We start from the raw sequence: 60,948 nt of genomic DNA, 5'->3' as shown, positions 1-60,948 counted from the left end.
CAATAAAACAACAGGATTGAAAGCAAAATTGTAAAAAGGAAAGAAAACACAATGAAAAAAAGGTAGAGTTCGATATTTTCTTTTAGTTGTAGATAACTTTTTAAATGCTGAAACGAGACAGCAGCATTGAATATTCATCTGTATACAAATAATTGCATGCAATACAAGGACATTTATTGAGGGAAAAAGAAGTTTTTTTTAAAAGAAAATAGTATCCGACAAAACCCAGTACACTTCAAATAAAAAATTGAATTGACCAATAAGTCATTTCACATACAATCCCTGCTGCTTTAGTAGGAAAGTTACGAAACCTTAACCGTTTTCAATTAACCGAAAACGAGCTAAACCTTCCCTCTCTCAAACTCATATTCACATAATTGAGGGAAATTTAACTAAAGCAAACAATATAATGGGCACTTAGTTGCTTGTTTTTATCAAATTAGAAAATACTACCACAACCGAAAAAGCAGCGATTCTGTTAATGATTGTCACCGTAGGCGAAGAGTCCATTATCAGTTTTTTACGGAATACGTGGGTACGAAAAAATAAAGCCCGTTATGATGTGGCAGTACCAAACTGTAGAAGACCATCGAGATAGGATAATGAAGAAAAAGTATATATTAGAGAAAAAAAAAAATATATTAACCAAAATTGATTGAGCAACAGAAAAAATAATACAGTTACAGACAATTCGCCTCATCTGATTTACAATTATATCGACATATCAAATACCCAAGCAGAAAAATTTGGGTAAAAAGCCTCAAATTGTGTTTATCTATATCTTTGACTATAACATAGCGCCACCAAAAATTTGGTAATCAATGAGAATTTTGTATTCCCACTCTATAGAAGAAAAGGAAGAACAAAACACCTGATGAGCTACTCAGCTACTTGATGTATCTTCATCGCTGTCTTCACTCTCATCACTGCATAGCAGTAAATACAACCATGAGAAAAACTTATCCGTAACATCTTATGCAAGTATTATTGGCTAAAGCTCAGACGTTACGCACAAAATCTGTCTACAAAAAACTTTCCATTGATGATTTAACAATTTCTTAGAATGAACAGTACTTCAGTAGTAAAAACAATGTGTGATTAAATTATATACAGAGAAATTTTTCGAAAACTAAACAAAGATTGTCTCTGCTAGTAATAAAGAGAACACCTAGTAGTTTTATATTTTCATATTTTGGAACAAAAGTTTCAAAAATAACCCTAACGACATTAATTTCAGTATCTTCTAATCAATTTTAAAATTAAACACGAATGTCATTGCAGCAGTTACGGTTTATTTTTGCTGAAAATATAATATCACAAAGGGTTTGCTTTTTCAACAATCAATGTAGATAACTTATCTACATTGAGCCCAAAACGACGTCGTTTTAGGTTGAAAAACAAAAAAATTATAATGAAATAAACTATTATAATCCTGAAATAAATTATAAAGCCTATCACAAATGGTAAAGCTTGTGACATTTGATATCTATTTTCCTTATCTTTCTCTTATTTCTCTACATTTAACGCATTCTCTCTCTACTTACCTTACTACTACTTCTCTAACTTTTTTTCTTCATCACATTTGAAGCTTCCATGCTTCTTTAGTTTTCTATTTTGAAAAAAAACAATTTCTTGATTTATGATCTTTTTTAAGTTTTATATGGTAGCTTTTAATTTCCCAAGGGAAAGCTATCCATATATTTCTCTGAAGATAAAAAGTAAATAAGATCCATAATCAGCGAAGTTTAACCAAAAGAAAAAAAAAGAAAAGACTTAAAATTCGTGAGTAGTTCATTGTAGATAGCTTTTGTCATCGACAGCAACATCCTATAGTGCTATCAGCAAGGGTTAACTGACCCACGGTTGGCTTCATGACTTTTTTAAAACTATGTTGGAGTGGGTTAATGATGGGGCAATTTGAGACAGTCTGACCCACTTAAGCAGAAAGGAAAAAATATGAACCCAACCAGGTGTTAGGTTTAAACAAAACCTCTTGACCACAGCGGCCGATGTCAAGGCCAAGAGATATGTCAAATTGTGCAAAATTGACGCCCTCCAAACTGGTTCAGGTGCGAGTACAACAGAAACATACTGCAAGGAAGGAGCTTGTGTTGCAGTTGCAGCTGATTGAGAGCAAACTTGCAAGGTTCCATGCAAAGTCAGTCCTTCCAAGAGCTCACTTCCTTGATATAGATGCCATGCATCGTGAAATTCAACAACCATGAACACCATCAAATCGTCATGTCTAATCGATGGAGTTACAATCATGATTATTCGTGTCTCTGACAGAAATTGCTACCAAAAGACGAATTCTTAGGTTGTTTCTCATTAATTAGGACTGGAAATTATAATTCATTGTAGTTTGAGAAATTAAGGGTTTGAATTAAGTGTCTCATTTTCGTTTGGTCTTGTTTTGAATTCAGAAATTGGAAAGATTCAAGGGCATAATTTGAAAAGTAAATTCAGTGGGGCATAGGGGTAAAGGTAGGACATTAGGTGGGGCAGGATGACTAGTTTCACCAGGGCTCCAGATTGGGTTTTACCAACCCACATCCCAAATGTGTTGATTTACCTTCACCTGTTTAAAGGCAGATCAAAGGAAGGCAGCCAGCTCGTATTGACAGCTCTAATCACATGTTTGGTAGACTAATAGATTAACAACATCAACATCAACATCAACATCAACAACACCTTTATCCCAAATTAATTGGGGTCGGTGGTAGATGAACCCACATGAAAGATACAAAACGGTTGAAAAAAAGTAAAAAAAATAAATAACTAATAGATTAAAATGAAGGATTTTTCTTCTTCATTTTTCACTTGTTTTTTGAGTGGAAAACGGATTTTTGTTGTTCCTGGTTGCATGTCATATTATCATTTTATTTTCACCCCTAAATACTATGTACTGCAGTGTGACTTGCAACCGTTATCATACTTGCGTTGCACAAGGCTAAAGTGACAATTCTATAGAAATGCATATTTGATTCTACAAGTACCTGTATTCAGGCAACTTTGATAGACGTCTAGCGTCCAAGCCAGTGATATACTTCTGTACAGCTTGAACATTTTCTGAACCTGGAAAACCCAAATCCATAAAAGAGTAAGCAGGGTATCTTCATTCCAATTATCAGTTGCTAATTCTAAAAACTTATTTCACAAGATAGAGAAAGGATAACCTAGTCAATAATGGATGGCTGTGATATTAAAAAACCAAATGTCAGAAGACATTAAAGGTTTCTTTAGGTAAGGTATGGTTTTATCGTAAGGTTAAAGGTAATTGGATAGAAGGCTTTTTGTAGACATGCAAAGGCAAGAGTGGTCCGAAAGAAATAAGAAAGAACCTTAAGAGGTAAATGGCTGTTTCGGTATGCCAAGAACAGTGTAATAATGTATTTCAATTTTGACAAGTTTGAAACGGATTCAAGCAAGAATTAACTAGGGTTCTGAAAGATATCATTTTCGAACCTTTGGATAAAAAAAGGAACATATTTAGGCCACTCATTAAAATTACAGATCAAGATCTCACACATAGGGACTGTCATATATCACAAAATAAGTAAAAAACCGAACAGTTGATTTGATTCATAACACTGATCATTCAACTTGAAAGAAGTATTACATAAAGGTAGCATGTTGCCATAAGTGGCAAGCTGGGGAAAAAAATGCACAACCTGGTGGTATAAAGTTCCCTCTCTGCGCAAGTTCCAGGTAAAGGTCTATAGTAAACAGCCTTACTGTGCATTACTAAGAGGCTGATTGCATGAATCGAGCAGTGACCTCAGGATCACATGGCGACAATACCAACCATTGTGCCAAGGCTTCCCTTTCAAAAAAATGTTTGATTTGCTTTTGGTTTCTCTCTATTTCTACTTATTATTTAGACTAGACTCTGTACTTCATTTCTCCTCTTTTTTCAATGGTCAATAGATGTTGAGCATATATTTATAAATTATAATCAATATTGACCAGCAATAACATCAAGAAGAAGGGAAGAAGTAATACACATCATCCTTTCGACACAAGATAAAGAGCATATAACAAAATGCAAGTGAAAATACCCTTTGTTAATTGGAAGGCATGTAGAGCGCATCGTTCTGCAGCAAGTCTAACAGGAGTATTTGCATCTTTTAAACACTCTGCTAGAGCAGGACCAATAATGGTGCCATGTGACATAATGGCTGAAGGATTTGCCTGCAATGTTTCAGGAATGAGAAGAATGCAAATTTTCAACAATATTATTCAACGGGTATTATTTAAGTCAATCCAAGATTTTCTAGCACATACTTTGGCAACAGCCTTTATAGCAGATAACGCCCTTCTTCTAACTTCGCTGGAGTCATCACGTGTGGATGAAATTAGCAATGAAAGCACATCTTTGTATAGAAGCATGTCCGAAGGATCCATCTGAGTACTATAAAGAAGGAGCCTTCCCAATGCCTTAGTCGAAGTTTCACGAAGAGGGAACTGTTTGATACAAAATTGAATAAAATCAGAAAATAGCACAATATCACAAGATATGTTCAAGATTAACAAACCTTCTCGTCCTTCAATGTGTCTCTAAGGCAATCTACGATAGTCGGGAACAAGGAAGACGAACAAATTGGAGCTGGATTGTGGCGGAACAAGGAAGAGATTGCAAGGATGGAGCCATGCCTAGGAGGCCAGCTTGGTGAATTAGCTAGACTTGATAGTTCCAGAATCAACTCCGTCAGCTGAACATCTTCAAGGTACTGCAGTTATAGTTACAAGGCAATTAGACAAACATAATAAAGAGATAAAATCCAAATATAACGTAGAATTAAGTATCTGTGATAAATCTAGGATATGACAGTAATGGTAATAGCATAATCAAGTAATAATATCAAACATATCGGCAGGACCCAGTAAGAATAAAAAGCATATCTATCTGGAAAAAATGCAGCTCCTTTCAACAGCCTACTAACCTGTGACAAGATACCCAATATGCTTGCAGCATATATTCGAACTTTGTCATCATCATCATGAATTAAATCCTTGAGAACACTGTAAACACGATTTCTAACAGCAGAGCTCACATTCTTCCCCGCATACTTCAAGACACCTTTCAAAGCAGTCAGAATAGCTTCACGAACACCACCATCTGATCCCTGAGCAATCAAAGTCCAACAGTTTTGTACGGGATAAGTAATATCCAGCAATACATGTTTTAAGATTTGCAATATTACATCAGCCCAAGTCAGAGCAATGAAAATAGAATCACCTGCAGACTGGAAAGCAAATCACTAACTAAAGGATCAACTCTGGTACTGAGTCCACTGAGTTTCCCAAGCGCCAGGGCAGCACTAGAACGAACAGTTCTGCAATTGCATATTGTATAATAAACAAGAAGAATAAAATATAGAAGCGATTGCTAGACAATGTAAAACAGAATAGCAAATGCATACTTATGTCTGAATTAGACCTTAGGGCCTGCTTGGTACACATGATAGGATATGGCCCAACAGTACCAGACCTGATGGTGGCCTGATAAAAATTTAACATTATACAATGTTTGATATGACATGGTATAAGATATTGTATCGATAATACTATGTTTGGTGATGCATTATATAAAACTAAATACTATAAAAATTAACCCCTTTTACAAAAATACCCTTTACTTAAAAATTTCCCGTATTAATATAAAAAGTTATACTATTTTGGAGAAACAAAATATCTCATATATGTATATTGAATTAAAAAAACAAAGGTCTGTACACAGATTAAACAAATTTTAATAAGAACATAATCCAATAGCCAATAACTGATTTAGGGGCTCCTACAAGAGCCCTCAATCCTCACACGATGGTCTAAACTTATATTTATATGTAAAATAGTCATATGCACTAACTTTTTTTCCATCTTGCATTAAATATGATTTTAGTATCAAAATTTAACTTTACTTGTGCTCTATATTGATTATCATGCAGTTCACGATTTAAATCAAGGGCAATGATAAAAAGCTCCCAACGATACGAACAAGAGAGGGAATCAAGAGGATCGAGAATCGCCCTTGTGCATGTTGCACCGGAAATCGCGATTCAGTGGCCAGCAATGAGCTGGTTTCTGCAAATGACGAACTCATTGAGTTGATCTATGCAACGCCGTCAAGCTGGTTTCTGTCCATCAAATTAGTTTCTACACATGGTCGACCTTTGTTTTGAATTCCAATTTACACGCACAAAATGCCAACTGTAGTTTTATGCATAGCTCTCTTTCAGGTTTTACGACCAGCTTGAAAATGAAAACCAATCTTATTTATTTATGGGAAAAATATTTGTCATTTTAAATGACAGAACTTTGTTTCATTTTAAGTGAAACTACTTTGTTTTGGTGGTTTTTTACCTTTATATATTTATAATTTAAACTGTAATTTTCAAAACTTTTAACATCTGCAAGTTGTAGCAAAACATTTTGACTTGAAAATCAAACCACCAACTTTTAATCTAATTTTCAAATCCTAGCTCTATTTTACCTATCTTATTTATTTATTATATATTTATATTAAGATAGACATTGAATCTATTTATGATTGAATAGAAAACAAAACTTAATTTATCATATTTAAATCTACTTATTTAATTCTCAAATCCTAGAATTGTTCTTCCTCTCTTATTTATTTATCATATATTTATATTTAAATAGATTTCAAGTCTATTTGGGACTGACTAAAAAACAAAACCTATTTTATTATAAATAAATCTAAAGTTTATTCAATTATAACCTCCACTTTTTATCCAAACATATGGGTTTTCAAATTTTGGCTTATATATCTATGTTTATGCGAGATTCTATTATGACCATATGATTTATGATTTTCTTTTTTATTCATACATTTTGCACTATATAGTTTTTTTTTGGTAAGCAAGCACTATATAGTTAATAACTTAATATACCATTTATATGACATATTTTAAGCTATTTTTCATTATGAATCTTATGATTTTAAATTGTGATTCACTAACCTTGATGTATAGTTGATTAAGTTTTTTAAAAAATATTAAATAAAAAAGTATCTTAATATCTTGACAAAATTACAACACTTAATTTTTTAAATAAAAAATATTTAAATATTATTCATTTTTAAACTGTCGGTTCCCATCATCATCCATGTGGTGCAAACCCATCCCACCATGCGCATCTATCACTACCAAAGCAACAATTGGTTCTAACAATGCGTCAAGTGGGACCCCAATTACCGCTACTTAGGGATGTCAATTTGAACTAACCCATCCCATTCAAGCTAGCTCGTTATAGGCTGGACCAAATGCAAATTGTTGGCTAAATCCAACTCTGTGGGCCGGCATATTGGGAAATCAATCTGGTTGACTTGGGAACTGTTATCTATAATGGGAAAAATTTTACACGAGCTCACACATCAAAACCTAATCACGCCTAATCCTACCTCCCAAAGTTTGATTAAGTTATGCATACTATAAAACCATTTGTATCTTCACTTAACAAATTAAACTTTTGAGATAGTTATTTCACGACAGATCTTCAGGATCTCTATGACTAAGAGGTCTAGATTTGCTTCTTGCCACCTCCACCATTCTAATAAAATTAAAACCTTACGGGAAAAAAAAAAAAACCCTCTGTTAAATAACAGATGCAATTGTCACTTGCGCCAAAGAAACAAAGGGCGAAATTATAAATCAGGTATTAACAATATCATTAATTAACTTAATCTGATTTTCCCCTTTAATTCTGGTATTAACAATATCTTTCCTTTTCCACTCATTTGAGATTTACCCACTATATTTTTGGGTCTTATATGCAAGACGTGTGACGAGTCGGTCAAATATCTAACAGTTTACCAAACAGATGATGACTTTCGCCAAAATGTGAAGTTCAAGGGTCATTTTCTCATTTACAACCCTAAGGTCTAATCTACATACGTCAAAGTTGAAGGGTGTAAGTTGCAAGTAATCCTAAAGACTATATATGGACGGAAGTAAGAAACAATTAGTGACTGACAATAGAATCATTTGCTATCTCATACTAACCTCGTACTATCCTGTAAACACTTGACAAATGTTGTTTGCAGCTGAGGAAGAAAAGGTTTCAGGAAGATGCCACCCTTTCTTATCATGATGATTAGAGTAGACAAAATGGCACTTTTCACCTGCCACGGGAAGCGATCACCTATTATGCGGATAAGAGGCCTGTGATAAACATGAATGGCTAAGTCAGAATTTATAATAGATAAAATGTGTTATAAAAGTAAATTATAAAATCTATCATCCCATGGAGCATGGACAATCAAATGCCCACTTCAAATAGGAGAGAAAAGATTGAGCTCATGACCAATTGATCAAAGTGTATCTAATACCATGTTAAGAATCAACTCAACCTTACATCTTAAGTTATTAGCTGAAGACACAAATAATTGTATATCTCTTAACAAATATAAAATAAATGGACTGCATGCACATTGCCTAACTAGGCATCTTTTATTGAAATTTTCTCTGAACATATAAAATATCCCAATCAAATCATTTTTAGCGTCAGCACATGCTTGATACTGACAAAAGTGGGAAACGGTAAGCCCACCACCAATGATGTGGTTCAGGTAGTGTATCGAAATAAGAGCGAAAGACCATAATGTTAGCGCATATGTTAATTATAAAATTACATTATTAGAAACTTGCTAAGTTGAAATATCAAGATTAGATGTACAATATACATTAAAAAAAATTATTAGATACCCTGTTATTGGAATGACAAACTCCTTGAGTGACTGTTCACTGGTCACCTCTATCAGTTCACCAAGTCCCAATGCTGCCTGCTCCCTCAATTCAGCAGACCCACTTATGAGACCCTGGGAAGCATGAAGTATAACTCAGAATGAATTTTATGTGAAAAATGCTCCAACTATTACATCAGACGACTAAGATTAAAAAGCCGACAATGCTATGAGTATTTTTCAACTACGTAGCAAAGATAAAAATCAGCACCTTTGTATTATTCTTAAAAAATTGAGCAAAAATGATAATGAAGCCAGGCGAAAAATAATTCTTGAAACTAGATGAGAAAGCCATGAAAAAGTTGCTGAGACAAAGGTCAGATGACTTATGTTTTCTAGAGGGTTTTTTTTTTTGGATCACTAAACGATCGGATTGTAGATTCTCCAGACCACAGAAGAGGGTAAAACTATTACAAGTGCAATGATATAGAAAATGCTCAAATTGATATGAACCTACGAAATTTAATTGCTTTCAAGGAAGGGCACTAGCATTTTCATTACTGAATAACAATGCAATCAACTGCAATGTTACTAATGGGTCTTAGACAGATTACAATAGTTTTGTAAACAAGATGATATCTTTAGTATCCTAGGCTTATTTAGATATCCACAGAGAATGTAAAAATAGTAAGCATGCAACTGAACTGCAATACATGCAATGCTCATACAAAATGCAGAAATTTCAATGTCATGAAAAAGAAGAATACCTGGAGAAAAATCGGCAATATAGGCTGAAGTGCTTTAGGAAGACAAAAACCAGGTACGAGAATTGGCCCTCCCTGAAAAGTAATTACACAAAAAACAAAAACATTCACAATATTCTCAAAATAACTATTACAAACCTAAAACACAACATCTGAATGTCCCAAATAGGAATATTATTCAAAGTTATATTTTACAAAGTTATAGCCCACCTTCTTTTTCCTTCGCTCCTTATCTCGCGATGTTGACACAGCATCACGGACCAGTTTTATGTAAGAAGGAAGCACCTCCTTGGGTACTGAAGCAATGACGCTTGACAAAGCCACCCAAGCAACCTAATGAAAAGCAGATTATAAACACTATACTATGCAGAGGATCTTAGTATAATACCAATTACTCATACAGCATACCGTAACAGTTGATGAATCAGGATCACTCAGCAAAATGATTAGGGTGGATATCATGTTTGGAGCTTCATCAACCAGATATAACTTGCTATTTTTGAAGAAATACCCTATCAGATATGAACTAGATCTTCTGACGGCAGCCTGTAGACATAAATTGTCAAAAAGAAAACAATAAAGTGAGGAGGGCCAAGTAAGTGATAGGTGAAGGCATTAAATTCCATATGTTATTACAAGAGAAGTACCTGACTATCACTAACACCTTTCACAAGCTCTGATATGAGAGGCTCAACACCTTCCTCGTCAATAACTGAGACCACTGTTTCAGCAGCCTCCTTAGCCAAAGTTTGAACCTCCTGGAATTTAAACAATAAAAGAAAGGATAATATTTGTTCAAATATGTCTAAATTCCATAGGACTAGTCAAACATAAAAATACAAAATATGATGTCTGAAAAGTATTCTCCAAATGATGTAAGCACGGTCTACCTTGTCATCATCATCCATTGCTGACAGCAAAGGAGGAAGTACAGTACCAAGATGAAAGTCAAGGCCAGGTCCAGCAACCTCTGCTAAAGCCCCTAGAGCATGTGCATGGAAAGCACTGGACAGGTACCAAGAAATTTTTAGTTAAGATATAAATGGTAAAGCACCTAGAACAAATGCAACAAAACAGAGAGACACATACGACAATGGAGGCTGAACCAGTTTGGGCAAAATGTGAGGCAATACTGCACTTGTTCTGACACTGCAAATAAAAAAAAATGCATTAGTTTTGTCATAGATAACAAAAAATTGGTAATAACAATAACTTACTATTCGCTATCTTTCTGACAATGACAGCACTACACATTTTACCTCAGAATTTGTTTAAGGCCATCGAGTGCAGTATCAGAAGTTTCATCATCCTCCAATGCATGTAGAAGAGTCGGAACAATTTCATCAATAGCTTGCAGTCCAGCACTCTACGTAGCAATTTTTGGAGGAAAGGGAATGGAAAAACATTTAGAGTTAGTCTCACATACCACTAACAAAAATCTTCAAAAAAGAAAAGCACAAGCAGACATTGAACATGGCTACCTTATACAAAGTGCTGAATGCTAAGCCTGCTGATTCACGAACCTCGGGCACACTGTAAAGATACCCATCTAAATATCAGATAATGCAATTAAAAATTCCATAAACAGAGAAATCAGAATTAAAATGCACAAACCTATCACAAAGGGCAGTACGAATAGTTGGGATGAGCTCATTCATGAAAGTCAACAACTGATTCTTACCAGCGCTTGCCATCACTTCACTCAGACCAACACATACACCCTTTCATGCAATAAAAATCATAATTTTATCAAATAGCAAGATATGAGCTATTGACTCTTTGATGCACCCAATGTAAAATATTATTCATCAGGAAAAATAAGGAAAATTTCAATTCCAACACTAAAAACTATTCTAACCTGTCTTCTGGTGCTGTCAGGGTCACTCAACCCCAGGGATAAGATTGGTATTATCAAAGGAAGCACTCGTTCACCAAGCTTCCTGACAAGCTCACCCAATGATCTTCCAGCAACCTACATGACAATCAGCAATAGGGATATATAATGTCTGCAAGCTGGGAAAATAGATTGACACAGATATAAGTGCAGACCTGCCGCCTTTCAGATGATGAAGATGCAAGTGATGAAATTAAAGTATCCATTAGAACTGGCATAATTTCCCTAAGAGTCTTTGGAGTATTTGCCACTATAGTTTTCCACACATGTAAAGCAGCCTGAGCAAAGATGTATTCAGTTGTTAAAGATATTAGGCATATTTCCAAAATTATAAAGAATCATACTTAGGGGGGGAAAAGAGAGAGAAAAGTAGATGTAGTAGCCATTACCTGACGTACTGACAAACTAACATCAGCTCGAACCATATACAATGCAGCAAGTACTTCATTACGCTTATCGCGCCCCAGAACCTCAATGATGGCACGTCCATGTGCCTCGGTACTAGAACCTTCATCATCACTGCCACCCTCAAGCAAAGCTTTACCAGAAGTTCCAGCAACCTGAAAGGAATAAACTGGCTCATAAATCAAATTATGTTCTGTGAAAGAGATGTCACAGGATGGACGACACCTACTTTGAACAATAGATCACCCAACAGCTCAACCGAGCTCTGTCGGATACGCCAATTATCATTAAAAATGCCATCCTCAACAGCTGGAAGGAGAAGAGGCAGAGACCTGTAGGAAAAAAATTATTAATGGCAGGGCATCCCAACTTCTGGTATTCATCATAAATATAATCCAATCAATCAATAATAATAGCTCGAACATTAGTAGTTCAATAGTTCACTAACATTAAACTTTCCACATACACATTCTGGCATAATTGAGCATGTAATGCAAAAAAACAAGGATAGAACATACGTTGTTGCATAATGCTCTACAAGGACATGGCCAGCCCCAAGTGCAGCATCACGTACAGATTCATTCTCATCAGCAAGACCTACAAACCATTTAAAGAACAACGAATTTAGATCCAACAAGCCAGGAAACAACAATGATAACACATAATGATACCCAAAAAATAGTACCATACCATCTATGATAGCAGGCAGCACCTGTTGAAGATAGTTCTGGAACTGAACTCCTAATGACCGTGGCAAATACTAAAAGAATATTTTGAAAAAACTGATTAAACGGAGACTGTAAGAGTAAAATTAATCTTCCAAGAAAATTGTGAAAGGTACTGCACTTTAACTGTTTTACCTTGAACAACGTCAAGTATCCGTCTCGAACAGCTGCTTTTTGATGGGAGCAATTTCGAATAACATCAGGAAGTAAATGTTCAAAGAACTCAATGCCAAGCGCAGCCAAGACCTGAAGTTTATTCGGGTGATGGAGGAGTACGTGAATAATGGGTTAAAAGAAATAAGAAGATAAAAGCATCCCTTTAAAGAATGATGTTATCATTCAATTCTGATACTAATAGTATGCAGTTAAATATAATTTTCCATGTGTAGGGTTTGATGAAAAGACCTCCAACATTTGTATAATGGATAGAGCCTCTCAGAGTTATAAGTTAATTAGAAACTTTTTCAGCCATAAAAAATATTAGCAGGTTTGTCAAACAAATTCTTCTCTTGTTTTCCCATCGTATCCTTCTTAACATTTTTTTATTCAATTTAATACTATATATATCCTTTGTTACAAAATTTCTCTGCCACCCAACAGAGAAACCATGTTTGTTGTTATGACTTCTCATACCAAATTAAAAGCCAAGTGCAACAATAAGAAATTCCAAGGGGCTTAAAAAGTATAACCTAAAAAATAAAAAATCTAACCTCACTCAGGCCTTGAGCTGCTCCAGAGCGTTCAACATTACTATTATCAGACTTCAGTGTGTCGAACAACCACGGGACAAGATCAGGGAAATTTTCTTGGCCCATTCCTCCAATAAGGGAACCAATGGCTCTGGCAGCAACTGACCGAACTTCAGGGATAGGATCCACAAGAACCTGTTCTTATGATATATGCATGAAATGAGAACGGAACACAGCAAATGTATAAGCAATAGTAAGGAGGTACCTTTTTCACTTCAGGAAGCAACAATCCTATATATGGAATCATATCCTTCGGTTCTGTCACCAATGAACACATGTTTCCAACTATTTGTGCTGCCCTCTTCTTAGTGTCAGCACTTCTTTCCCTTAGTCCTCTATGTACTATTGGCACCAATAATGCAAGTGACGGGGCATCAATTGAATTAACAAAGGTTGTCTGCAACCAACCAATAAGATTTTAGTCAACCAAATAGAAGACTAAACAAAATCAACCCAGTACAAGCCATGAACATTACTTGGAGAAGAATATCAAGGGAATATTTTGTGTGCTCATTAGGATCACTAAGTCCCTTGAGTAGAGTAGGCACAAGAGCAGATATTTCTGGATTCTTTATCACACTCCCAACCTGAAAGTTAATATGAAAATATGTACATAAATACGATTTTTTTTTAATATATATATTAAAAAAAAATACAACACTACAATAATCCCAGATACAGAAATCAAATGCATAGAACAGTTTATAACCCCCAAGACTAACCTGCTGAAGGGCCATTTGCCCAGCTGACTGAACTTTAGGATGGGTATCGGTTAAAACCTTCAATTAGAGAGATGGGTTAGGGTAACACTACCAATAGAGTACAAGAAAATCAGAACCCAAATGTTATATTTGCTTCATCTTATACCTCAGTCAATTTGGGAACAATCTTAGGGAGGCACTGAGACAACTGTTGAGGAGCACAGTAAGCCATAGCACCAAGTAGTTGTACACTACTTTGTTTTGTCCTCCAAGCTTTATCTTCAAGACCCTGAGCAAATAGATTAGCTATGCAATAGTTCATTGAAATAGAAGCATAGTAATTGTCTTATGAAGCACTCATATTAACTTTACGAACAAATTTGAATCTTCATAGCCTGATCAAGCCCTATTTAAACATAGTCGGATAAATGAGACTTGAGAAACATTTTACTACCCAACTCTCCTTCACATTGCAACAGGTGTTACAAATATATTCGGAATACAAATTACAATTGTAATTTGTATTCATATCCCTAGGTGCAACGAATTCGACATGAGAATTAGGAAAAACATCATATGTCAAATGATATTGTGACAAATTAAAACAGCAACAAAGTTGCGGACAAATTCATAGCACTGTCATAATTTCATAAACATTAAAAATGTTAGTAATCTTAATAAATAATCTTAAAGTATCAATTCAACCCAAAAGCTTAAGCTGTTAGATGAAGACCACATTAATGATTTTAAATTATATTTCTCTAATATATACGTTCTAACAAAATCCAACAGGAAAAGACTACCCAGCAATGTAGCCACATAAAGGAGGGTAAAACCGCTTGGGTGCCTGCTACTTTTGTAGCCATTTGCTGCATTAGATCCAGTTTTGTCAATAGCAAATGGCCAATGGCAGATACCAAAATTCCACTCTTCCTTGTGACCAAATAGTAGAACCATGACATCCATGTTTAAAAATGTAAAACATACTAAAAATAACTGCAGAATATTTTTTTTTTTTTAAATCTGACTTTTGAAAAATTGCTACTTCTAATCCTATTTGAGTGTCATAGTCCAAACAGAAAAATGACAAGTAACTATCTTGTGTTGATTTGGTTTATCTTTTCTTCACCTCGTGATATAATATCCAGCATTGAAATTTAATCATATGTACGAGGGAGCAATGGATTAAAATTGAGGCATAAAGAGGTTTGATTAAATACTGAATAAACGAAAATATCAACAGCTTTTATTGCAAGATTTAGAAATGAATATCGAAGTACATTTCATTTATCTTCGGACAAAAGGTTTTGTCAATCATAACCATAAGCAATATTTATCACCTTCAAAAGAGATGGGAGGACAAGCTTCACTCCTTGAGCACTAAGTTGAGACATCATTGCACGAGCAGCACATTCAGCTGCTTCCCGAACTGCAACAACTTGATCAGAGAATGAAACCAAAAGTAATGGTAACATCTGAATCACATACCTGAACACAATTGTGGTGAAAATAATTAAACACCAAAAAATAAAACTACATTAATAATCAATGACTATTGGGACAATATACTCATCAACGTACGGTTCAAATAGTCTTCCAAGCGTTTCGCAAAGGCACTCAAATCCAAGTAGAGCTCCTTCACGAGATTTCGCGGAGTTTCTGCAGTTTAAAAATAAAATTAACATAAATGCAAGGTAGATGTATGTTCCCTTTTCTCGTATTTTGATGGTCAGACACAAAACATTATTTTTTATGAAATTCCATACACTGCAGGGAATTTAGAAAATAGACAGTTTTAAGAATACAGAACATGTATAACAAAGAACTCTCCAACCTTTCGGCAAGAGCATCTTGAAGTATAATAACAATCCTATACTTTTTCAAGCAAGAAATGCCAAATCCCTTAACCACTCCGGCAAGACCAAAAGCAGCCCCACGGCGTTCTCCAAATTTTTCACTTTTCATCATCTGATTCAACAGCCGAGTAACAAGAGCTGCTGCATCATCCTAACAATGGTATTTATAAAATAAAACAATAAAACACACTTCAGTAAACATCTAGATAACATCAAAATGTAAGAGAATATTAACCCTAACTTTTAAGTATGTATTTATGTTGAAGGTATGCATTGGTTAGCAAGCATGAAAGAGCAAACTATATACTTTCAACAAGATGAATTACTCCCAAAAAAGCACAAGGATTATATTGAAAGATTTCGCAAACTACTTTCACCAAGATAAATACTCCTGCACAAGCACATAAATGTATCACAACACCAAACATCAAGAACTATTCACGTTGGACCTATTGCTGGTGTCGGTATTACATAATATCCATCCAATCAACAAAAGAGGGACAAGAATAATTATTCAAACAAGGATTCCCCCCCCCCCCCTCTTATTTTTATGCAATGCCGACAGAGTTGAACTCCTACTGTCAAGATCGATCCAACAATTTTTTACAGGACCAGAAATAAAAGCATCAGATATTAACTATTAGAATGCTGATGCATACTTGTTTCGATTGCATTAACGGAGATAGACATGCAGAGACTGCCCGTTGAACAGCTTCTGAAGGAGTGTTTAAAACATCCAACAATTTGTCCACAACAGCATGAACCTTAGGATCATCCTGTTCAAACAGAAATATTAATACTAGCAAAATTTTAAAAATCAACTGGCTACCAAAACTGAGAAACAAGTAATAAAATTTCAATACTAACCTTTGCCAAGTGTTTTGCCAGAGCTCCAGTGAAGATAACTACACCCTCACGAACTAAGTCATATTTTTCTTCATCTGGTGCCTAAGAAATTCGGGAAGAATCTATTAACAAAAGACCACCTAAAACTCTATATCGCGTCTAATGTAACTGATTACAGAGAAAGAAAAAGAACCCCAGGACAAGGATTCAACACATGCAACTCCAATGGAAAAGGAAAACTCACAGTTTTGTTTAAGTAGTTCTCAAATATGGGGAATAACAACGAGACATTATCTTTTCCATTTTTATCAATAATCAAGATACCAGCATTGATCATTCTGCCTCTAACATCAGCATTTGGATCAGCCTGCAAAACAAATTAATCCCCAGAAATGTTATTTACACTTTACTGGAAAATAAACATTTTTTGTAGGAAATTATGGCCATAGAAAATGGTAACAGTTCACTCGCACCATTGATACAGAACATACTAGCATCAACAAAGCATAAGCTTAAGGATTGGATTGCCTTCACGTTTTGGTTTAGTTTGAATTGTATGCTGGTTCTAAATTCAATAACAATATTAGACCTCTATTATTGAGACTAACAAGCATTAGAAAGTTGTTAATTTATCTTATTTCAGTATCAGAACTTGGAAATAATTTTGGCAGTTGCGGAACTTGTGCTGTATTCGACCTTGGGCTTACGTTGCTTAGGTGTTTATACTTTATAGTGTTTGGTTTCAACACCCTAGCTCGCCTTGTTTGTTTAGTAGTATTAGGCTATTTAGTAATCTATCAATCTTATATGACTAGGTTTTTATTCCTCATTTTTCAAGCCTAATATTTTTAATTTATTTTTTGGCGAGGGAGTGGGGCTATCCCTCCTTGAACGTGTGATGAAACCAAGCCCGAGGTATCATGCCTAGGTTTCTTTTTTCATCTAAATATCTAAACTAATTTCATTAATGTTACCACCGGACAGGGTCAGATTTCTTCCACAAACATCATCCCATATAGATAGCTGTTTTCTTTTACGAATGGCACGCTACGCCTGACGCCAACCCTTCTTCATTACCCTGGTTTAGGATAGGCCATGCATGCATAGATAGGCAGAGTTCCGCTAAGGATATCTAGGATCTAATTTGCAAAAAGGTGAAGAGATTGACGAAGATGTAAACCACATAATCAGAGCAAATTGGATGAAATGGCATAGTGCATTAGGGGTTTTGGGTGATCACAAATATCCCGAGGCTAAAAGGAAGGTTTTATAGAATGACAATAAGACATGAAATATTATACGGCACTAAATGTTGGCCGGTACATAGGCAATATTAGCACGAAATGGGAGTAATGGAAATAATGTTAAAGTGAATGTATGGTCATACAAGGATAGATAAGATAAGAAACGAGAATAATTATCGAAAGGTAAGATTAGTACCGATGGCTGAAAAAATGAGAGAGAGGTTGAGATGGTTAGGGCCTACAATGCAAAGAACCCTACATGCTCCCATTAGAACAAAAGTTAGTTATCAAGAGCTTGACACAGAGAGAGGAAAAGGTCTAGAAATTAATAAAACAAGACTTAATGGAATGGGAATTAGATTGGCAGATGGTGTCTTAAGACAAATAGGAGGAAAGTTATTAGTAATGTGGAGGGATAGACCATTTTTTTCCTATGTTCTTCAAGACAGTCCCCATTTCATCCTTTTTCCCAATATTTCCCTTCATTTCTTTGTATATTTATTTAATTATTCTCCTTTTTTTATTTTTCCCTTTTATTTATTAATTTTTATTTGAACAATTTATTCTTTCTATTTTTTTCTCTTATCTATATTTGTTTTCACTTTATTTCTATTCTTTTTTTCATTTTCCTTTTGGAATTTAAATTGTTAATTATTTTTATTTATTTATTTATTATGTTCTCTTCTTTTTCCTCAATCTTTTCTTGTTTTTCATTTGGATTCAGCGAACATCAACCCCAACCAGTTTAGGATATGCTGACGTCATCCCATAGTAGTTAATTGCGCCGCAATAGCGTCGCGAGCCGCGCCGTATGGGCGTTGCGGTGCCTCACCGCAAGAAACCGCTCCGAACCGTATCGAAAGGCAACAGCGGCCATTGCGATCGCAAATCGCGGCTATATTGCTGTTATAAGGCAAAATGTCAATTTTGTCCTAAATTTAAATGTGTAACAAAAAAATTTGAGTAAACACCCTTTTTAGTCCCTGGCAATATCTACGAAGTCCTTTTCAGTCCCTGGCAATAAAAAAGGACCAAATTGGTCCCTGAAAGTACAAGAAAAGGGCCACTCTACATATTTGGGAGTTGACATAAGGACTAACATGGCCCTTTTTTTGTAATTTCAGGGACCAATTTGGTCCTTTTTTATTGTCAGGGACTAAAAAGGACTTTGTAGATATTGACAGGGACTAAAAATGGTGTTTACTCAAAAAAATTTAAGGGTTTTTTAGTCTATCTGCATCTCTCTTTGTCACTTCTGCTATCTTTGCCTTTAAAAAATGTTTCTTTTTGTCAATATTTATGTCATATATCTATTCCTCTATTTCCGCAACCCGCTATAAGTCTATAACGCTATAGCGTTTTTCGGGGTTGGCCGCGACATGCCGCGATCCGCATTTGATAACTTTGCGCCATCCTATATTCAACTTTCAACCTCATCAAATTTCATGATGTTTCTTTTCTAATCTGGAGTCCTAAAACCCAACAAATCCCGGGAACTGCACAAGACACCCAAAAAGCCACAAATCTAATCTCGAAACCCCTCCTATTGTGCGTGAATGCCTAATATCCTGGCATGCACTCAATGAACCTTAGATCTGCCCGTAGTCTATCATATATTCACCCAAGAAAACACTAATTCTGGTATGTAAAAGTGAAAGAATTTCGCCGTCCTAGAATGATGAATGAACCTACTAAAGCAAAAATTGAAAGCTCACAGCAAAATTGTTGCTATTCATCTGGCATAAGCTCAAAAACATTTTACAGGAAATAGATATAGACTACAATAAGTAATATCAGATATTAACTGGTCAATAATAAATCATGGTAATCTCACTAAAAATTATTCTCATTTTTGAGTCATACAAATTGGATATAAATTCTGACCAGGGTATTTCCTCCAGAAATGAGCAATTGAGCATGAAAATAAGTTTCAGTTTCAAAACTCAAGTGAAAATTACCAGTGCTCTTGATATTAGAAATGTCATGACAACAGGTAGGTCTTTTGTTCTCAACACATCAGCAGCAGACAGCAATGCTAACGCTATTCCTTGCCTACCCAGCCAACCAGCATCAACATTGTCATCTCCAATACCCATGTCACGAATATACAACGAAAATAAAGTGGAAAGAGTCTCCTGAAAATTATCAGCAAATTATGAGATAAAACACGCAGCAAAAGAGTACAAATTACAAAGCAAGCATACTTGTATAGAATCTGGATATTCATCCAAGCCAGCAGCTAATGCTTCCGCAGCTGCCAGACGAACATTGTAGTTAACATGAGAAAGTGCTTTGAAAAGTCCTGAAAAGTCAGTTCCAAAGTCAAACCCATAATGATCCCATATGTCTTCTGCCACTTCAGCAACTGACTGAAATGTTAAAAACATTGCATTAGTTGTCATAAAATAGTTAGAGTTAACGAAAATTTTATGAAAATTATACCGAAATAATAGTAGTAAGCAGTACAAAATTTCCAAAAACAATCAGCAAGACCTACTATAGAGATGTCGGAACATAATGAAAAGAAATCATAACCCAGAAGCCTTAATGTGTCAATTAAGAGTCTAGGTAGTTGAGTCTAGCAGAGATTATTACCAGAACATTTTAGATACTCAATCAAGACTCAAGAGTCATTGTTCAAGGAATTTGAGAAGTTAATTAAGTCAGATAAATCCAATCTCATAATCAGGAATCTAATTACTATCTTGGTTTGAAAATAAAATCATTTAAAGTTTTTGCACAGGGATTAAGAAAGCCATTAAATACCTTAATTTTAAAAGGAAAAGTAAAATTTGACTAAATTAATTTTCAAAACTCTCATTTTACTTTGAGCATTTTTATCAAAACCCAGTCAGACCACCGGAAACAAATGTAAACCGGTTAACCCACCTGCAAACCGGGTCTGGCCGGTATTAAACCTGTACCGGTTTACAAATAGAACGCGTTTGAAGATTTAATGCAAAATAATTAGAGGGACAAGCACCACCTAGGAATCAAACTTGCAACCATGCAATAAACACTTTCCACTTAGCCAATTGCATCAGCTGGTCATAATTCTTATATTATTGTATTTATTATATATTTCTATATAAATTCAGTTTAACTAGTTCGACCAATGATCCAACGGTTGAACCAGTACCCCAACCGAGTCGATGACCGGGCAGAGTTTAACAACACTGACTTTGTGGTCATACAAAGAGAGAAGAATGAAGTAGGAAAAAAAACTAATCTGAAGAAGAAGTGGAAGAAGTGTTTTGTCTGAATAATACTTTCTTGATTCATTGAGAGACCCAATGGGTCCTTTTTAAATTGAGTACATCCAACTACCTCAACTACTTTAATAAATATACAACCACCAACTACATCAATAAATATACAACTACCAACTAAATATACAACTACTAACTACATCAATAAATACTATCTAGAATATTCTACATATTCTACACTCCCCCTCAAGTTGGGAGATATATATTGATCATTCCCAACTTGCTGATCAAATTCTCAAAGGTCGGCTTAAGTAATCCTTTGGGGAGGATATCTGCCGTCTGTTCCTTGGTAGGTATATATGTCAAGCATACACTACCGTCTTCTAATTTCTCTTTGATAAAGTGACGATCAACTTCCACATGTTTTGTTCTGCCATGATGAACAAGATTTTGAGCAATGCTGACAGCAGCCTTATTATCACCAACTCCTCCAGAAGCCTTCTTAACCAAATTCTTTCACAAATACCATGGGCTAGAGCCCGAAATTCCGCTTCTACACTACTTCTTGCAACAACAGTTTGTTTCTTACTTCTCCACGTCACAAGGTTTCCCCAGACATAAGTACAATATCCTGAAGTAGATCTTCAGTCCATTGCAAAGCCAGCCCAGTCTGCATCTGTATAGATTTCAATCATCCTTTTGTACCCTTTTTTAAAGAAAATTCCTCGACCAGGGGTATTTTTGAAGTATTTGAGAATTCTATAAACATCTGTATAGATTTCAATCATCCTTTTGTGCCCTTTTTTAAAAAAAATTCCTCGACAAGGGGTATTTTTGAGGTATTTGAGAATTCTATAAACAGCATTAAGGTGTTTTTTTTTAGGAGAATGCATGAATTGGCTAACCATGCTCACAGCAAAAGCAATATCAGGACGAGTGTGAGACAAATAGATTAATTTCCCCACTAGTCTCTGGTACTACACCCTATCAACATTTTCCCAGTCCTCAACTCCCATCTTGATATTAGCTTCAATTGGAGTCTCTGTCGGCTTGCACCCAAGCATACCTGTTTCTTGCAACAGGTCTAGAATGTATTTTTTTTGAGTTAAGAAATTCCTTCCTTACTCCGAGCAATTTCCATGCCAAGGAAATATTTGAGAGATCCAAGATCTTTTAGTTCAAACTGGTTAGCTAAACATTTTTTTAAAGAGGTTACCTCCTCGCTATCATTACCAGTGACAATTATGTCATCAACATAAACGATCAGAATAGCAATTCTTCCTTTGTCGGAGCATGTCGGACACAGTCGAATTCGCGTGTCGAAATGGTCAACGTGTCGGGAGTCGGAACGTATCGAAGCGTGTCGGACACGACACTTCCTGTGTTTTGGAGTGTCCATGCTTCCTTGGTGATCTGCATTGCTGGATTGTCTCCAGAAGACGAAGAGTTGGGAAGGCGTGAGGTTCCAGACGAAATTTCAGAAATTTCAGCATCCATGGCTTTCTAACAGGTACCCAGAAAATAAGTTCCTCCAAATACGATTTTGACCCTCAAAACAGGAAGAGGGTTGCTCGTCAAAGTCAATGAATGAGAGCAATCTTGGCCACAGTGAAACAGTAATTGCTACAATAATGAACAGTACTGCTACAGTAATGAAGAGTACTGCTACGGGTCTTTTGTTGGCTGGCTCAGAATTTTGTTCTGAACCTAATGGTGGCCTTGGTTTCGTGGTTGGAGGTGTCTAGGTAAGGATTCTGGCTTGGGCAGTGGCTAAAACGAAAAAAAGGAATAGGAAAATGACTTAAAAATAAATCAGAACGGGGAAGAGACTGGAATATAACCAGCTCTTGATACCATGAAGAAGAAGTGGAAGAAGTGTTTTGTCTGAATAATACTTTCTTGATTCATTGAGAGACCCAATGGATCCTTTTTATATTGAGTACATCCAACTACCTCAACTACTTTAATAAATATACAACCACCAACTACATCAATAAATATACAACTACTAACTACATCAATAAATACTATCTAGAATATTCTACATATTCTACCTCTTTTCGGTTTTCTAAAGTGACATAAAATGAAAAATAATTTCTTCTCTATAACGGCTAATATTTTGAGACGGACAGAGGAACTAAAGAAAGTTCAAAAGTCATTAAGTCATTAATTATCGTTGTTCTATAAAACTTTCCTTTTAGCCTAAGAAGGATTTTATGATCACACAAAAAACCTGATGCACTACGTCATTTTCATCCAATATACTTTGATTTTATGGCTTACATCCTCATCACTCTCAGATTTAGATTCCAGACTTTCTCTCACTTTCACATATTTTTTATTACTTTCTCCCAGTTTTTGAAATCTAACCATAACAATGAGGAAACAACAAAAGTTTCACCCAAAGTGCTGTGATAAATAACAGCATATAGTTACACAAAGCAAAGTAGATAAAAAAGACAATAATAATAATAATAATAATGGTGAACAGAAAAGACAAAAGAAAAATGATCAATTAATATATTATAACAGAACAATTCTCTAAAGAGAAAATGAAAAAATGAAACACATCGTATCATAATTTTCGCGAAATTCCGGGTTTATTCTCTGTGGACAAGGTAAACTAAAAGAGCAACTTTAAGACTTGTAAGTTTCCAGTGAAAAAAAGGCAAACCTTCTCAGGATCATGTAATGCTATCCATATACTCGTAGCAACGTCAGTGTTCTCGGGTAGAGAACGATTAGCAACAGCAGGGATACATTTGACAGCATTTAAGCATGCCATTCTTACATGAACATCTTTTGCATAAACTCCATAAAGTGCCTGTAAAATCCCAAATTGAGAGATAGCACAAGCATTGTTATAGAGACACATAACTCAAACACAGAAAGAGAAAGCAATGCAAATAGAGTCAATCATACATACAGAAGCAACTTCATCAGGTTGAAAACCAAGGCTCAACTCATTTAGTGCAGGCCCTATTGATGCTTGATAAGCTGGAACAACACCAAGGACATGGTAAAGGACCTATAGAAAAGCATATTAATCAGATGGAAAGCAACTGGTGAAACAAAACAGAAGACTTCTATACAGTATAAATAGACTCTGTATTCAAGTAAGCATGAAATGTTGGACAAATTACCGATAACATTCGAATCCTAGGAAGTGGAAGATGGGGATCCAGGTGTAAATAAAATATCCGAAGCACGTCATCATGAAATTTTGTTTTCGTTGAGCACAGAAGAATTCGCTCCATTATCTATTTGGAATCAGAGTTAGAAACATAGGAATCTTGGTAAATTGATTAAATTGCATTTGAAAGTAGAACTGCTTACAGGGAATACAAAAGAAAAAGAATCTACAGGAAGTGCTCCTGATTTACATGAAGTGGATAAGCCATCTAAAATTCGCTCAAAAAGACCAAGGAATGGCCTTTCTTTGACTTCCTCTTCAGCTACTGATGGAACTAAATCCAACAGATGATGAACTTCATCAGTCACAATTAGACGCAAAGCAGTGGAAATGTCAAGGGCCCAATCACATAGAGGAGGAGCAGTGCATCTTGATAACTTCACCATGGTTTCAAAGGCCTCATCACTTACAATAGGCGATCGCAATAAAGGTTCAACAAACTTGACCTGACACAAGATTTAAACTCAGAATCACACCCATTAATTAACATATCACCTTTATATCATAAAATATAGGGAAAGACCTAAGCAATAGATATTACAGTCCCAATAATTTTGAAAGTATGTGCTCAAAAAAATGCACTTCATATTTAACTGAAAAGGAAGATAACAGTTTTAATAAAATTCAGATTGATGGTAGGTAATTCAAGTGTCATCAAATAAATGGTAGCAAATCAACAAAGAATAGCAGGGCAGCATGACAATACCATTGAAGGCAGTCGACTATGTGCAAAAACTGAATTGGCGATGGCCATATCTCCAAGAGCTCTTAGCATCAAAGACAGATTTTTCTCTATTTCATGGACTCTATCACGTACAGAAGCCTCCTCCTTGAGCAGTAATTCTCTTGCCTCCTCTTTTGCTGTCTTCCCTTTGTCTAAATGAATCACAGTAACGTCATAAATAAAAAGCAGCCTATGCATACTTTAAATTCAAAAAATACAAACTAAGAACAATAGAAGTGCAACACTTGCCAGCCTTCTTTGTTGTCTTTCCATCTCTTTTCCCTGCAGCAGCAGTTTCTCTACTAGCTTGATCTTTCTTCACTGAATGGTTAGAACGAGCATTATCCTGATCAAAGGAACAACAGACTATAACTAACTAAAACTCACAGGGGAGTGGAGCCAAAAAACATTAGAAAATATTAAGATGTACCAAGCCATCTTCATCATCATACATCCGGAAGCGGCCCTTTGCTTGTTTTGTGTTCTTAACAGCAACAGATTCAGCAACATAAACTCCTTGCTCAGTGGAAAGCATTCCTTCTGGGGTATGAAAGATCTGAAACCACGTGAGAAAAAACGCACACTGATATCATATATGCACATTGAGTAAATAAAATTGAACGTAGAAATCACAACATATGAAAAACATCACACTGATAATATCAATAGACAGCACAAAGTGCATCATGTGAATTACCTGAATATCATTCTCCGAAAGTGAATCATGAGAAAACCGCTCAGGAAGATTTAGCAAATGCTGGCATCAGGAATGTTTGGTATTGTAGTCAGTAATCAGAATTCAGATAGATAGAAATAAATCACAAGCTTCAAAGTTTACAGGCTCCAACTGAACAATAATCAAAGTATATGCATAGAAAAAACAAATCTACCTTTTCAAACTCCGTATATGTATCTCCAGGGATAATGGACATCAAGTTGGACAGTGACGATATTGCTGCCTGTTGTTCTAGTGGATTAGCACTCCTCAAACCCATTGGTCCCAGTAAGAACTGCAAAACAATATATCATTTGGCAGTTAGCAGTAATAAATAAACCTTTTCAAGGAGAGCTGGATTACACATGAAACTGTGGTCAAACAATTAGCACAATAGTGGACACAAAGATGAACTAACATGAATAAAGAGATGAGTCAGATGACAAGGAGACAAAATGAAGTATCCCTAAGCTAATACGATAATTTAGCAAAAGCATGTAATTAGAAAATAAAGGATATAACCAATTCTATGGCACAACCATTTCCCTGACCCAAACAGTAGGTGGCACTTTTTTTACTGCAGATTTCAATCTGAATCTGTCCAAAAACTTTGTTTGGTTTAGATTCAATCCAGTGATCCAAAAGTTGCCACATGGGTAGCAGCACCGGCGCAAGTATACAACCAAATGTAGCAGTTTCCCAAAGTTGTAAAGTAAGATAAAAAGAAAACTTGGATATTTAATATAGATAAAAGTATTTGTTTTATGTCATTTTAATTAAAAGTACTGTGTTTTAGGGTGAGAAAAACAGTTACACAATGGAAGATCATGGTGAGGGAGTGTGGGAAGTTATTGAGAGATTTTTTTTTTTTAAATATTAAGCAAAACACTATTATTTTACTTAAAATGACACAATTCTATATCCTTTAAAAGGATAAACACTTTTCCCTTTAATATATTCATCCCTTCAGAAGATTTAAATCAAACATCAGCTACTCTACCTATATACCCGAATGCACAAGAGATTTGTAGTATATAAATTACCTCTAAGAAATTAACCACATTAGCAGACATGATATGAATGACATCATAACCATGTGTTTGCAGACACTTGAAGAGCCTCTGAAAAAGAATGAAACAGGTCGAATTACCAAGCGAAAAAATAAAAAATAAAAAAATCAAGTTTCAAGTTCACGCATGCACAACAACAAAGATCACCTCACCACATATATTCACGGTACACAGTCATGCATGGACAGTGTAAAAACAATAATGATCAAAATCTCTCAGACCATAATCAAAACTAGAGTAGTTTACTCATTCAAAGACTCATAAAAAAATATTAGAATATAATTTTGAATAATAATTAAAAAAGGAGAGTTTATATGGTCTTGGGTGTGGGCAAAAGATACACTTAGTCCTCTATCCTAACGTGAGTTGGCTCTAGCTTTGAAAAGGCTGCTTTGTTTTATACTTCCCCACAACCACTTCCATCTGGACTTGGCGTTTAATGCTTTAAGTAAATCCAAGATGTTTCCTCACGATTTGGCACCAAAATTATGTTTATGAGCTGAAAGGGCTTCGGTAGAACAGAGGAGGAAAGATCTTAATGGGAGTACGCTATCTGCACAGGTCTTTGGTGTTTTTGGCGTCAAAGAAATCACCATATCCTCCTTTTCTTTTGTAATATTTCTTTCTTCTGTTTAATGACATTCCTACTTTTGAAAAATAGTAAACTTCAAAACTTCAAACTATATCATCACAATGGTTGAATATTAATATTATTTTCATCATAAGGGTATGGCAAGCGGGTTCCATATACCCCCTTTTCCCTCCCCCAGTATCAAAATCCTTTGAATATTTGATTTATACCCAAGGACACAATACAATATCAGTGAAGTGCATGCCACATAGCCTAAATCCTTGAAGGAGCAAAGAACCATGCACCACAGTAGTCCAAATTATTTTGGAATAAAAAAAAAATCAACCATTGTAGCCTCTTAATGTCTAAACATTCTTTACAATGATAGGAGAGATCACAAATAATTATATATTTATCACTAGCAATCTAATAAATTTTTTGTGATAACAATTATTTTATAGAATAGTATAATAACAATATCATCCTTTATTATATGAAACTCACTATATATATATAGTCGCCAACTAATTACTCCAAAACCTCAAGTTATTTGGTTTGGTGAGGACACGTGAATGGTTTTATATTACATCTCTACCATACCACCTTACGCAAGATCAATATTGGCTTAAAACGTGAACAATGCATATGCTCACCTATTTTGTGCTGAAATTTAACATTTTATTTATAAGGATGGGGAATAACAACAATCAAACTCTAGACTACATGATCATAAAGGATTGGATATTATGTCATGAATCAAACTATCTCAAAAGCTTAAACAGTTAGGTGAAGATACATAACTGATTTGAAATTCTATTTTATATATTTATATATATATATCGAGCCAGAGAACTAAACAAAAATAGATTTATAGACCAGTATCAACATGTACAGAAGTGTCCATAAACAGATCCTGCCATAGTAGGAGTTCATCATCCATACACATATTTCAACCCTCCAGCAACTCATGCCTGATTATTTAGGCTAGAATCAGATCACATATGCACCAGGTGCCAGCCTTCCTAAATTTTCAGATGAATTGCTAGTCTATATGACGATAAGAAATTAATTAAAATAAAAGAAAACAGAATAATAACAACCAAAGCAAAAAAGAAATATCACCTGTTAAAATAAAACAACACACAAATATGTAAATAACTACCTTCCACGCTGCATCTCTTTTAGCAAAACCAACTACAGATGGGTGATGTGAGCAAAGTATTATTCTGACAAATGAATCTGGAGAAAGTTTCAGAGCTGCTGGTGACATAATTAGCAGAGCCTTTACCAAAACCTCAACAGATGGAATGAATGGAACTTGAGGGTCCAAAGAAATATCACTGTCGCTGTAAATTAAAACTTAAGAATTTAAATGCAGAATGGCAAATATTGACAAGAGCAAAAGTATGATAGAAATAAATTGCAGTGTTACAAGACCACATTCTGGTCTTTATAATCATTATTAGGAGTCATATGAAAAACTACAGTAGATCACAGAAAAAATGTTTTCCTAAAACAGATGGTTGGCTTCTCAGGGAATAAGATATGAGAGTGGGTGCTTAGACAAGTGTCTTTCAAGAAGCAAAACCAAAGATAATTAACACACACACACACATATATATGTGTGTGTGTATGTGTATGTGTATGTATGTATAAGAAATTAAAAAATTCAGGACTAGAGGATCACTAAGCTTTTTGCTAGTCCTATTGCAAGATGTAAAACTACTACTAGGAAGAGGTACATTTCTGAAATAACCACGTCTTAGTCCAATTGGCCTATACAAATTTAATTGATACATATGGAAATTAGTGTACAATCAGCTATTTACCTTATTCTTAAAGCTAAAACTTTCTCTCCAATCAAAGAAAGGTACTTTGAAAGTTCAAAGAAAAGATCTTCAGATAATTGCGGAGTGGAAGTAATAATCTTCCTAGCAACATTATAAGCCATTCTTCGAATATCCCACCTCGGATGGCATATAAAAAAGATCATTAACTGCATGAAGCAAATAATAACTGAGTCAATAAAGCATGCCATTATAGGAATCTTATATAATGCAAAGTGTTTTACCTGTAACAGCAATCTGACCGAGAAGTTGGATAACGTACTACAGAACAAAGAAGAAACATAATCAAGCATACAACTCATGAAGAAATAAATTATGGAAATCTTTTTTGCATTATAGATGCAATTTACCGCTGTAAATGTTCCAGAAGAAGCACTTCAAGAAGATCAACACATGCCATGCTATCCTCAATTGATAACTTGGATGCCTGCAGAGCACCTCCTTTTCAGAAATGTTGAATAAAATTAGGGTAAGGCTAATAAAAAAACTTTAGTAGAGTAATCACCATGGAAATTGGCACCAGGGAAGGTTCATTTTGTGATACCACAGACCATATCTTTTCCTTTACCAATGTTTCCTCTAGGGAAATAAAACAGAAATGAATAAATGAAAAATTTAGGCAAAAGAAATCAAACCAAACTAAGCTACTGCTCGAAGTTCAAGTACATAAAGATCCTAATAATACAAACCAGCTTTAATATCAACAGCAGCTATCTTTCCTACTAATAACAATGCATATATGCCATCTAAACGTTGCACCGCCTTGGTAAAGCCAGTTTTCACAAGTTGGACAAGAGGGCCAAGCAACGGTGACATCTGAAAAATATTAAGTTGGAATGTAAGGGGATGAAATTCACATAGTATACACGAAATTAATTGAAAGGCAATCATAATCCATTAACATGACAAGTCACCCTTAAGACAGCATCTGCATTTTTGCATATAGCATGTAAACTGCGCAGAAAACCCCTTCTTAATGTTTCCTTCTCTTTGAGACCAGAAACGAAAAAGGAAATTAAACTTTCTTGAATGATATCTGTAGATCTAATTGCCCAGGAAGCTATAGCTGACAACGTCACAATTTTAACCTCCTCGTTTCCTGCCAATTAAGAGAGGAGCATGAATCCGCACCAAATATGATCCAAATAAAGACCTGTTTGGGATTTTTTCAACCAAAAAAGTGTTCTTCTAATTAAAATATACTTCTAAAATTTTTAAGATAAACTGATAAGATTTAAAGGAAAAAAAGAGAGCAAAAGATACAAAAAAAATAAGGTTTTATATTTTTTCAAAAGATAAAAATTCCAGCTTAAGAACAAACAAACAAAACTTACAGGTTTTTGCATTTTTTAACCTCTTTGGTTCATTATTTTGTTTTTGTTTTTCGGTTTAGGAAGATATCTTATTCCTTCCACCAATATGTAATTTCTCTCTTTAACAATACTTTCTTCTTTCATAAACAAAAAAGCGAAAGACCAGTTGAGTTAAAAAAACATAAAAAGAAACAAATGCATAATTAAAAGGAATATAGAGCTTGTGCTTACCATCATCCTTGTAGAAGGATAAAAGAAAATCACATATTGCATGTGAAAGACTGATGAGGTATTTTCCATCGGGTGAATTGGATAATTCTTGTATTGCATTCACCATTCCAACTCTTTGGTATGGAAAAGCCAGCCTTCCTTCTGAACCTATTCAGAGTGAAACAAATATAGTCAAAATATATTACAAAGGCCCAATTAATAACATCAATCAAAAATCAAGATAACAAGTATCTCCAAATGGTCTAATGGTCATATCATAACAACGCAAGCATAGGGTTATTTCTTACCTTTAATAACAGCTTTGATAGCGTTGAACATTGTGTCTAATGCATCCGGATTGCTAGATTTTTGGCTCAGAATCCTGACTATAGCTAATGCCCCATTCCTTCTCCCTTCATCAGCATGCCGAGCCTGTGCTAATACCACTGAAAGAACTTCAGCCGCATACTTACTCAAATCAAGGTTAACAGACTTCAAAAGAATTCCAACAGACTCCAATACAATCTCCGGGTTGCGTTTTAGCATTTTAACAGAGGATGGTATCACAGTATTTTGAAAATCTTCATGTGACATTTGCAAATAAAGTGGACAAAATGCTTCAGTAAGACTCTTTCTTGGCTTCTCTTTTGTACTCAGTATTGCATTAACATATATATCAAGAAATGCTGGCTGTAAAGAGAGAAAAATTACATTAAAATCCTGTGGAAATCAACCCAACGTAAACATAAATCCCAAAATTCATGTATACTCACCTTGAATTCTCCAAATAAAGGGGGAGCTCGACTTGAGAACTCCAGTAACAACAATAATAGTTCCGGACTATCCTTGTAAGGGATTCGGTCATTTTTCAGTTCTTCTATGTAGACTTTATAAATATCTGGTGACTGAAAACACATAGTCATATAAATTGCAAGAATTTATTTCATGCAATGAAATTGAAAAGGAGGAGACCAAAAGGCTAAAATTCAAGGAGCAACAAACTCTCATATTAGAGTACATAAAGTAAAATAATGGAGGAGGAGCTGAACCTTAGAAAATAAATGGAAAAACTTTTTCTTGCAAGCCCTCTTCTCACGAAAAGATCTTTGGAAAACTAAATTAAGTAAAGAAGCCTGTGCCACAGCTACTCTACACAAAGCATTCTTTGAAACCGTGGCAAACTGGCTTTTGCTCAAAAGGAGACATGACCAACTGACAAGTCTGTAGCATCCCACATGAGATTGAAACTTCACTTGCTTTTCCATATTCTGAACAAGAGCTGCAGCGAAGGTTTTCATGAAAACAGTTCCACCTAAAGCTCTTACAATCACATCATCAACAGCTTTCCTTGATCTACGATCATCATAAATCGAAACCGTTCTAAATACTATATCAGTCAATAATGAGGCAACCTCTGCTGACATATCTGCAAAGAACCAAATTATGCATAAAGAGACCTCTCTAAGCAATAAAACACAATAATAATTAATAAACCTTCCTTAGTTAATCCCAATCCAACTATGAACAAAACCAACAATTAAACACTTGTGCTTTAAGAAGTGAGGTGCAGCGTTGGTTAACTTAATTCTATGCATTGGTAAAGTGCCTTTGGCAATTGGAAATGCTATATTAGCGTGATCGCTTCGCTGCTGACCTGAAGTAGGAGAATTCAAAAACGCAGGGATTTCGCGATGAAATATCCGAACTCGTTGGTTAGTAGACGAAGTAGTAACCAATTCGGAGAGGGAAACCAGAGATTGCAATGATTCCGCCATTGTAAAAAATGGGAAGATCCGAAGCTCAGAATCAGATTATTAATGCAAAGACGCTTCAGTTTCAGTTCCTGCAACACAACACACAGTGTGTTTCAGTTTCTCAGTACCAATACTGGTTAGGGTTTTGGGGGCTGCTATATCCTGCTGTTCCAGTCCAGTTCCAACTTTTACTGAAATGAATCCAAACTAAGGACGAGTTGTCTTTATCTCTTCTCTAATCTCTCTCGCTCGCTATTTTCATTTTTTTGGGGTCGGATCTCATATGACAATAATATATTAAGAGGAAGGATTATTTGGGTCCATCCTTTTTTATTTTTCTGGCCCCTCAGGCTTTATATAGTAAGAGCATATCGGCCCAATAAAGGAATAGAGGAGCCCAATTCAATCTTGAATATGGGCCTACATTATGTGGGCCTTATTACTAACCGCTACATCGTGTATATGATCTTGATATGTGTTCTATACAATGGTTGATAACCATGTTGGAATTGGTCAAGCATGACTCGGGTCTATTGCGCTTAAAACAACCTAGTGCTGCGTTTCTTTAACAAAATGGCGATTCCATTCATGATTATTGAACGAGCCATGTATTCTCTTGTTCTCATGTTGGTTTTAGGGGATGTTTGGTAGAGGAGAAATTTTTTTTACTAGGTAAATAGAATTACTGGAGAAATTGTAAGGAAGTGAGTTCGCTGATAAAATTGGAAAAAAATTGTTTGGTTAAACAAAATATTACTGGATAAATTAATTAAAGTTTTGTAAATCTATGGTGTTTTTTATCCATTTTCCCATTCATCTAAGAATACCACATTAGAAGTGACATTTTTCCCTTGTGTTTGTCACCAATTTTTGTTCACAATTGATAAATGATGAGCATTCAAGTTTGCTTGCTAAATTTTTAAAAAACTTCAACCAAACTTGAAGAAGACAAAATGCTACTTACAATTGCATAGGTATCTCATGAGAATCCTTGAACCAAACACTCCCCTAGAAGAAGAAAAAAAAATTGCAGAAATAGAATTGGCATTCTGTGCCTCATTTAAAAAAATCTAAAACTACCATTTTCTCTTGTAAAAGAGATCGGTGATTTTATATTTTTGAATAAGATTTAATTTCATTTACTAATATACCCTTTTTCATTTTATAAATTGACATTACTATCGTGAGCCTACCTTAACATATTTTTCGTGTCTTACAATTAATTTTCAATACTTATTAAATTTAGAGCATATAATAATTGTAAATATGCGAATGAGTTTTTTACATGTTCCATTGTTCTTAAAACAACCTGGCGTTGGGTTTCTTAACTGAATGGTGATTGCATGCATGATTATTGAAGGAGTACGTATTCTCCCGTTCTCGTGTTGGTTGTACTTGTACCAAATATATATATATATGTATAGAATTCGCATTCAATGCCTCATTTTAAAAAATCAAAAAAGACCATTTCCTCTTATAAAAGAGATAGGTGATTTTAAATTTTAAAATTAGTAAAATACCCTTATTCTTTTACTAATATATTTTTTGACAATTATTTTAGGAGGAGGGCATCTTCTTTGGGTCCATCTATTTTTAAGTGGGCTCTTTATGGGCCAACCTAGCTGTCTAAAGTACATCCCCATGTTAGTAAGAGTGTATCAGCCCAAGAAAGGAATGAGGGAGCCCACTTCAATCTAAAATATGGGCCTTATTAGTAATCTCGATATACTGCATATAATCTTGATATGAGTTTTATGCAATGGTTCAAGCAGCACTCGGTTGGTGATTACCAATAGATTTCCAATAAAAGAAAACTAATTAGATTGTAAAAAAAAAATAGAGGTGGCAAAACGAACTGACCCGCCCCAATTTACCAAAAATAGATTGTTCGTCCCGCCTCGCATTTTGATATGGGTTGAAAATCTTAACACATCCTGTTTTGTGGTAGGTTGACGAGTTGGCAAATCAACCCGCTTAAAAAATAAAAAATAATTAAAAAATAAATTATATTTTATTAATTTTATAATATTACTTATTTTCATTTTATAATTCTCTTGTTTTTTTTCAAATCTCAAGCCTAAATGTATACCAATATTCAGTCAGATATTTTTTAGGAACTTATTTTCGCCTCAATATATTGGATAACCTTTGTCATAAATAAAGTTTTTCTTCTCTATTTTTTCAAGGGGAGTACTAAGATAAAAAAAATTTATATCACAAAAGTTTAGTGACAAATAAAATACTACCTTTAGCACAAAAAAAAAACTAACCCGCGGGCTAATCCACCCTCATCCACCGCAAACCCGTTTTGACCCATAACTAAGCGGGGCTGGTTGAGGTGGATTGAAATATATAACCCAACATGTCCCATTTTGGCGGGTTAACCCGTTAACCCATCGTGTTCAACCCATATTGCCACCTTTAAAAATAATAATTGTTGATTGGATTAGAATGTCCTAATTTAAATTTTAAGATTAAATAATTATAACCTTATTCATTGATATAATAGATATTTCAATTAATTATAAATTTTAAAATGAGAGTAATTAATTTAATATTATTAAAAGGGCAAGATTTATTTTGCCACTTACCTAAAATTATATTATTTGTAATTGAAATTTGAACTTAATTTAGGGTTTTTAAATTATAACATATATAAAATAAAAGGAAAAGTGTTTTTCCTATTAGAGTAAATAAAGTTATCATTTACAACCCCAGAATGTTGTCATTTTGGAATTTGAAATAAAAATAAAAGATATTTTAGAAATTTTACTTTTTAATTATAGGATTCATTTTTTCTGCAGTTAATATAGATAAGTTATCTACATTGAGCCAAAAATGATGTCGTTTTGGAACAAAAATCAAAGTATTTTTGTAATTATAATTTATTTTAGGGTTATGATAGTTTTTCTCATTATAATTTTTTAACCCAAAATGACGTCGTTTTGAGAATAAATGTAGATAATTTCTCTACATTCACTATAGAAATATTAAAGTCTTTATTATAATATATATTTTACATAAATATTCTTTATTTTTTATTCTAAACCCCAAAATATATCATTTGAGTTACATGAGATGGCTTTTTTGTGTGTGTGGACATGAGATAATAACTTTATCTCGAAGAAACGTTAATTTATAAAATAAAGTTATGTTAATTGAGAATACAAGTCCTTCACGTAAATATGAATTTCAAAGAAGAAGAATTTATGTATGGATGAGGCATGACATTAACTTCACGGGCATATATTGTATTTTATATAATGGAAAAAATATTTCTGAAGTTAATACATATAAGTTATCTGCATTTATTCTCAAAACGATGTCGTTTTGGTATTGAAATCTTAAAAAATTATAAATATAAAGACTATTATAACCCTGAAATAAATTAAAATTACAAAAATACCATAATTTTCGCCCCAAAACGACGTCGTATGGGACTTACTACAAATAACTTATCTGCAGTAACTGCAAAAAAAACGAACCCTTATATAATAGTTGATAGGGAGAGTTATATTTACAATTTTTTTATTTACAAACTATTAAAAATTATACTATGTACTTCCAGGAGTATATAGTGTAATTTATAAAAATTTGTAAAAAAAATTTGGAAACGGATTGTTCTAAAAACTACTATGGTGATTGCCTTCTCTCTTTATTTATTTTTTGGTAAACTGGTGATTACCCTTTTAAATTTATAAAGATTTAAATATGAATGTAAAAAATGATAAATATATCTTATTACTTGTTATAAATTTTAAATTTTAAAATTTTGTAAATACATATTATTACTCATTTAAATTTATAAAGACAAAAAGGATAAAAGAAAAAATATTATAAAGTTATCTTAGATAACCTTATCTGCGGCGCGTGATTTTAATTTTGTCTTATAATTAAGATATAATTATAATGATCAAAATATTTTTTTTCTCTCTGTCACGTCAGCTGACAATATCTGAGTAGAGAAAAAAATAATAATTTTGTTATTATAATTATGTCTTATTGATAAGACATAATTTATCTAAAGTAAATGTAAAAAAAAATTAACGCAAAGGATAATATTATAAATATCTCTTACTTTTCCAACACTCATTAATTTCTCACTGCAATTATAGCATGTTTCGAACTTTTTATTGTCATTATTTGTTTCTTTTGTCAATCGTTTTACAGTGCTTTGAAAATAATTAAATCCATTTAATTTGACTGAAATAAAATTACAGTTTTAGGAAGTATTTTCTCAAACGAAAAACATCCCTCATTTTACCAACGAATTTTCAGCATTTAATATGTTCTATTGGATATTGTCAAAAGATAAGAGTGCGTATGACTCGAATTAAATTGAAATTTTTGAAAAATCGAATGAATTGGTATAAACGGTTCAATTCAAAAATAATTTGGTTCAGTTCAAAATTAATCGATTCAATTTGAAAATAGTTCAATTCGGTTGAAAATAATTCGGTTCGAAACAAGTTCGGTTCGATTCGAAACTAGTTCGGATCGATCTTATTCTAAAATTAAAAAATTAAAGAAAAATAATAATAAAAATTAATTCAATTTAGTTCAAAAATAATTCGATTAAAGAACTGATTTTAAAAATCACTTTCAGTTTATAAACTAATTTTTAAAAACTAAATATTTTAAATACAGTTTTGTTCAATTGACGATTCGATTTATTTATTTATTTTGATTATTTTACACATCGGGGTCAAAAGATCACCTATGTTACGTAAGGGACAAATGACATTTAATTTGTAATGGTGGGAAGCGTGATCCGTGCGAAGAACTGTCGGTTGAGAGATACAATTTGTTTCTAGTGAATTTATTGCCATATTAATATCCGACATTAAAATCAATACTGTGGAATTGCTTTCTATAAATATCTGGCGGGTTATTTAATAATAATTTTCATGAAAATTTTTTAACTTTTAGCATATGATCTCCACACACTTTTATATATGTGTAAAAAATAAATTTATTTTTTACAACAACAAAAATATTAAACCCGTATAAATATATATAGGGTTTATTTTTCTAAAGTTACTTTAGATAACTTTAATGTTCACCGAAACAACATGGTTTTGGGGCGAAAATCATAGTGTTTTTGTAATTTTTATTTATTTCAGGATTATAGTAGTCTTTATCATTCTAACCTTTTAATTTTTTAACTCCAAAACGACGTCATTTCGATGAACATTAGACATAGTTGTCTAAAGTAACATTAGATACTTTTTTTTCCTTATATACATATAGGGTTCGTTTTTTCTGCAGTTACTGCAGATAACTTATCTGCAGTAAGCCCAATACGACGTCGTTTTGAGCGAAAATCATGGTATTTTTGTAATTTTAATTTATTTAAGGGTTATAATAGTCTTTATATTTATAATTTTTTAAGATTTCAATACCAAAACGACGTTGTTTTGGAAATAAATGCAGATAATTTATCTGCATTAACTGCAGAAATAATTTTCCCATACACATATATATATATATATAGGAGAGAGAAAAAAAAGTTTCCGATGTTACTTTAGATAACTTTATTTGATGTTCATCGAAATGACGTCGTTTTGGGGTTAAAAAATTAAAAAAGTAGAGTGATAAAGACTATTATAATCCTGAAATAAATTAAAATTACAAAAATACCATGATTTTCGTCCCAAAACGACGTCGTTTTGATGAACATTAGATAAAGTTATCTAAAGTAACATCAGAAAAAACAAACCCATATATATATATATAGGGCTTATCATTTTGTCAAGCTGCTTGAGATAATTTTATGTTCGGCTACTAAATCATAACCGCACAAAGATAGATCAATGGTGATAAACGAAAAGAAAGAAAAAGGAAATCATAACCATTCAAAGGTGAATCAAATAATATAAGAAAATAAATCAATAAAACGACGTAGTTTTGGAGTGGGCGGAGATAAATTTATATCAAGTTGCCGGAGAAATAATTTCTCTCTCTCTCTCTCTCTCTATATATATATATATATATATGAGGTAGGATCCTTTAACACCTCATCTGAGAGCCATTAGATCAAAAAAGATCAATGAATCTGATTTGTAAGCATGTGATACCATTGATCTTTTTTGATCTAACGACTATCAGATGATGTGTCAAATTTTAAATTTGACACTGGTGTCAAATGATCCTACCTATATATGTATATATATATATGGATACCTACCTTTTTTGTCTACTTTTATCTACCACTCTTCAATATTATTAAATTATAATCTCAACAGGAGAATAAATAGTAAAGGTAATTGAGATTATAATCTAATGGGGTTAGAAAGGGATAGAAAAAGATAGGCGGAAAAAAGTATAAAGAATAACATATCTCATATATATATATATATATATAGAGAGAGATAGGATCCTTTGACACCAGTGTCAAATTTGAAGTTTGACACCTCATCTGAGAGCCGTTAGATCAAAAAAGATCAATGGTGTCACATGCTTTCAAATCAAAGTCGTTGATCTTTTTTGATCTAACGGCTCTTAGATGAGGTGTCAAATTTCAAATTTGACACCGGTGTCAAAAGATCCTGCCTCACATATATATATATATATATATATATATATATATATATATATATATATATATATATATATATTATATTAGTCAAAATCATTTTACATCGATGTAAGTTATACTCTTAACCTTGTCATTAACCCTATTTATATTTAACGACTTTGATTTATTAGATACGTGAGCCGTTTAATACGAGCAAATCAATGATAAATGTTGGTATAAGAATTTATATTCTTGCACCAATTTAAGGATAACTTGCCATATATATATATATATATATATATATATATATATATATATATATATATATATATATATATACTCATTTTATATGTAATGTATATATAATTAGGTAAATATTTCCTTGTGCGCTGCGGATGTCCTAATCAACGCTTATTTTTAGCTCCATTTCAAGGTACACAATATCATAAAAAATATTTTACTGTAAATGGTAATTATCCTCAAAATGCAAATGAGTTCTTCAATATTTGTCATGCATTATTGAGAAATTTAATTGAGACGGTATTTGGCATATTTAAGTCGTTGTTCATAATTTTTAAGTTAACATCTCCATTTTCATTTAAAACACAAGTAGAGTTTATGTTAGCATGTATAGTACTATACAACTTTTTGAAGAAGGAATGGTTCTCTTGAATTTTTAATTGAATCAATAGATGCATTTTCATCGTCATCGGTTAATGAAGAAGAAAATTTCCAACAAAATTTCAAAACCCAAGAGCAAAATTTTTACAAATTACACTATTTTTTCCCAGGAGCACATAGTGAAGTGTTCTCCTGGGAGAAGATAGTGTAGTTTGTAAACAAAAAAGTCTATAAATATAACTTGTCCCATCTTTTTTTATTGAATCTTGTAACTTCAAATTTTCGTTAAAAATTCATATAATTTTTTAAATTTTGTAAATCCATATTATCTTTTCAAACCTTACAAGTTTTATTAAAATCTTATAAAATTCAATCTTATCAAATCTTGATAGTAAAACTAATATTTAAAAGCTTACAAATCTGTATTATCCTTACAAATGTATTAAATTTTTTAAATATCCGTAGGATTTTTTACCCCAAAAAAATATTTTAAAATTTTAATCCAATACATTCCTAGTGTATGAGATATATCATTATTTCTTAACAATTAGTAGTTAAGATTTATTAATTCATTTTACTTTTTTAAATTACAAATCCAACTTATTTTATTATTTTTAATTACATAAAACATGGGACAAAATAATAATCATTAATTATTAAAGGTTCAATACCATGATATTAATATAGACATGCATATTGTGCTTTACTAAATAATAATAATATAAAGAAACATCAAAGGCCGGTTGATGGTAGTTTGCTATCTTTGTCAATATGCTCAGTATATATAGAAAACGACCATGGACAAAGACAGGACATCTTACCATCACGTTATCCTTGCATTAGTTGCACACTTGCATGTCCTTAATTGTGTCTTTTTGGTTATGCATGCTAACTCAAAAATATAAACAGATTTCACGTGAATAGTAATATAAGAGTATATTTGCTTGGATCTTAGAGTGTATTTTGGTGAATATTTTGAATTAAAATGATACTTGGTAAACAAACTTTTAAGACGTAGTTTAGCGACATAATATATTTTAAATGAAGTAACAAATAGTAAATTGACTTACTTAACGCCTCTTCAGTTCACACGTGAGAAATAAATAATTTAGATTTCAAATTTAACGGTTTCTTAATGATGATTTATTTGTAATTTTCTTTTTTATTAGAATGATTATTTATCAATTTCCTGAAATTTATTCCAACTCTGAACGGAGACAATTATCCTTTTATCCTAAAATCTTCATTTAGTTTACTAAAACAGAAAAGGATAGAATAACAATATTTGCATATAATTCATTTTGAATAAAATATATTTAAAGTATAATTTATCAACTCATTGATTATAAGGAAAATTTCACTTTCACCACTGTGATTAGCATGAGTTAGACCTTTGAGGTTTAGAACTTTAAGATTTAGACCGAATATAGTTACGTAAGTGTATCTAAATTTGCCTCTTATGGTTATATATGTAGAAAATGAGATGAATATATGATAATTAATAGGAATTAAAGAAGGGCAACATAATAAATAAGTTAGTTGATGAAGTTCAATACTGCAATTTAGTCCTTGCCCCTTTTATTTTATTTTACCATTCACATAGCTCTCTCTATTTCCCACCATCACCACCTTATTGATCCAACAGCACCATTAAATTTGCATTCACCTTAACCACCACCTCTTTCACACCCCTTGATAGCATACACATCATGTTACTGCCTACGTCACCATCCACTGCTCATCACCCTTAATTCGTAAACACTACAGCACTTGATCACTCTGTTTTACCATTCACAATAGGTATACCTCTTCTGACATTATAGTCCTCTAGTAAGTAAGCACCTATCTGGTAGGTTCACCGGACTAGTCAATGGATACTTGGACTCCTTAAATTTGTGGTGATGGAAAATGCTTACTCAGTTACTCAAATTTCTTTCATAAAACTAGCTAAAATAATCAAATCCTAGTGACATATACATGAGACGAACCAGAATTTAACAATGAAATAGCAAATTAGAAATTACAAATAACTAGTGGTAAAATATTGTACGTGGAACCAGCTAAAACACTGCACAACCACAGAGGAATTTCAATTGAGTTGGTTTGAAATGGCCGAAGGTGTAAAACGGATTTTCAATACCTAAAAGACTAAAGCATAAATAATTCAAAGCCTTATAAATACGCAACTCATGTTACAGTTTTTTCCTAGGAGCACCGTGCACCCTTGACCAAATGGCGCACGTACAAAGCAACATTCGCCGGATAATGGCTTTTGTGGATTGCGGTTTATTTTTACCTTTTTTATTCCCCTGTTGCTTGAAAGCAAATAGAACTATGCACGACGAAAAGTGGTTGCAGTAGTACAAAAGGGGAAGGAGATGACTAATCAGAAAGAACAAGGGCATAGTGCAATTGTAAGTGCATATTGGATTTTTGTTTAAGCTAGAAGCTACTTATAAGCAGGTTTTGGAAAAAGCTCTTATAATGAAAAACTCTTTTTTTTATAATGAAGGAAAAAACTGAAAATTAAAAGCTCTTAGGAGGAGCTTTTTTTTAAGCTCTTATCTGTTTTTCTTGAATTGTGTGTTTTTTTTTAAATGAAGAGTGATAAAGATAGAGAAAAAGATAATTTTCTTAAAATATGTGCTTTTATGTAAATTTTAAGCTAAAACTTTTATGTAATTTTCAAACAGCTTTTAGCTTATTTTTTTAAGCTCTTTTTTTAACTTTAGTTTATAAGTAGCTTCTAGCTTAAAAATAAAAGGATCCAAATAAGCTCTAAGAATGTGGAGAGTTGCTAAGAAGATTGGCAAATTAATCATGTTGTCTCTTTTTGAATATAATATATCTTAATATCACGTATTCCGTCTATAATAGCTGACTATCTCAGAAATTATGATATCATGACAGTTTGGAAAAAAAAAATTCGACTTTGTAACATTCAAATATATTATATTTAAAAAGGAAACAATGTGATCAATGTCATAAGAAGATAAGTCACATGAATCATTAATTAGGTGCTTTAATTTTAACCCAGTTTTAAAACACGTTAATAGAGATTTATATACCACTTAGTCCATAATCCTCTTTTTTTAAATTAGAAGTTACTTATAAGTATAAGTTAGGCTAAATAAGTTTTTAAAAAAACTCTTATAATAAAAAATTCTTTTTTTATAACGAAGAAAAAGTTAAAAGTTAAAAGCTCATAGGAGGAACTTTTTTTAAAGCTCTTATATGTTTTTCTTGAATTATGTGTTTTTTTTTTTTTTAAATGAAGAACTATAGATATAGAGAGAGTTAGGGCCAGTTTGGATGAGTTTTTAAAAAAGTGACTTTTTATTCATTGCTTTTTTTAAAAGAATTTTTCTAAAAGATAAAGTTATTTTACGTTTGGATGTATGATTTGAAAATTACTTTTACATAAAAAAAGTTATTTAGATGTTAAAATAAAAAAAGCACTTGTTATATATAAAATTACAATAAAAGAGAGATGAAATAAGATGATTGTGGGATAAGGAGAAATAAAATAGGTATGATAAGATGAAGTTAAAATTGTATTTTATAAATTTATATTCTTATTTCCAGAAAAAAATTATATTATCTTTTAATTTCTGCTTTTTTTCAAAAGCAACCAACTACTGGCTAAAAAAAAAGAGCATTTTAACTTTTATTTTAAAATTTACTTTTTTAAAAAGTTGTTATCCAAACACCTAAAAATTCTCAAAAAGACTTTTATTAAAGAAAAGAGTAACTTTTTTATGAATAAAAGCCCATCCAAACGGGCACATAGTTTTCTTGAAATATATGTTTTTAAGTAACTTTTAAGCTAAGTTTTTTATGTAATTACCAAACAACTTTTAGTTGTTCTTTTAAGCTTTAGCTTATAAGTCGTAGCTTCTAATTTAAAAAAGAGATGATCCAAACAAGCTCTTACTCACGTACATATAAAACTCCTCCTTATAAAAATATTTTCACGAATTAGTTATTTAATACTTTCAAAAAACAAAATAAAAGTTTAATAATGATCTATAGTTCTATACAGTCATAGTTGGAATAAATAAAATGTATGAATTAAACATAAAAAGTAATTATACAAATATTTTTAAATCAATTATATTAAATCACAACATTTATGTATATAAAAAATGGAAAAAATATTTGTTCTTTTAAATAATATAATATTGTGTCATTTTAGATCCTAACCATTGATTTTTCGTCAATCAACGGTTATAATTTATTGACTCGAACTTATTAATTAATTAATAATAAGTTTGATAAACCTTTAGTTTATCTTGTTTTATAGACTAAATTAATATAAATAATCAAGTTGAATAAGTCAAAAACTAAGGTTTTAATATAATAATCATGAACTTTATGAATTATCAATTAAATGATATACATTTGCTATTTTGAAGGGATTTGATAACAAATGGAGTCAAAGATGAAGATATGGATAGATGGAAAGCAAAACAAAAAGATTTGAAGATCTTATCAAGATTCCCAATTTGTTAGAGAGGAGGCTTAAGCCTCATCTTGAAGCTTAAGCTTCCTAAACAAGCAAATAGCCTCTGCCTATAGGAGCATAAGCCCCCATCTTGAAGCTTAAGCTCCCTAAAAACGCAAATAGCTACTGTCTCTGGGCGCTTAAGCCCCCAACTCAGGGCTTAACCGCGCTGCCAGAAGAAAGTTCCAAGTAGAGAAGCGCGCTTAAGCGCCCTCCAGCGAGCTTAAGCGCGCAACGCGAACTCTGCAATCACCGTCCTAGGAGGCTTAAGCGCGGGAAGCAAGCTTAAGCGCCTCGAAAGATCCAACTTAGGCTCATTCAAGTATTCCACTAGGATACGAACTCTTGGCCAATAAAAGCACCATTGGGGACCAGAATTAATTAACTTTTCATATTGAAACACAATTCTTGGTACTTGGAGGCGGAGGGAAGGCGGAAGATTCATCGGTTCATGTTCGTGAGCGGCGGAGACGGATTGAAATCAAGTCTGCACTGGAGATATTGAAGATTCACCAATCACCTATGGAGTTTGGGGGAGCTTTTATATTGTCTTTTGTTCTTTATTTTGCTATGTCCGACTAAATCTTTAAGTAGTTAGGGTTAGATGGAATTTAATCAATTTATTATGTTTTGAACAATTCGTATGTTAATTTTCCTTTATATCGTTATTAAAATTATTTGTTTTTAATGCTTTATATAGGCTTGAATCTTATATAATGATCATAGGTAAATGCATGACAATAGGAATGTTGGTGTGTGATCCTTATCTGATAATTTCATCGTACGCTTTATGATTCTAGAGATAGACATAGAGTTTGCGTAATCTTTAAGATTCTTGAACTTAATGCTTGCATTATTGGGGAATAACCGGGGAACTATGGTTCTTTCAAGATTGTAAAGGTTTTAGGGTAACAAGGGATTGAGCCCTAATTACATGCGAAAGAATTGATTAGATTGATACTAAGGACGATTAACGTAAGGAAGGAATTCAAACGTAATAAAGAGATTGAAGGAAATCGAAATCCTAACTACGTTTTTATTTTATTAGTTTATTCAAATCTTTACTTTCTTGCTTTTAATTCTTGCAATCAATTAGTTTTAATATTTTAATTTTTCAACTCAAATTCTGTTTCCAAATACAACTTTGATTGTCCAACTAAGTTTGCGATAGTGAATTAGTGCTTGAGTATAATCCTCGTGGGAACGATCTCTTATTCAATCATTATATTACTTGTACGATCGGTGCACTTGCCGTGAGTAGCAACAAAGTTCGACCCAATATATTTGACCCAATAAATTATAGCCGTCGATTGACAGGAATCAATGGTTAGGATCTAAAATGACACAACATTATATCCTTTGAAAGGACAAATATTTTCTCCATAAAAAATATAACATTTTGTTTACAAAAATAGGGAGAAATTATATTGACAATTTTTTTTTTACAAACTACATTAAGTATGACTGGTCAGATTTCAATCAAGAGTGTCTGACCAGTCATACTTAATGTAGTTTATAAGGAAATTTTTTTGTCAATATAAAATTTCTAAAAAAAAATAATACAACATTTAATTAAAAAAATTCATTTTATTTGTCAAAAACTGGTGGGTAAACTGTTTCCTGTACAGGTTGCACGGACATTTTAATAAATGTGAACTTGTTGCATTCTACGTATATTGTAGTCGTTTTTATGTTTCTGCTATGTATATTATTATGAAAGAAATGTTTTTATTATAATAAGAGATAAATTTATCTTGAATAATTTCAAAATAATAGTATTTTGAGATTACAGAAGATATTAACGTTAATTTCTATTATTATTGTGCAAATGTTTAAAATGATTTTTTTTATCGTTTTCTTTACCAAATTTCATTTATTGCACTTATTATATTATTAGTTCGTATTATATATATAAATATAGACACACCCCATTATAATTCAACAGAATTACACAATAAATAAATATAAAAAGTGGGAAGTCAATTTTAGAAGTATACCAGCGCATTAATTGATTGAAAAATAAAGTAGGAGGCAAATCCCAAACAAGATAGGCATTCCATTTCCCGATTTTTTTTTCCAGAAAAAAAGTATTTCTACTACAAAATTTATTTGAATATCTGTTTTTTTTTTTTAAAAACAAAATCTATAAAAATAAAATCAAAGTCTTACTTTTTTTTAAAAGCTACAAATTTTAACTTCTAAAAAAATAGAAGTCAAAAGTTAAATATATTTTCAAAATCCAAATGATTTTTTTAAAAAAATTTAAATAAAACTTTTATAAAATACTTTTAAAATAAGTAAAACATAATTTTTTTTCCGAAGTCCATCCAAATGGGCCTTATCAAGCCATATTAAAAATTGTGAAGAGCCATTAGAGTTTTCCTTTTTTTTTGATAGTTTGTTTTTGTTTGTTTTTGTTTTTGTTTTTTAACTTTTCATCTAATATATTTTTGAGAAATATAAGTTTTATGCTATAGGATATTAGTATCTAGACACTTTGATATTTGTGTTATAATTTTATCTCCCTCTATTTTAGTGGTGGCCCCCCTATATTTTTATTTATAAAAATAAAATAAGCATTTTATTTTCATTATGGTTCCTGTTATAGAACTTTGAAAATGAAATAATATACTGAAAATAGCATGCACGTTGTTATGATCAATATTAATCAATTATATAAAATAAGAATGAAACAAAAAGTAATGTTAGTCCTCCTAATTAAAAAGAGTTTCGTTATACATTTCTAACAATTCTCCTAATACATACTAAAAAAAGTATTTAATAAAAAATAGTATGTTTTTAATATTTTGGGAACATAAAAAAGTATTCAATAATTTTTATATGAGTTTATCAATTCTTTTGTCACAGGAGATAAAATTATCTCAAATAATTATAAAATTACTTCATTTTGAGAGTTGAGAAAATTAATGAAAGATGTTTTGATAAAATTTACATAAAAAAAAAACAATCAGAATTTCTAAAACATTTTTTATTAGTTCTCCCAACCCTAAAAAAAATATAATTTTGGAGATACTAGAGATAATTTTATCTCTTGTGATATGGCAAAGAGAAACAATTGTTCCTTTTTATATTCAGTAATTTGAAAGCTTGATTAGAAAGAATAGAATTATTCAATTAAAAATAAAGAAACTGTTAAATGCTTTTTATTTTCCTAACAAAACAAATGTATTAACTTGTTAAAGTTTTCTATTTAATGCTTTCTTTATTTTTTAATAATAACTAAACTTAAAAAAAAAAAATCTAACTAAACATCCAAGGAAGCAAAGGAAAAAAAAAAAACACCATTAAGTAATTAATGAATCTGGCTAAAATATTTAACTGCTTTGATTAATAACAGCATCAGCTAGATTCAAATAATTATAAATTTAATTTTATAATAATAATGCTCCATTTTGAAGGTAGTTTACACGATGGTCTCTGCCATGTTTTAGCAGTAGGATCTGTTTCTTAATCTGTTGGTGAGATACAAGGCCTATAAGACTTGCCCTAGACCAACCACTATGTATTTATGCGTCCCTTCCTACCAGATCCACATAAAGGTTAACTGGGTAGGGAAAATTGGGAACAAGAACGACAAGGTATTGAAGAGGCTTAAATGTGGCAGATTACATTATCAATATTATTGGAATTGACTCGTTGAGACTCGAGACATATATGATATGCAAATCGTACAGTTCCTGCTTCTCTTCCTTATACATATCCTTAATGGCAACTATGAACTTTGATCTGTTTTATATATCTTCCATCTATACTACCAATAGAATTAATTGACACCCTTTCAGTCATTAGTGCAAATAGTTGGTAAATAGAAACTTAGGTGAAACATAATAAATATAAATTCCTCTCAATATGAAAATAATTAAAAACATCCTTTTAAAATATGTTATCTCATTATTCGTTGGCGATAGCCGATAAGAAAACGATGAAAGTAAAAAGGGAGAAAAAAGAGAGAGAGTAAATATCCTTTTTGGTAATCAGCAAATTTTACGATGCCCGTTTTAGTCCCTAGCAAATTAAAAGGCTCATCGTGTCCTTAAAAAATTCAAAATGAACCCATTTTAGTTTTTTTAAGGACTAATATGGGTCTTTTTTGAATTTGTGAGGGACTACGATTTCAACTAAATATGTCTATTTTGAATTGTGTAGTGATCACGATGGACCTTTTTATTTGTTAGAGAATAAAATGGGTATCGTGAAATTTGCTGAGGACCAAAAATGGTATTTACTAAAAAAAAAAAAAAAAACATCTAGCTGTAAGCCATGATGCATTTAACACACATTACATAAAATTGAATTCTAAATAGTATTGATAGGCCGTAGGACGTAGGCGTCTCATAATTATGGGCGTTATCTCCATCCGTTGGTGGTAGCAGAAGTTATTTAATTCTACACATCAAAGATCACAAGGAATGAGTTCTATTTAAAGGCAACCCCTAAACCATTACTTTGTTCACAGTGGGATCCTAAGTAAAGGTTTAATATTTGCCATTTGCTGGGGTACCTTTGGAGACACTACCCCAATGGACAAAAACAACAACAGGGTTTTTGTTTCTTCTATATTTGTCTTGATCACTTTGAGCATTGTTGTTCCACAAGCTGAGTCTCGAGCATTTTTTGTTTTTGGCGATTCGCTCGTTGATAACGGCAACAATAACTACCTAATCACCACTGCCCGAGCGGATTCATACCCTTATGGCATTGATTATCCAACTCACAGAGCCACTGGGCGTTTCTCCAATGGCCTCAACATTCCAGACCTTATCAGTTGGGTCCTCAAATTAATCCATTACTAATTCAACTTCGTATTTTTGTTTTAATTATATATCCTAAGCTATATTTATTTATTGTTCGTTAAATAAACTGCATCAATTAACATACACGTAGGTGAGCGAATTGGTTCAGAACCCACATTGCCATATTTGAGTCCTGAGCTCAATGGAGAGAGGCTACTCGTTGGTGCCAACTTTGCTTCTGCTGGGATAGGAATTCTCAATGACACCGGAATTCAGTTTGTAAGCCTACATTTTTTTAATTTTTTTTTTTTGTCGTGAATGGTTACTATTGCTAATTTAACAGCACAACTTTTATTTTACTCATTTTTTTTGTTTTGTTTTGGCCACACATTCTATTTTGACTTTTGAGTAATAATATAATATATACAAAAAAAAGTCTCTCACAGATTTTATTATATTTAACCATAATCGTTCAAATTTCTTTCTTTTTTCTTCCATCAATGATCCAAATGTTGTACATGTGTGTAGTTATGTGCTCAATTTTTTTGTGTAATTATCTTTTTGCTTATATTTTACTTGATATTTTAAATTGTTCTGTTTAATTAAGAGTGGGAAAGCAATTATGAGGCAAATATATAATCCTCTGTCCAAACTAGTTTTACTTACACTATTTGAACAATGAGTAAGACCATATATATATTAAAATGCGATATGTATACATTTGCAGATAAACATAATACGAATCTTCAGACAATTGCAGTACTTTGAGCAGTATCAGCAAAGGGTGAGTTCACTAATCGGAGAAGAACAGACTGGACGACTGGTAAACCAAGCACTGGTGCTCATAACCTTAGGTGGCAATGATTTTGTCAACAATTATTACCTGGTGCCCTTCTCTGCAAGATCTCGCCAATTTGCACTCCCAGACTATGTTGTATACCTCATTTCCGAGTATCGCAAAGTTCTAGCGGTATATATTGCTCTCCTTCACTCCTCTTTTGTTGCTATTACTCTTACTGTTATACTTTTTTTTCCGTTACTTTCTGCTTAAGGTACTTGTGTAGTGTCACTGTATAAAAGAAATGCAATGAATGATCCCAAAATAGTAATGAACAACTCTAAGCAAGGAACAACTTGAAATAATGTATTTACATATAGATTTGAGAACAACCGAACAAGTCAGATTCATTTTGTTTATTGAAATATATATATATATATATATATATATATATATATATATATATATATAGGGGGTAGGATATTCTTACACAGGTGTAAGAGTTATAAGTCGTACACTCAATCTTGACCATTGATCCACTTGTATCTAATGGCTCACATTACTAAAAAATTTGAGCCCTTAGATATAAATGGGATCAATGGACAAGATTCAGAGTGTAACTTACACTAGTGTAAAATGATCCTGACTCATATATTTGATATCCAAATATATACATTTATTTAATTTTATCATCTAGATGCTTTTAGCTACACAATATGCAATAGCATATCTTCTTTCTATGAATTTTACCTATCAAAATTGTTATTTCTACATTAAATTTTATAATTTTCCTTTTATCTGAGAAAGAAAAATTTAGGTAAAGCTTAGTTTATTTTCTGTTGTTATTATGCTTTTATTAATAATTACAGACATAAAAATGTTTTTACTTTATTTTTTAATTATGAAGAATTTGCAAAGAAATAATGAAAATAACAAAAAATGTCATTGTTTCCTTCCCAACATCTTGGGAATAGGAATAGTGTCAAAATAATGTGACATTTTTGTATTTTCTTAATTTTAAAATGATTGTTGTTTTAAGGTTTTACATAAGAATTAATAAAGTCCTCAATTACTCTTAATTTAAAGGAAGTATAGGTTTATTTGATTATATTATCATCTTACTCCGTTAAGGCTCTCTCATTTCACTAAGTGGAGATACTAAAAGATAACGATAAAATTGCGAACCAAAAAAAAAAAGATAATGATAAAATTGAAATAAAAAGGTAATTAATGCCTTCTAGAATAAGTTACAAATAATTTCAAACAAACTGAAACTCTTAAAGTGACATTTAATTTAAAATGGATGGAGTAATTATAACTAAATACATATAAACTTATTACTAAAAAAAATACATATCAACTAAAAAATAAAATTAAAAAAATAAACCAGAAACCACTTTACCTTTTTCTTTTTCTTTAATTCAACTTTTTTGTCCAATAAAAAAGATTACTTATACGCTTAAATGATTACGCTTTTCTTTATCTTTCCTTTTACCTTCAAAGATCTGGGGAAAATTAGACATCAATTTGGGTTTCCGCATCTAACTAAATTGGATAAAATCCTTTTAAAGTGAATTTGTCTTTAAAGTAAGCAAATACGTATTTATGAAGATTAATTTAAAGTGCATTGTGATTTTAACTCATTAAAATTAAAGAATGATATATTCTTACTAACTCACTTTATAAACAAACTTATCTTAAAATATTATTTCCCACCTAATTTAAGTTATTAGGATTAATCTAATAATAAAGGATTTAGATAATTTACGTAAGTTCATAACGTATTCACGCAACATGAAAGATAGGTGTGAAAGGAAAGTAGATTAGTAAACTAATTCAACGTTATGAATAATTTTGCTATGTTAACAAGTTATATTTACAAATTTTTTTTGTTTGTAAACTCTTACAAATTACACTATGTTCTTTCAGGAGAACACTGGTTTAACTATATTCTCCCGGAAGAACAGAGTGTAATTTGTAAAAAAAATTCAAATTTTTTTATAAACATATCATTTCCTTTCCTGTTACCTATATAATCTTTACAAACAAAGAATATTCAATTTATAAATGAAATGTCAAATGTTCATCCACTTGAGTTTTCTATCAGATCAACCTCTAATTATCCACATCAATTATTATTTAGAATTCGCAGGAAAAAAAAATAGAATGCGGGGACTTCAAAAAAGTGTGAATATCTTTATGATATGAATGTATGTCTGGGGAAGCAATTTGAGTTATGGTGAGACATGACAGGTTGCTCAAGTCATTTATCATTGTGCCGATTATAAGTATCTATCCTCTTGAATGCCATCACCCAATATACAGTCTATAAACAGTGGTCTAAAGTAGCATATGGACAAACATATTATCGATGTCGAATTAATGTGTTATGGTCTCTCTCTCTCTGTCTCTCTCTTTGTCTGTCTGTCTCTTTCACGTGTCTTTTTAAAATTTTAAGTATGCTAACTTGAGTGCCAATGTATTGTTAAATTAAATTAAATGCACGCAGAGGCTTTATGATTTGGGAGCAAGGCGGGTTCTGGTGACTGGGACAGGACCATTAGGTTGCGTGCCAGCAGAATTAGCACAACGTAGCAGAAATGGGGAATGTGCAGCAGAATTGCAGGAAGCTGCTGGTTTATTCAACCCTCAACTCGTTCAAATGTTGAATGAACTCAACGCTGAAATTGGTTCAGATGTCTTCATTTCTGCAAATGCCTTCCAAATGAATATGGATTTCATTAGTAATCCACAAACATATGGTACGTCAACCTCTTTTTTTGTAGCATTAACTTACATACTGTTGCTCTATATGTTTTAATTCCTGAATTTTAATTAACATCTTATTGCTCTAAATAAATGTTTTAAAAACCAAATTTAATATTAAATCGGAAAACTTTCTAAATTATGATTTAGTTAGTTCAGTTAGTTAAATTTGTGATTAAACATCATTCAACTATAATTAAATCAGATAAGGTTTAAATTAAATGTGTTATTGTTTCATGATCTATCTGTCTAGTTCAGTTTTTAAAACACATGAAAATAAAATTAAAAAGCTTTTACCCAACCTTGTCCAAATCCATATGGAGCCATTTGCAGATCTGGTCAAATGGCGGAAAATCGGTTCTAGGGATCTGAGTGGTTGGTTATATTACTATTAACATTGCTCGTTAGTTTTTTTTGGGTGGATTTGTGAAAAAGTGATCATGTGATCATGTTATTTAATCACAATCATTTATTTAAAAATTATGTATTTTTTCTTTCTTATCTCATCATCAATGAATGATTGTGATCAAATAACATGACCATCACTTTTTCACATGAGAGGATCCACTCTTGCCAAAGATAGATAAGTTATTTATATTGAGTTCAAAATGATATTATTTTGGAATGAAAATTAAGATTTTTTTAATTATAAATTTATTTCAGGGTTATAATAGTCTTTTTTATTATAATTTTTTAATCCAAAATAACATTATTTTAAAAATAAATGTAGATAACTTACATACATTTACTAAAGATATTAAAGCCTACATATAATTAAAAAAATTTAATTAATAAATTTTTCTTTAATATATTTCTTATCTTTTTCAAATAAAAAATTAATTATAAATGAAAGAGAATAATGATTACACTTTGTGGATCCCTTGAAATTCTAATGTGGACCCTGAAAAGTATGGTCCGAACTCCGAAGTATGCTGTATGCAACAGAAGCAAGCACGAAGTTACGCAACCTTTACATTATTATTAGAAGTTTTTTTTTTTTTTTTTTTTTTTTAATAGTATTTAATTATGTATTGTCAATTTATTACAAAGTTAAGTTTTGAAGAAATTATTGAGTCAAATTCTTTCAATAACGTTAGTGTTTTTTTTTACACCGACAGTATAAAAAAAGTTAAATTTGATTTCAAAAATGAATCATTCCTTTACCACTAAAAACTATATATTAAATTTTTAAAATAAATTTAATTCAATGAAATAAGACATTAAAAAAAGCAAATTAGTCGTTTTATTTTATTTTTCTTTCTTTTCCATTAATTTTTTAATTAAATTATAAGACTGAAAAAAGGAAAAAAATAAAACACGCGTTTGAATAACTTATTTTATTTTAAAATTATTAATACTATTTTAGAAAAACCTATAGCTGAATTTTTTATTTACAAAATAAATGATTTTGACACACACTAAAGTTATAAAAAATTTACTCTTATTCTATTTTGTTTAAAATTTATATATTGACCTTACTTTTTAAGGCAAAGGCAAGCAGTAAAGCTGAAAATCTTTGAATTTCTTGACATGTGTATTTTAAGAAAGATAGCAGATTTTATTGTATGAGCATGCTGTTTATAGGCAGATTATTTCGTAAGCTAGTGATGATCCTAGATAAACTCTGCACATCCTTGTTGATATGGCCCGAATATTGTGCTTATGCAAACCTTACTCTAATGAGAGCATCACTCTAACATCGTAGAGGAGTGGTCCCCAAACAATTAAGGGAACTGATCATAACCTGTGGTGGCCTATGAATTGGGGAAGACGCTTTTGGGACCATCTTTTGGTACTTTCCATTTTAGTAATAAAGTTGCGTACTGACCTCTGCACTGCTCATTTAATCCTTTGGGGCCTTCTTGAGGTGCCCAACCCCCAACCTCCCGCATTAGATTAGATATGTTATTCTCACATGGAAATAGACCATCTCATCATAAATTTTCACATGGTAAAAAAAAAATCTTGTTACTATCTTTTTTAATAAAACATTAAATAGATTAAGACCCTATCAAAAATTATTTCATTTTCGTCCATATCAGGACTGGACATTGGAAATTCGGCTTATAGCAAAAAAGGAAAACTGATTGATTGTACATAGCTTTGACTAGACTTGTAAAATAGAAGTTGGCCTTTCAGGCATTTGCAAGTAGTAGTTATCTTTACTGGAAAAGTGTTTGTCCTTTTAAATGATATAATTTATATCTTTTCATTCTCATAAAGAGGTGAGACCCACACTTTTTTTTTTTTTTTGTCCACTCCCTCTCATCCTTTATCTATCTCTTTCTCTCACTTAAAATGATATAACTTTACATCCTTCAGAATGACACACTTTATCCTATCTTTATTCATTAGCCAAATGAAATATGATATGCAGGATTTGTCACATCAAAAGTTGCATGCTGCGGTCAAGGACCTTACAATGGGATTGGACTTTGCACTCCGGTCTCTAACCTGTGCCCAAACAGGGATATATATGCATTTTGGGATCCTTTCCATCCAAGCGAGAGAGCAAACAGACTGATTGTGGAAACATTCATGATTGGATCCAACAAATACATGAACCCAATGAATCTCAGTACCATTATGCATTTGGATTCAAGGACCTAATAACAATGACTTCTTCCTATTTTCTCTAGTGGGCAAACCTCCTGCACAAGATGCTGTATTATATTGATTGTTTAGCCTATATCGTTTCTAGGTGTGCAATAATAAGAAAATTATTTGAAACCACGGAAATTCATAAAGTGTTGCTTTGAGGGGAAAAAAAAAAAAACATAGCAGGTCCATGGATTTCTATGCAGAGATACTGTATCAATGAATGTCCCAGGTTAAGGAATAAAAAAAGAGGGTTGTAAGTTGTGAGATAATTTGGGTTGTAAGTTGTCAGTTGTGATATTATTTGTAACAAGAGGCTAAGCCCAAAAGTATTATTGGGCTTGAAATTTGAAGTCTTGAGTAAACTTAAGTATCTGGGCTGTACTAAATTGCTTTCTGAAAATTGTTGCAGGCAAACATTGCCTAACTTAACTGTATAAAATATATACTTTATTCTAATTTTATTGCTTTATTTACAACATATAGAAGAGTAATGGTTACAAAACATTAGTATTAGTCACATCATCTCATATTTGTGTGGGATAAAAAAATAAGAATATGAATGTAGAAAATGAAATGGGACTATGTGAGAAACATTATTGTATATGAAAATACACCATCCCTAAATAATATATTTTTAAAATATCAATCCAAACATGGTCCAAATAATTATAAAGATATATACTTGTATAACCTAAGTAATTACTTTAAATATATATATTTTGTATTAATTTTTTAGATGGTGTTATATTTATAACCGTTTTCTTTACAATCTTTTATGACAATTTTTCTTATTGTTGGCTATAAATCAAATTAACAATTACAACATAAAGTTGTTAAGAAAGAAAAAGGTTGTGAATATGATCTATTTTGTTTTTTTTTAACCTGATTAATTTTCATTATTATTGTATTTTCGAGTTATTTCAATTCACATCATGTTTATCTAAACAATGAGCTAAATGGGTTGATATCTGTAATTAATTTTAGGGTTCTGCAGATAAATTATCTGCAGTAAACCCAATACGACGGGCGAAAATTATGATATTTTTGTAATTTTAATTTATTTCAGGATTATTATAATCTTTATAATTATAATTGTTTAATATTTCAATCTCAAAACGATGTCGTTTTGGGAATAAATGCAGATTATCAAGTAATCATGATTCATACATGGTCAATATGTATACTTAGCTAGACGTTGTTCGAGTGATCATTCTAGTATTAAATACGCAAAGGGTCCATGACCTTAATTCGACATAAACTGGTCTATATATCATTCTAGTTTTTTTAGTTGGTTTCTGCTTTGCAAGTGATATGTTTTATTTTCACTAAAACTTAAAAGAAAAGTGGAAGCCTCAATCTTAATTAAGGGCCAAGGAAAAAGAAATATAATAGTGACACTTGAGGAGGGTAGCTGTGACCGAACGCCACCCTATTTATGTTGATCACATGTACATATGTCTGCATTTCTTCCCCACACCTTAATTGGTTCCTTATAATTATAGATGAAAAACACCACGCTATTTCTTTATATCGTGTTTAGCTCAAAAGGGAATAATATTGACCATTTGACATTTTAAATATTCTAAATCAACCAAGATACGAGTGACAGCAGCGTTTAACAGAAAACCTCAATGATTATTAGTCATGAATGAACTGAAATATCCGGAACATAATCCTGTCTATACTAGCGAGGCCTGCTTATTTCTCGGGTTACAGGTTCTTTCTGTGTTCACTTTATTCCTTTGATCTTCTATTTCGCTGCCTAAGTTTTCGGTGCTTAAAAGAACTCGTGTGTTTCCCCATCAGGTGTGTCTGAGTCTCTGAGAGATGTTAGACTAAACTGCAAGTAAAGCGACTCGACCAACATTTTGTCGTGTGATCAAATCTCAATTGGAACTTAAAATGATCTTAATTGACCCTGAATGCCTTTGTGAGATGAATTAATTAGAAGCATCATCATGCTATCTTCTCGTCGTACACTAGCGGGTCATTTTCAAACGATATCTCAACAAACGAGTTCCAGAACTAGCTTGACAACAAAGCTGGCAGGGCATAACTCTAGTATTCGATCTGCCTGAAACAGTTCTTGTTTTAATTATATCAACACACTTTGACGTCAATTGTTTTTTTTTTGTGTGGATCTACCCTTTTATTAACTAGCCACTCTTTCATTCTCACATTAATGGATTTAAATCCTCTCTTCTCTTTCCTACTCAACTAAGTCCAATCCCATCTCTCTTAATAAGATATACTATTCGCTGAGAAAAAAGTTACACCTCTCTCTTACTATAATTGCCGTTTGCGAAACAGCACAAGAATTCAAAAAGGAAAGTAATACATTTCCTGAAATAAAGTTTCGTAAAAAATAACAGTGCTATGTAATTTCCTAACTCCTAATTAGCCTATAGTACTTGTACTGATTCAAGATGGTGGTCAATTAATTTGTCAAATGCTAATTAACTTTGATAAACGGTGTACAAATAGCTAGTTTCTCCTTTTAATTACACCCGGAATATAACATAAATCGCGTAGTCAAGTAATATGTCAAGTTGTGGTAAATATATTGAACTTCATGTTTTTGTTGTGGTTTTGATGAAGAATCACTGTTATTTTAAACTCCGCTACATAAGCGGCTAGAAATGACTAACACTGGGGTTGGATATTGGAATCGTGACAAAAATTTCACTTCCTAAGACCAGTCACAAGAGCAATTATTTGTGGTACTTGCTTCTTCTTGATTCGGCGGTTTGCTTTAACTCTAGAGAGGTGGTAGAAGAAGACATTTATGAATGTGTTTTACAGAGATCAACCTCTCAGACCTTATATATAGCCCCTTCCCAATTGCTCCATGCAAACCACAGGTCAATCATTATATAAAATTAAAGGTTATTAGTCCTCCTGTTTTCAAGAGACATATACATACATACACACAGAGCCATGGCTAGTTCTTTGGTGTTATGCTATTGTATAATAATAAGCTTGGTTCTGGCTCTGGGTTCTGCTTCTGCTCAATCAACACGTGCTTTCTTTGTTTTTGGTGATTCACTCGTGGACAGTGGAAACAATGATTTCTTGGCAACCACTGCCCGAGCAGACAATCCACCTTATGGCATTGACTTGCCATCACACAGACCCACTGGACGCTTCTCTAATGGCCTAAACATTCCTGACTTAATCAGTATGATCCTTTTCTCACATATTTATTTGCAAATAAACCAACATATGTTTTGAGTACTAATCATACTTGTTACATCCATCCATGCCTATTTGTTTCTACTATATATTTGCTTGCATGGCCAATAACTAGGATTGATTCTCATGTGACATGACACTCTGGTTAATTGCAGGTTTGGAGCTTGGCTTAGAGCCTACACTGCCGTATTTGAGCCCTCTACTAGTTGGAGAGAAACTCTTAATTGGTGCGAATTTTGCATCAGCTGGAATTGGGATTCTCAATGACACGGGAATTCAGTTTGTAAGTACAGCAGAACATAGTGCAATTAATTTAGATTGCATATATTGGTTACTTGATTTCTTCATAATAAAAGTATATAAAATTACCCAATGGGTGCAGCTCAGTTGGTAACTTGGCGCTGAGTTAGTGGGGTTGGATATGTGTTCGATTCCCGCTGAATGCATTTTTGGGGAGGGGGCTGAACCTTTAGCCATCACTGTTCCCCCGCACTCCGGATTAGTCTCATAGCCGGCTCAAAGAGTCGAAGCTTGTGGGGATACCGGAGGGAGCCAACTCGTCTCAAAGAGATAATTAGGGTTGGGTAACTCAAAAAAAAAAAAAAAAGTATATAAAATCAATTCATGGTAACTGTATTAAAAAAGGTTGGTAGTAACATAACATGTACGGTTGATTTGGCAGTTGCACATCATCCACATCAACAAGCAACTCCAGTTATTCCAACAGTACCAGAGAAGGTTAAGTGCACACATTGGAGTGGAGGGAGCCCGGAGACTCGTAAACAGAGCAATCGTCCTCATCACTCTTGGAGGAAACGACTTTGTTAACAATTACTACTTGGTGCCCTATTCAGCAAGATCTCGCCAATTTTCTCTCCCAGATTACGTGCGCTATATCATATCTGAGTACAGCAAAGTTCTGAGGGTACTATTTTTTTCCCAACCCAATAATTACTTGCTTTGAAGTATGCCCTCTAATGAATCATTATCTTGGATATGTCTCAATTGCCAAAATATGAGATTGCAATTTTTTAAAGAAATTTCGTAACATGGACATCTTTAAAATCTTTAATGTGTAATGGAACTATATAATAAATGGTCATGGTCATATTTCATAGGCTGTAAGTTCCTGCATGTGCAAGTTAGTGAGGGAGTGAGTGAGTGTTTTCGCGCAAAAGCCATGTGCATGTTTTTTGGTTGGTGAGGGATACCAAATTTGTTTGTCAATTTCAAACGTCTTATTATTTAATGCAGTTTCTAACGTTACATCATCAGCTCAGCTACTCGCAAATATTATCCTATATAATCTAGTTAATAGCATGTGTGTTTAAGGTAATAGGTATAAAGTATTGTAATAGTTTATTAGTAAATTTGAATATATATATATATATATGTACACGACCAAATTAACACAAATAGATATATATACTTGCAAACGCATGCAGAGGCTTTATGATTTGGGAGTTCGTAGGGTTCTTGTAACGGGTACAGGACCAATGGGGTGTGCTCCGGCGGAATTAGCAATGAGAAGCAGAACTGGTGATTGCGACGTAGAACTCCAGAGAGCTGCATCCTTATACAATCCCCAACTCGCTCAAATGATCAGAGGACTAAACCAAGAGATCGGCGCTGACGTCTTCATTGCTGCTAATGCATATCAAATGCACATGGATTTCATTTCCAACCCTCGAGCTTATGGTATCCACTTTTAAATTTATAATTATTTACTTTTTGGGAAAAATATTTAGCATTAGTATTGCTATATATATATACACACAATTTTTGACACAATTGCATTTAGAGATTGTGAGATTTTAAATTTATCAATTAAATTCTTAATTTATAATGTTGGTCCCTTATCCAATTTTTTTTACAAATTCTTATTAGTAATGTGATAATTATGAAATGACAGATACACTTGGCATTGTTTAATTTATTTGCATCAATTTTTAAAAATATAACAGAGCATTTAAATGTTTTCATATTTTATTTTAAGTACGAGATAGAAAAAGAAGTTTTAAAAAATTGTTTCATTTCTTAAACAAGAAGTTTCTCACGTTAGTACAAGTACAATAATAATAACATATTTAATAAAAAATTATATATGAACAATATTAAATTTAAATAAAATCAATATTAATCATCTTATATATTATGATTTAAAAGTTGAAAACTTCTACTTATAATCAAAATGAAGCCCAAACTTCAAGCTCTATTTATGTATTTGTTGTGACAGGATTTGCCACATCAAAGATAGCTTGCTGCGGGCAAGGCCCATACAACGGGATTGGACTCTGCACACCCACCTCAAACTTGTGTCCAAACCGAGACATTTACGCGTTTTGGGATCCATTTCATCCATCCGAGAGAGCTAGTCGAATCATAGTCCAACAAATCCTGAGAGGCTCCACTGAGTACATGCACCCAATGAATCTCAGCACTATCATGGCCCTTGATTCCAGGACTTGATGCATCTACAACCTTCGATTCTCGCTTTCTTTAGCAAGTCACGAGATATAACGTGTTGCCGTATTCTATCCGTGTGTGCTCCCTAAGATACCCCCCATCTTCTTTTGATGATCCCCTAGCTAGTGTGGTTTGTGGTTATGTACTGGTAGGTGTCCAAATTGCTCTTGTCCTGTTTCCAGTAATAAAATTTGGGCATGTCGAAACATTCTTCTTCTTTTTTTTGTGAAAATTTATGATTTGGGATAAATAGCT

General features: G+C 32.6%; 3 protein-coding genes across 3 annotated transcripts; 2 read left to right on the top strand and 1 right to left on the bottom strand.

Moving 5' to 3' along the window:
• Positions 1 to 664: 664 nt before the first annotated feature.
• LOC133309603 (protein ILITYHIA) lies at positions 665 to 32,665 on the bottom strand. Its single transcript, XM_061510403.1, has 60 exons — positions 32,395 to 32,665; positions 31,790 to 32,166; positions 31,510 to 31,645; positions 31,049 to 31,426; positions 30,762 to 30,908; positions 30,132 to 30,316; positions 29,907 to 30,033; positions 29,723 to 29,796; positions 29,568 to 29,644; positions 29,442 to 29,478; positions 29,200 to 29,366; positions 28,533 to 28,716; positions 26,773 to 26,850; positions 25,905 to 26,024; positions 25,712 to 25,771; positions 25,487 to 25,570; positions 25,264 to 25,360; positions 24,997 to 25,166; positions 24,434 to 24,736; positions 24,241 to 24,357; positions 24,024 to 24,125; positions 23,772 to 23,921; positions 20,093 to 20,257; positions 19,847 to 20,023; positions 16,889 to 17,011; positions 16,666 to 16,746; positions 16,458 to 16,574; positions 15,777 to 15,949; positions 15,524 to 15,601; positions 15,283 to 15,430; positions 14,109 to 14,231; positions 13,964 to 14,020; positions 13,718 to 13,828; positions 13,447 to 13,638; positions 13,203 to 13,376; positions 12,628 to 12,738; positions 12,458 to 12,527; positions 12,286 to 12,364; positions 11,997 to 12,099; positions 11,752 to 11,922; positions 11,518 to 11,640; positions 11,327 to 11,440; positions 11,083 to 11,189; positions 10,950 to 11,001; positions 10,728 to 10,834; positions 10,558 to 10,617; positions 10,359 to 10,473; positions 10,116 to 10,226; positions 9,877 to 10,014; positions 9,679 to 9,801; positions 9,472 to 9,543; positions 8,727 to 8,839; positions 8,025 to 8,183; positions 5,240 to 5,336; positions 4,944 to 5,126; positions 4,536 to 4,730; positions 4,285 to 4,464; positions 4,059 to 4,191; positions 2,997 to 3,075; positions 665 to 926 (listed from the first exon to the last, which is right to left on the bottom strand). Exons 1-60 carry the CDS (start codon positions 32,513 to 32,515, stop codon positions 884 to 886), a joined length of 7,848 nt encoding a protein of 2,615 aa, XP_061366387.1. The 5' UTR covers positions 32,516 to 32,665; the 3' UTR covers positions 665 to 883.
• Positions 32,666 to 48,677: 16,012 nt separating this feature from the next.
• LOC133309591 (GDSL esterase/lipase LTL1-like) lies at positions 48,678 to 55,052 on the top strand. Its single transcript, XM_061510385.1, has 5 exons — positions 48,678 to 48,921; positions 49,042 to 49,169; positions 49,618 to 49,860; positions 52,178 to 52,430; positions 54,812 to 55,052. The coding sequence occupies exons 1-5, from the start codon at positions 48,678 to 48,680 to the stop codon at positions 55,042 to 55,044; spliced, it is 1,101 nt and encodes a 366-aa protein (XP_061366369.1). The 3' UTR covers positions 55,045 to 55,052.
• A 2,917-nt stretch (positions 55,053 to 57,969) lies between these two features.
• LOC133309590 (GDSL esterase/lipase At5g33370-like) lies at positions 57,970 to 60,739 on the top strand. The gene is made up of 5 exons (XM_061510384.1): positions 57,970 to 58,213; positions 58,383 to 58,510; positions 58,910 to 59,152; positions 59,673 to 59,925; positions 60,464 to 60,739. The coding sequence occupies exons 1-5, from the start codon at positions 57,973 to 57,975 to the stop codon at positions 60,694 to 60,696; spliced, it is 1,098 nt and encodes a 365-aa protein (XP_061366368.1). The 5' UTR covers positions 57,970 to 57,972; the 3' UTR covers positions 60,697 to 60,739.
• Positions 60,740 to 60,948: the final 209 nt, after the last annotated feature.

This window comes from Gastrolobium bilobum, unplaced genomic scaffold (assembly GCF_033153095.1).
Source record: "Gastrolobium bilobum isolate Gb01-03AN ecotype WA unplaced genomic scaffold, APGP_CSIRO_Gbil_v1 utg10104, whole genome shotgun sequence".
NCBI classification, from domain to species: Eukaryota; Viridiplantae; Streptophyta; class Magnoliopsida; order Fabales; family Fabaceae; genus Gastrolobium; species Gastrolobium bilobum.
Note: the sequence above shows the minus strand (reverse complement) of the source record. Positions and strands in the feature narration are given on the sequence as shown.

Coding starts and splice junctions, on each gene's coding strand:
- LOC133309603 (XM_061510403.1), bottom strand. CDS start 32,515: ATGGCGGAATCATTGCAATCTCTGGTTTCCCTCTCCGAATTGGTTACT. Junction 10,227..10,358: donor CAATGGATGATGATGACAAG/GTAGACCGTGCT, acceptor TTTAAATTCCAG/GAGGTTCAAACTTTGGCTAA. Junction 10,015..10,115: donor AAGGTGTTAGTGATAGTCAG/GTACTTCTCTTG, acceptor TTATGTCTACAG/GCTGCCGTCAGAAGATCTAG.
- LOC133309591 (XM_061510385.1), top strand. CDS start 48,678: ATGGACAAAAACAACAACAGGGTTTTTGTTTCTTCTATATTTGTCTTG. Junction 49,170..49,617: donor ATGACACCGGAATTCAGTTT/GTAAGCCTACAT, acceptor ATACATTTGCAG/ATAAACATAATACGAATCTT. Junction 52,431..54,811: donor TAGTAATCCACAAACATATG/GTACGTCAACCT, acceptor TATGATATGCAG/GATTTGTCACATCAAAAGTT.
- LOC133309590 (XM_061510384.1), top strand. CDS start 57,973: ATGGCTAGTTCTTTGGTGTTATGCTATTGTATAATAATAAGCTTGGTT. Junction 58,214..58,382: donor AAACATTCCTGACTTAATCA/GTATGATCCTTT, acceptor GGTTAATTGCAG/GTTTGGAGCTTGGCTTAGAG. Junction 58,511..58,909: donor ATGACACGGGAATTCAGTTT/GTAAGTACAGCA, acceptor TTGATTTGGCAG/TTGCACATCATCCACATCAA.